The 62151-nt window shown below is 51.4% G+C and overlaps 2 protein-coding genes and 2 non-coding genes across 5 annotated transcripts in view; all 4 read right to left on the bottom strand.

Moving 5' to 3' along the window:
- The window catches only part of ETF1 (eukaryotic translation termination factor 1), a 27167-nt gene extending 26884 nt beyond the window's left edge, over positions 1-283 (bottom strand). Inside the window, exon 1 of one of the 2 annotated variants that reach the window (XR_005953626.1) lies at positions 110-260. Coding sequence is in view for 1 of the 2 variants with exons in the window: in XM_041417730.1 (XP_041273664.1) it covers positions 110-195 (86 nt within the window). In the remaining variant the exon portion in view is untranslated. Of the gene's footprint in view, positions 1-109 lie in introns of both variants that reach the window. The other variant, XM_041417730.1, reaches the window with a different exon arrangement.
- Positions 284-1502: 1219 nt separating this feature from the next.
- On the bottom strand, positions 1503-23606 carry HSPA9 (heat shock protein family A (Hsp70) member 9). The gene is made up of 17 exons (XM_041417619.1): positions 23238-23606; positions 21800-21858; positions 20190-20277; positions 19923-20104; positions 19136-19260; positions 17345-17418; positions 17155-17261; positions 16203-16365; positions 15477-15569; positions 13662-13871; positions 11149-11376; positions 10262-10366; positions 9036-9153; positions 6637-6731; positions 4936-5028; positions 3037-3177; positions 1503-2276 (listed from the first exon to the last, which is right to left on the bottom strand). The coding sequence occupies exons 1-17, from the start codon at positions 23307-23309 to the stop codon at positions 2217-2219; spliced, it is 2013 nt and encodes a 670-aa protein (XP_041273553.1). The 5' UTR covers positions 23310-23606; the 3' UTR covers positions 1503-2216.
- Positions 9703-9771, bottom strand: LOC121343522. Its single transcript, XR_005953718.1, has one exon. It is a non-coding gene; the product is annotated as a small nucleolar RNA SNORD63 (small nucleolar RNA).
- LOC121343516 lies at positions 10828-10899 on the bottom strand. The gene has a single exon (XR_005953717.1). It is a non-coding gene; the product is annotated as a small nucleolar RNA SNORD63 (small nucleolar RNA).
- Positions 23607-62151: the final 38545 nt, after the last annotated feature.

Here is a 62151-nt window from a genome sequence, read left to right as displayed (position 1 = left end):
CTCCCGTTCCCCCGCGCCGGGCGGGCCCGGGCAGCGCCCCGGCCGCGGCCCCGCTCCAGCCGGGACACTCGGCGCTCTGGGGCGGCGGCCCCGAGGGCCCGGCGCTCACCCACGGGCCGCCTCCAGGCTCTTGATGAGCTTCTTGATCTTCCAGATCTCCACGTTGCGGTCGGCAGCGCTGGGATCGTCCGCCATCTTCTCCCTCCTCCTCCTCCTCCTCCTCCTCCTCCTCCCGCGGCGGCAGGCGCTGCGGCGGGCGCGGCGGCTGACGTCGCACGCGGTGCTCGCGCTCCCCCGCGCCGCGCACCATGTGTTGCAATCGCCTCACATGGGGGCCCTTGACGTCACTTCCGGGGGGAGACGGCAGCGGGGCGCCGCGCCATTGGCCGCCGCCCCTCCCCGTGCGCGCGCGCGGGGCATTGTGGGGCACGTAGTCCGCAGGCCTCCTGGCGGGGCGGGAGCGCGCGCGCGCATCTCGCGAGAGCTGCGCAGAAAGACCCGCGCGCGCTTAAAGGGCCCGTGAAGGGCGGCGGGGCCGGGGCGGGGCCGGCACCGAGCGGGGTCTGAGGGGACGGGCGGGACACGGCAGGGGTGCAGGGCGCTGGAATACCCCAGGGATGATCGGGAATATACTCCACAGCCTCTCTGCACCATCTCCTCAGGGCCGGGCACGCCGCCCTCGGGGGAATCGGCCACTCCTGGGGGCTTTGTGCGAGCAGAGCTCGCACCGACCCCCGCCCATCCAAGTCATGAACGGACAAGTTCATCAACGCCCGGTGCCCGACCTCGGGGACACCGCCATGGCCCCAGCCAGCGCCCAGCCCGTCCCACCCACACTGCCTGGGTATGCCCGAGAGGATTCCATCAGAGGAAGGGTCAGAGGCCCGCTGAAGCCCGGAGAGACAACATCCACTGCTGTCCGCCCATCCATGCAGGGGCTGCTCCACTGTGGGAGGCAAGCACGCGGGTCAGACACAAGCTCCCTTTAATGAAGCCACTGACGATTCCTGAGCACATGCTGGGCCACCTGTGCCCTCGGGTGGAAACTGCCTTGAGTGCCAGAACAAAAACCATCCCTTCCTCCCCACGAACACTTGAGCTGGCAGGACAGAGCAGCCACAACCGTGGGTTTTGTTCCAGTTCAAGAGACACAGAGTAACAGACACAGCTACATTTATGCACCTCCCTGCAAGGCCGGGCTGCTGGAAGCACAGTGGGCAAGTGCTGCTCCAGCCTGCAGCCTGTTTCTAAGGCTAAGTCCAAGTACAAGGTCCCTGACAGGGAAGTCCCACTGCTACTGCAGTCACAGGACTTGGGGCACCTCGTGAGAGTAGCACTGACACTCTCAGAAGAGCCCAACCCCAACCTGACACCAGAAACCTCCTTTTTGCCTGTGAATGAAGCACAAGTTCATAAAGTTACAGCTGCATGGCTGTTCCCTCCACAGCTGTCACAGGCAGTAAGTGCTTGTGTTCTCCATCAAAGGCCAGGAGACCAGGAACTCCATGTTGGACACTTTTCTGCTTTTATTTTAAAAAAAAATCCAGAATGGATCCAGTAACAGTTTTATTATCAAGGAAATTGTTTTACCATAAGCAGAGAACAGACACAGGATGGAGCAGAAGGCTTAGACAAGCAAAGCATTGAACTTCCACGCTGACTCCTTGGTAAGAAATAATGTTACAGCTGAGTTCGAAGTAGCCCCTTTCCTTCAGAACAAGGGTACCAGCCTAGCTCAGGGCTAAATGGTCTCCAGCAATGTCCCCAGCCTTGCCCCTGCTGCTCACAGCCCTCCACCTGCTCCCAGCTCCTCAGACCCACAAGGAGGGGCCATGCAGGCCTTATTCTCCTCCCCATGCTCGGACAGCTTCCATCTCCACCCTCCAATTTCACGACATGGTTTCCAAGTTTGGATCTCGGATTTACTACACCATTGTGTCAAGTATTAAATGATCAGCCAGTCCCCAGGTGCTCAGGGAACACACCAGGGCCAAACTCCTAACTTTGTCTGGCATGAATTAACTTTCATCAAGTGACAATTTATCTAGCAGACACATCACTAAATTTATACATTGAAGAATTTTATATATAGAATACTGCAAAAACACAGTAAGTCTGAATTCTGCCCCTTGCTGCTCAGGAAGGTCCCTTCTCTCCCAAGCATCAAGAAAATCGACCTCTTCATCGTTCTCTCATCAAGGAAAGACAGAGACTCCTTATTGCTTCTCCTCCTTCTGATCTCCTGGACTTCCAGAACCCTCTCGCTCCGAGGCCATCTGTGAACAAACAGGTTTATTACTTCTGGTAACAACAAACTGCTTCTCCTGGCCATTTTTCCCTGGCTGGCCGCTCAGGTCAGCCCCAGCCTGGAGAACCCTCCATCCAGTGCAAGGAGCAATGTCCACTGAGAAGGGAAATCTTCATCTCTGCCTGAGCTCTGACAGGGAGAAAACAATCTTCCCATTATGCCTTTTCCCAGGGGATATAACAGGCTGACAATGCAGAACTGAAGGTTTGGTTTGACATCAGGAAAGCAGCTGTTCCCAGTAAGGACAGCTCAGCACCAAGGTCACCTGGGCACTGTGCCACTGTCATGCTGGGACACCTCCCTGGCCAGGTGCCAGGGGATGGGAGGGCCTTCCACTGGGAAGGAGATGGAGAAGAAAATCCCAATGGCCTTTACTGTGGCTTTAGGCAGACTGAACAGGAATCGTGTTTTACAATCACCCTGAAGAAAGTTCAGGAGTTACTTGACTCCTTCAGGCACTCCATGCACTGAAAGCCCTCTCCTTGCTCTTCTGGATGCTCCTTACTAGGAGCTTCCCCCTTTCCGTGGAATGCAGTACAGTAACAGGAAACCCAGCCTGGAAGCACGGTCAGGATTTCAGGCCTTCAACTCTCCCTGACATTCCTCAGCTGCCCCTTCAGCCAGTGTCACTCAGAGAGGGCTGCACAGAGGCTCAGCACCACCCCCCACCCGAGAGTTCAGCGTCCTGACTCCCCCCATCCCTGAATGTGAACTGGCCATGCACCTACCTTCTTGTATGCCATTTCAAAGAGTTTCAGGGAAGCCTGCTGCAGGCTGGTTGCTGCCTGCCTGATGTTCTCTCCTGTTTCACTATCTTTACGAGCCAGAAGTTCTCGCATTTTAGCAATTTCTTCCTTTAATTTGTTGCACTGCAAAGAAGATGCAAGGGTGAAATGCTGCACTTGGTTCACTGTTAATCTCTATCCTGTCATTTCACCACCTGCTAGCCCCCTTTTCGTGCCAGAAGCCATGAAGTGAAGCCTCAAAGTAAGCGTGCAGGGCCTAGGACTGTGCCCAGCTCCCAGGGGGCACCTGTCCACTTCACCAACAGTGTCCCAGTTGGCATTAATGGGGCCCTATTTGCTGTCTGGGCAGAGGTGCCAAGAACAGAGCTCTGCAGGGCCTGACCACTGGCCAAGGCCTGGCACAGCTCACCTGGCACAGCATGCCAGGGCAGTGGACAGTAAGCTGGTTTCCATGGATACTGAAGCCCTGCTAGGGAGCTGGTGAGCAGGGCTGCTCCTGCCCTGGTCAGTCCCTGTGCTGCAAACCAGCAGAGCGGGCTCAGCCTGGCCCAGAGCCATCTGTCAGTCCCTGCACAGGCTGGCACTGCCTCCTTCCCTGGCAGGCTGCTGGAGAGGGCTCCTGGGCACGGCTGTGCCAGCAGGGCTCACAGGCACGGGCACAGCTCTGCAGCACACCACAGGATGGGGACACAGAGTGATGGCCACCATCAGCACCAGCCAGCACAGGCTGCCCCCACCTCCCCAAGTCACAGGGAACAGTCCCTGCAGGGAACAGGGATTTAGGCTCCATGCTCCTGTGAGAGGAAACCCTCTCACATAATTCCAAACAAAGAGCCAGCCATTATCTCGGAATCACAGAATGGTTTGGGTGGCAAGGGATCTTAAAGACCATCTCATTCCACCCCCCTGCCACGGTCACTCACCCAAGTTGTTCCAAGCCCTGTCCAACCAGGACTTGAATATTGCCAGAGATCCAAGGGCAGCCACAGCTGCTCTGGGCACCTTGTGCCAGGGCCTCCCACCCTCACAGGGAAGGATTCCTTCCCAATATCCCATCCAGCCCTGCCCTCTGGCAGTTGAAAACCACTGCCCCTTGTCCTGTCCCCATCTGCTGGCAGACAAACAGCCTTTAACTGACCAGAGGCTGCTACCAACAAACTGTAACTGTGCTCCCTCAGACACCTCAGAGCCCCCAGGAGCCCTTTAATTCTGCTTCCCACAGTTTTTAAATTGGTAATTGGGTACACTCTTCTAAACTTGACTTTTGAAATTCACAATGCAACACCTTAGAGTGGTGTGAAAAGCACTCCTGGATATTAAATACCCATTTCATTTCTAAGAGAGAAAAACTGGAGTTAAGTGGACACTGATTTTATTGCCCCCAGGTTCCTCGGTGCTGTGCATGCACTGCCAGGAGAACACAGCAGCTGTGCCTCTGTCCCTGTGCTAACAAGGGCGGGCACTGTCCACAGTCTCCAGGCTCGGAGCAAACCCCCCTCTGAGGAGCCAGCCACAGCACAGTCCTTATCACCGCATGCAAGGCCATGCCAAGGACACAGCTCTGTCAGAAACCTCCCATCAGCAGCTTCCAGGCGCTCAGAGCCTCAGTGACACCGGCCTGGCACTTTGCAATAGGTTATTTGCCAGCACCCAAACCCTGTTCCCCTAAGGATGCCTGTCCATTCTCCCCTCAGCCACACTCACCCCCTCCCAACGAGTGTTACAGCCAGAGGTGCAGGGCTGTGCCACCTACACTCACCAGACACACAGCCAGAGCTGGAGCCACTGGCCAGAGCCAGCTGGGAGTTGAGTAGGAATGTGAGCAATGACTTTGTGAGGAATTCCATGTGCTGTAAAACTCCCGCATCAGTAACCACCTACCTCATCTGCTGGCAGCTGATCCTTGAACTCTTCCATCTTGGACTCCGTGTCGTGGATGATGCCCTCGGCCATGTTCACGGCCTCCACGCGTTCCTGGCAGAGAGAGAGCTCGTCAGGGCTGCTGCCCACACCGCTGGTGACAAAAGTGGTGACATTTCATGCCCCAAACTGCCAAGCTTCATACAAGCTCCCAGCCAGGGTCCTTCTTAATGGGGCACCAGGGCAAGAAGAAATGCAAGCAAACCATTTCTAGGTGCACTGTGGCCTCACAGGGCCCTGAGAGGAGTCTGTGCTAGCCAGCCCTCAGGCTTTCACTCACAGTCACTCCCCTAAACTACAAGTGACCAACCAAGCACCATCACTGCTGGCATATAGGAAAGGACAAGACACCTCAGGGACAGCACACCACACTCTGCTCCATGGGAAAGCAGCAGAGCTTTTGGAGAACATCCTGAAGCTTCTTCAGCAACAGGGGCACTAGAGACAACTCAAATGCTGGGTGGTTTTACTCATGGTCCCTTATTAAAAAACTCCCATTTATGCATTCCTGATGCTTTTATGGCAGTAAAACCAGGAGCAGAAAAGTGTAACGAGGCAATGTTTGAAAATTACAGTTATACAAGTGATCACCTTGCTCTGCGAGCTCACTGGCCAGGGGTGGGTCCCACTTCAGGATTACAAGAGGGAGGAACTTATCCAGCATATAAGATACAAAGTAAGGCAGCAGAACAATTTTCAGTGCAGCCTCTTTAGACACCAGACATCCCCCTACGCTCCACAGCAATGATGAGGTTATTCAAACAGTGGGACTTTCAGAGCAAGGTCTTTGAAAGCTCCCCAGCTAACATACAAATGCCCATCAGCCACTGCTCTGTGGCTTTAGAGGTTCTGAGGCCAGGCAGCGCTGCTTCCTGGGAATTTATTCCATGCCTTCTCCCCTTCAGTCCTCTTCTGACCCCTTCCCTACTGGGTGCAAGATGTACAACACTGCCTGGATAGCTGAGACAGGCTCCTGCAGGCTGAAGGACACAAAGTGGATCAATTCCATGTGCCAGTTTCAGCAATCACTAAACACATGCTGGTGCCACATCCCAGAATCAGTCTGTGCTGTGTCCGCTTAAAAATCAATGCTCATTTTTAGTTGCATAATTCATTATTACTACCCACATTAAATGAATTAGTTCCAACCATTAATCTTGTATGTATTTCAGGTTCCTCCATGGCAAGTGCCAGTCTTTACTCAACACAGCCAGTGAGGATTTCCATCACCTCCTTCTGGCCTCACCTGCACTGAGGCCAGCACTGCTCACAGGGACAAAGCATTCCAGGTCAAATGCACAGCAAAGCGGGACAGTGGAGAGCAGTGGTGACAGAAACCCTCGCCAGAGCTGCAAAGCTGTTTGCCATGAGCAGCAGGCCGGTGGGTTTGCTCACTGCTGCCTCCCCATCCCAGGAATTCCTCAGGGAGCAGCAGTAAATGCAGTCGCACAGGGCAAGCGAGGTATCCAACCTCAAGACCCAAATGCCTCCGCGAACACCTTTGTGCAACCCTGGAGCGTCAACTGAGCGTAGGGAAAGGAGCAGACACTTGGTAAGAGCTCACAGAGCAGAGCCCTGGGTCCCCAGGGGTGGGCACAGCTCAGAGCAGAGTGCACAAAGCAGCAGGTCCTCTGCTCCCTGAAGGTCCCGCAACCCCGTTACCTTTCTCCGCCTGTCTTCCTCGGCGTATTTCTCTGCGTTCTTCACCATGTTCTCAATTTCATCCTTGCTGAGGCCGCCAGAGGACTGGATAACAACTGCAGCAGAGAAGGACATGAATAAAGGATCTGCTCTCACCTTTGAGGAGAGGATTATTCCCCAGCCTGACAGCAGCAGCCTCCCTTAGAGACTCTGCACCCAGGGAGGCCCCACGAGCAGGGAGAAGACTGTGACTCTTTAAAGAGCCACTGATGCTGCTGGCAAGGTGAAAGCCTCATCTCCTGCAGCTGCAACTCCCCAGCTCTGCCACACACTCCCTGCCTGCTGGTCTGCAAAGTCACTCTGGCCAGTCCTCAGTTAATCCTCCTGGAAAGTGAGGGTGCAAAACCCTCAAACCAAAGGAGCAGATTAGAACCGCAGAACTAAAAAAAAAAAATCAAAACTAAAACCCCTCAAACAAACAAACAAACCAACCCTCCAGCAAAAACCCAAACAACAACAAAAAAATTCCAAAGAGAAGGAATGGTTTCACCCAAGATTCCTTTTCCTGTTGGAAAACAGCCCAGGCTTGGTGGCAGGGTAAGACAACATTTCCCACCCAGCTCCTCACATTGCCCTTAATAAGGAATCGAGCATGATTCCATTGGCAGGCTCTTACATGTCCCCTCCTTGGTATTTTTCCTCTATTAGTGTCAAAAAGCATAATCCAGATTCAGGCTTTACTGCAGGAATTAGTCTAATTTCATTGAAAGAGGACCAATATCCAGGATACCTCAATGCCCATAAAAGTGCATGCTACAATCACCATTTAAAGGAACTTTTCTAAGGAATATTTGTCAATGGTACAGAACCCTGAACAAAGACACACACACAGAGGTGTCCTTTGGATAGAGATGTGGGATGAGCAATTCAGCTTTGTAATCAGGACCACAGCTATCTAAGGGTAGGCAGCTAAAAGTAATTCTGGTTGCCTGTCACTAGGAGTCTTTTACTCAGCAGTAGAAGGCCACCACATGTGCAAGATCTCCTAAGAAATCCAAGTAACAAGCAGGGTGGTTTTGGTGCCAACCTGCTGCCAAAAAGCCAAGCAGTGTGATTAAAAGTAGCACACACCCTCCAGTTGTGCATAGTTAATACTTCTGCTAACTGAAGCATTTCACGGCTCAAGGGTTCTCTCCAAAAAACAGCTGAAAGGCAGTACAGAGGCTTCCAGTTACAAGGGAGAAGAGAGTTTTATTTCCTATCAGGGGAATCTGTAAATGCTTAAAATTAATCTCCTGAACCCACCACAGAGCTTTAGAAACTGTCAGCTGTGCCATTAATTACCCCAGTACATGGGGCCCAACATTTCACTGCACCACAGAGCAGAATACACTGACAACTTGAACTCCCTGAGCCTCCTGCCAGATGGAGACACTTCCAGCCTAAACAGAAGAAAATGGACAAGGTGGTTACAGGAAAAACCTGCTGCTTCAAAATATCCCAGTATCCAGACCTTCATAATGGAATATAACAAACAGGGTCTTGGTACAGGGCTGGTCCACTCAGCTGTACACAACACACCCTGGAGTCAGAGATCCTCCTGATTTGATTCTCCCTTAAAAGCTGGTACCTCACTGCAGCCAGCCTCACAGACAGCAATCCCTGTGTATTCCCAAAGAAACAGCACTCCCACACAGCTCAAGGACAACTCATACACAGTGCTGCATTCCCAAACTCCAACTTCTGTCCCCTCAGGGTAACACAGGGCACACATGACTGCCCCAAACACCTTGGTGTCAGAGCACAGCCCACCAACACCAGCGGGCCCTCGGTGAGCCACCCTGCTTGCCCAACACACCTGGGCACTAAGACACAGCTGATCCATGCAGGAAACCCAGGAAACAGCTGCACTCTGCTCACATGTTGCTGCAATTATTCCAGATGGCAACACCAAGGCAGGACTGTCACACAGGGCAAAACCACTTGGAATATGGTGAAACCTTGCCAGTGAGGGCTGCCTAAACACTGACACAGGCAGGTACTTCATCTCTGCCTAACATGCAAGGAAGGACAGCATCCACTGGCAGCAGCCTCTGGCAGCAGGTTACTGGAGAGGGCAGAGGCTGTGTGCTTACAGAAGCTTCACTGCCCTACCATAAACCCACAGCTCAGCTCTCACTTATCCCTTTGCCCACCCTCCTTTCCAGGGGAGACACAGGCTCAGATGACATGACTTCAGCTGCATCTGTGCTGCACTGGCAACAGACTGAAGAGTGGGGGTGACCCAAGCACGGAGCCACACGCATCCCCACCCTGGACTGTGGGACACCACCCATGCAGCACTGCAGCACACTCTGTTCCCCTGGAGTCACTCAGTGTCTCTCAGCACTCCCTGTCCCTGTTAGGCCCAGGGCACTCACTCTGCTGCTCCCGCCCGGTGCCCTTGTCCTTGGCTGACACGTGCACGATGCCGTTGGCGTCGATGTCGAAGGTGACCTCGATCTGGGGCACTCCCCGCGGCGCCGGAGGGATCCCGACCTGAGCAAGGACAAGGGTTGGCCATCAGCTCCCACAGGGACAGAGCTCAGGAGACAAGGGCTGGGCACATCACACTGGGCACCTGATACTGAATGAACCACTAACCAACCCTCAGAGCTGAACCTGTTAGTACCATGCTGTGCACTGGGATCCGATTTCTGCCCTGGAAAAGCGCACAGAAATCACAAGAGAGAACCCCCAGGTTTGCTTCCAAGGTGGTAAGGCTCTGCTTTATTGCTACACAAGCCCATCTTCCATAGCTGTAGTAGGATGCTCGATTTCCCCAGTTCTGGACAGAGATTTCACTGTCCACCTCTGGGGAACCATTCTAAGACAGTGAAAGGCAGCACAGCTTCCTTCAGAAGTACAGAAGGGCACAGCCCTTCCTTTCTGAAGGTTCTTCCTAGGAGTTCACACAAACTTGGACAGATTAACAGTGCCAAACTTTGCCACCACTGACCAAACCCATTTTGCTGAGAGAGCTGGCTAGGTAGCCCAGCTCTGTTCTCAGCAATGCTAGAACACTTCTGTTCCCCAGGGAGCAGGGCGTGGGCTCAGTTCATGAAGTCTCCACACGATTCTTCAGAATGATGTGTTGACAGTTTAACATCATGGCACACACACTGCAACCCTACAAACACACACCCTGGAGTATCTCAGCTCACACTGACTCTGCTCCCAGGGTCTCACTAGGCTGAAATGGGCTTCTCTGGGGACTGCAGGTGCCCTGGAGCTGCTCCAGGTCCCATCTTTGCTACACCAGAGTAGAGGCCTGCATTCAGATTATCTGCTGGTAGTGGTACTGCACAGGCTTTTTTATACCCAGAGAGCCCTTCCTGGTGACCAGGCCAGTAGCCCCAGTGCTACATGGGAGAGCTCAGAAACTCTGAGTTCCTTCTTCAATGCCAGCTGGTCCTCAGCCACAGAAAGGCTGTCTCAGGGCCAGGCTGCGCTCCTGGAGGCTGCTTTTGTGCTAGAAAGGGGTCAAATGTCTTCTGTAAGATGACTCCCCCTCAACACTGCCTTCAGGGGGCAGCTGAAATGGAGAAGGCTCTAAACATCTCCCAGAAGGTTAAATCTAAGGTCAGGAATAGAGAAGCCAACGTACCAATGTGAACTGGCCAAGCAGTTTGTTGTCACTGGCCATCTCTCTCTCTCCCTGGCACACTTTGATCTCCACTTGTGTTTGCCCATCAGCAGCTGTAGAAAACACCTATGGAAAAGGAACAGGAAGTTACTGTATCGCTAATTAGAATACAAACACCTGCAGTTACAAGCTGACTGAACAAGGAATAAAAGGAAGCTGCTTGGAAGGGAAAATCATGAAATGCTTGCTGCTCCTATTTCCTCTGACAAAACTCCAGGGCATCAAGGCTAGCAAGAGCCAAGCCAATGTTTTCTTGCCCTGTATGCACCTGGGGACACAAAAACTGGCCATCCATGGCAGGAGCAGGTTCCAGGGCAGCCACCACACCCCAGAAAATCTCCCCTGAAGCAGCAGGCTCCAGCCCACACCCCAGGCAGCTCAGGTGTTATCAGAGAGCACACAGCAGCAGGCCCAGACAGAGCCAAGGGAAGGAAGGGATCACACCCAAGGCACCAGGACATTACAATGCAGAGAAAAGATAACCCCTTCCCAGGCACTCAGCCAAGCAAGGGCTCTCCCATGGGCGTGGTGCTCAGTCCCAGAAGGGCTCCACACAATCCTTCTTCAGAATGATGTGTTGACAATTGACATCATGGCACACACACTGTAACAAGCCTCACCAGGCCACAAACATCCTGGCATATCTTGTCATCATTAACTCAACTGCCCTCCCCTCTTGGATACAAAGATAACCAGAGATACTCAGTGGCTGATGTTAAACCTGATTTCTCCACTGCTTCTCTTGTCAGATGAGCAGACAAAACCATCTACTGGGATGCTCTGGGTGGCCTTTTCTGAGTTGTCTGATAGCACCAGCAGAGTCCCACCCATTCAGAGTCAACTCTTACCTGGCTCTTCTTGGTGGGGATGGTGGTATTCCTGTTGATGAGCTTTGTGAAGACACCTCCCAGGGTCTCAATGCCCAGGGAGAGGGGAGTTACATCCAGCAGCAGCACATCTGTCACATCACCAGCCAACACCCCACCTTGGATAGCTGCTCCAATGGCCACAGCCTCATCAGGATTGACTGCTTTGCTTGGAGCACGGCCAAACAACTCCTGCACAGTCTGCTGCACCTGAGTGGAGACAGAGCACAGCTCACCCATGGGGGAACCACCACAGCCACAGCAGCCTTGGCTCAGCTCTATGTCCTTATGCTGCTGATACCATGGAAGCCTGAGACAGAAACACTGAGCCTCAGCTCTCTGCCTGCTCCCTCACTGCCCACCCTCCTGCACAGCACTGCATGCCCTCATTCCAGCCCAGACAGCCCCTTCTCCACAGGCTCTGTGTGTCAGCTGCAAGGCAGTCCCTTCAGTGCCTTCACACAGCCCAGCCACATTCCGAGGGAATCCTTCCAGGCTTATCTGGGAGTCAAGGACTGCTCCCTGGGAACTGTGCAAGCTGACACTGAGCAGGACACAGCTGCCAAGAACAGTACAGCTGTGGAGGAGCACAGGAAAGGTAAAAAAAGCCAGCAGCACAGTTCATGTTGTTTGTGCGCAGTAAAGGGAAAAAAAAAGGGAATTGTATAAAGAACAGTGCTTTCCAGCTCTTTATTTCATGGACTGTTTCAGCAGAGATGTGTTTTGTCAGCACTCTGAGCTCTGCTGTCAGCTCTGCCCTGCTCAGTCCTTCCCCACATCTGTGCTCAAGATCCCAACAGACTTCCTGCTGAAGCATCCAGACAGGAATGCACTAGGGTCTGCCCCAGGGCACAGCTCAGAATTGCCCTCCTCTACCCTACAAGAGAAGGCTGTGGGGCTGGGCCTCCTGCCCCAGTACAGGTGTTGGGCACACCAGCCTGGGTGAGTGGGACGTGCCTGGAAAATTGCTGGAAGCAAACACCCAACTCTGCACTGCAGCCAGGAGACACCTGCCCAGAGTGCTCATTACAGAGGTGACTCTTATGTGTGAACATGTAATTAAATGCAAGCGTTTCCCTCTGGAGGTGCATTTTACAGTACAAAACAATACTTGTACCCACCCATGGTCCATCTCCCAGAGTACTGGCCTTGGGAGAGGTCCAGAGGAGCCACATTCCCCCCTAGCAGGGGGAAGAGAGCAGAACAAAGTACTCAAGAGAAGGCTTGGCTGTGTACAACACACTGGCACCAATTTCAGAGGCAGAGCATTGACTACAGACACTGAGGAAGGCATTCTGTCAGCTCAAAGCTACACATGGCTGGGGGTTAAGAGGGGAAGAAGAAAATAAAGAAACCAACCAATATTTAAGATCTGTCTTCCACCCCTGAAGGACATATAATGTTTCAGGAAAAGGTTTTGTGTTTTCATCACTTCATACATATGTAATCACACCATTTTTCCTTTATCCAGCTGGAACAACAAGGACTTTGGGAACATACAGCAGAGTTACTCCACCTGAGCTTTGGCCAGAACAGGAGCTTCTGTTTATCTTGCTGCTCTGGCTCCCCTGCCTGGGTGACCTTCTGCTCACACCAGTATCACCCTCCACCCACCAGGCTCAGTAATACAGGGAGGAAAAACCCTCCCACCAAACCCCAAATCAACCCCAAGCAGGACCATGAACACACCTACTGTCCTAGAGAGGACCTGCAAATCACAAAGCAACAAATAGTCCAAGCCTGAGTGATCCCTCTGGAGTGAGATTTTGGTGCTCTCTGCAGGAAAGGCCAGGCTGTACCCTTGGAGGGAGCAGGGAACACCTCTGTTTAGCTCTGGGATGGAGGAGCAGCAGCAGAGCATGGCTGGAACAGGAGCAGTAAATCACCCGCAGACAGCAGTTATCTGCACAACTGTGCATGTCAGCACAACAGGCTTTAAAGCTACCTGCTGAGCTTATCTCCACAGAACTAAGGGCCAGGCTTTAGATAAGAAGTGTCTGCAAGAGCCAGGTAAATGGGCCTGCCAACAGCAGCCTCCAACAGGTAGCTCTGATTACTCACAATCAGCAGGTACCAGAGGGGTTCTGCTCAAGCAGGTTCTTCATAGCTGGAAGTGCTGGAAATCCCTTGGAAGGCAGAGATTGCTAACAAGTGGCTGTCACTGAAATGAACCTTTACCACACTTGAGTCCACAACAAGAGGAAATGCCCTGTACTTCTCAGCAATGCCGCTCGTGTCCAGTGCACACCGGGATGTCAGGCTGCAGCTGGACTTTCACCTCCCAGCACGTCCCCCTTGACTCCGTACAGCGCAACTCAGCTCCAGCCCCAGGTCCCAGCTGGGATAAGCAAACAGGAGAGGTCCTGGGCAGTGCTCCCATGGGACCCTCAGCGCTGAGTCTGCCCTGAGCACTCACAGCTCCTCTGTCCTGAACCCCCACAAGCAAGCACAGGGCAGCTGTGCCAGCCCTGCCTGAACAGGCCCTGAGCTCATACCTTTGGCATTCTAGTCATGCCACCAACGAGGATGACTTCCCCAATGTCACTCTTGCTGACTTCAGCATCCTGCATGGCTTTCTGGCAGGGGGCCACTGTCCTCTTGATCAGGTCAGCCACAATGCCCTCGAACTGCGCCCGACTCAGCTTCATGTTCAAGTGCTTTGGTCCGGAGGCGTCCATGGTCAGGTAGGGCAGGTTGATGTCGGTCTGTGGCATGGAAACAGGCTCAGGAAAAACCAGGAATGGGCTTTACATCAGCTAACAGGTTCTGTTTGGCCTGTACTGAGGTATCTGCTTGGCTTTCACCCTCCAGCAGAGTTTAAGTGGCAGCAGGCACACTTTTATGTTTGACATTTCAGAAGTAAGAAAATTATTTCGTTCCACACCTCATGGTTACAATTGTTAAACCCCAATTTTAATACTGTGTTACTTCAAGGTCTTTCATTGTTGAGCAAAACAATTTGTCACAGACAGGAGGTAGAGGGAGAAACACTGGAAGTGACAACCTTAATGCTGTTCCTTCAGCACAACACAGAAGAAAGCCCATCTGCAGACTTCCAAAGATTCGGCCAACTGACTGACACTCCACGCCAGGTAAATTCCTTAAAGGCATTTCCTTCCCTCCTGGCTGTTCTCTAAATACCAACAGCTCATGTTCAACAGCCACTCTGCTGCCATTTAACACAAATTTAATTAGAGCAAGGAATCATAATCCCCACTTTAATGGCTGTTTGTCACAAGCTGGATTTTTTAAAGCAAATCGTATACTGAAATCATCTGATTCAAGTGCTGAGTCATGCTGACATCAAAAGACACTACAATCCAAAGCAATTAAAACATTAGTGGTTTAAGCTCTAGAGATTAAGTTTACACAAGAATTAAAGCAGTGCTGCTGACTAGAGGTGTGCACTCTCTTTATACACAGTGTAGTCAAAAGGATTAGGGGAAAACAGGACTAAAAGCAAGTGGTTTTCACTTCACTGCTAAAGAGTTAAAGAATTCAGTCTTTCCTGGTATGAACAAACTGCATTTGCCAGCTCTTGAGCTCATAAAACAGAGCTTGCTATGTCTCTGGCAGAACTATGCAGCCATTGTGACTGCCCTCAGCTCCTTGCTATAAGCTCCCCACTGGCCAGCAAAAAGACCACCATCAGATAAAATTAAAGATGCTTATTCAGAAGCTAGAACTTGGCAGACTCCCCATTTCAATTACTATATAATTGACCTTAATTTCACTTAGCCAGGACTATTACACTCCCAACTTGCTACTTCTCCAGTTCCTTATTCAGTAATGAATAAAAGACACACTTGACTGCATTAATATACAAAGCTGATGGAAAAAAGGAGGGAGGGTGGCTGCTGCCCATTGTCCAGCCAACTTGTCTATATGCAAGTAAGTCAAGATTCTGTACAGGAATTACTACACAAATTAGCTATTTCAGTGGAATGAGTAGCACCAAGGTTTTGGAACTGCTTGCACAGAGCTGTAAGTGGTTCCAGTAACCCAGCAGCACTGGCTAAATTCCCTGATGCCCATCACACTTCTGAAGTACAGAACAGGTTGGGAAGGTCACATTCCCTGCAAGATCAGAAGCTGTGGTGCCAGAAAAAGGGCAAAACTCAGCACCCAACAACTCAGCTTTCAGCAGCGCTCTGTGGTCTGAAAGCCCACCCTGCTGAGTGACCAACTGTGCTAGAGATGCCACTGGGTTACACAGAAGAAAAAACATGTCATAGAGCTTAGTAAACAAAGCCAGTGCAGAGTGTGTGTCTGCTAATGCCGTAATGGATGCTCTGGATCCAGACACGTACCTGCACAGATGATGAAAGCTCACACTTGGCTTTCTCTGATGCTTCTCTCACCCTCTGAAGGGCCATGTTGTCTTTAGTCAGGTCAACTCCCGTCTGAGTGACAAAAACAAGGTGAACAGACTCTCAGCACCTGCTCAGGAGTAACATCCCTGCAGTTCACCACTCCGAGCTCTTTACTGAAGAGCTATTTCTAGAGCAGACTGCCATGTGCACTGTGCTGCTCTCTCCTTGCTGCACGGGTAGTCAGCATTTCCAGTCTGCCAGCCCCCTCTGCCCCACAGGTGATCATACAGTGAATTACAGACTGAAACTTGGAAAAGCTGCTGCAGCACAGAATAACAAGACAGGATTGAATTAGCAAAGGGGTTGGAATTACATGGCAGTTTCCTCCCAGCAACCCTTGTTTGCATCTGTCCAGTCACATTCAACTGCATCACAGATGTTTACTTTTAAAACTAAGCAGACTGTGTATAGGACAGTCCTGCTATACCAGAGAGAAAAAAAGGCAGAAGTTCTGCTATTCTGCATCTTCCAGGAAAGGAATATTCCACTTCAAGAAAAGAAGAGGAAGAAGTGGAAGCCAGGCTAAGTAGTGTCTAATCCTCTTAAATTCCAGCAGTGCCAGAGGTGACAAGTCCTAAGAATTTCAGAGAATGCTCATTCTTCTAAAGAAGTGAGGTTGAAAAGCAATGTAACACAGAACTGTGCTCTCAAGAGACACCTTACCTCTCTCTTGAACTCTTTCACAATATACTGTAGCAAGGCCTGGTCAAAATCTTCTCCACCCAAGAAAGTGTCACCATTGGTGGACTTCACCTCAAAGACTCCCTTCTGGATTTCCAACACAGAGATATCAAAAGTGCCACCACCCAGATCATAGACTGCGATGCTGCAGGAAGAGAGGCAGGACAATATTACTTTCTCCACAAAGGTGAGTGGCTCAAACTCCCTCTCCTCAAGAGATGATGTGCAGAACGCACACTGGTGCCCACACAAGTTCAAAGCCTCTCTAAAGACAGCAGTGAACAACCTCAAAATGTCCATACCCCCTGAGCACCCAGAGTCCATGTGGGGGTCCCTGGAAGATGTGTTGCACAAAGCCTGACCTTGCCCATTTTTTCAGAGGGCAGCTCCTGCCTCTCCAAAATCACACTTCTCACATGCAATGACAAGAGCAGGGACACCAGAACTATTACAAAATGGCTTTTTTTTCCAGAATGTTTCAAATGTAATGAGGCTTTCCCAGCATACCTCAGAAATACAGAAAGTCTAACAAAAGCCTGCACTTCTGTAATCACCCCCGACAGCAACAGAGGACTGAATGCAGGCAGGGGAGCTGCAAGCCATGGACAGCTGGCACAGCTCAGCAGAGCTCCTGTGCTGCCCATCAACACCTCTAGTGACAGCCTGTCACCCAGCTGTCCTCAGCCACACCCACCACTGCCTCAGGCAGGTAAGGAAATTAAATTGACACTTGGGTTGGATAATTAAGCTGTAGCTGCAAGTTGTGAATTCTCTTTAACAAGGTTGGTTGGCACAGAACAGAGGTGACATTACAGAGCTCTCACTAAAAGCTGAGTCCACCTTGGCAGAACTCCAAGCAGTGCTCAAAAACCCAGCAAGCAAAGGAGACAAATCCCAGCAGGTTTATTTCAGAGGGCTGGTGTTATGCACTTACACTTTGTCTTCAGACTTGTCCAGCCCATAGGCAAGTGCAGCTGCTGTGGGCTCATTAATTACCCTCAGGACATTCAAGCCAGCGATCTGCCCAGCGTCTTTGGTAGCCTGAGGAGGAAAGGGGAGAGTGCTGACTGCTGACAGAAACTGAACGCAATTTATGAGCCCCAACATCTCCCAGCTTGATGTACCTGTCTCTGAGAATCATTGAAGTAAGCAGGGACTGTGATCACGGCATTCTTTGCTGCATGCCCCAGATAATTTTCTGGAAGAAAAAGGAGACAAAACGGAAGTTATTCTTGTAAGAATGCCAAGTTATCACTCACAGAACGGGTGGGAAGGGACCTTAAACCCCATCCTATTCCATACCCTGCCAGGGGCAGGGACACCTTCCACTATCCCAGACTGCTCCAAGCCCTGTCCAGCCTGGCCTTGGGCACTGCCAGGGATCCAGGGGCAGCCACAGCCGCCCTGGGCACCCTGTGCCAGGGCCTGCCCAGCCTCACAGGAAAAACTTCCTCTTACTGTCTAACCTAAACTCACTCTCTTAGTCTCAATCTACTGCCCCTGTCCCATCACTACATGCTTTTGTAAATAGGCTCTCTCCATTAGTACCTAGTTTGAAATTATTTCTCCCAACCTACAGAAGACAGGCTTGCTGTTTGCTGGGAAAATGCACAGGGAGCTGTGCAGAATTCCAGTCCCTCCACAAAACACGGAATAGTTTGTAGACTTCTGGCAGCATAGCAATACACCTCTGCAATTCCATCAGTGAGTGGATGCCACTGTAATCCATTATCTGACAGCCTGTCTTTTTATTGTGTGAGACTGAAGCTGTACTCCATTTTTCCACATGTGATGCCCTTAAAAGTTACTCATTTTCATCCCATTTATAGAATCTCTGCTGTTGCTAACACTCAGCACAAGCAATGTACATATACCAACTTCATAAGTGTTTGAGACAGCAAGTCAGAAAAATATCTATCGCACCCTATTTTAAGGTCTCAAAAAAGAGAAGTCACCAAATGCATATTGAGACCTGCTAAAAACTACAAATGTGCACAATGCAGTGTGGAAGCACAGACAGGACTCATGGCTGTGCAGCAGCCCTGCACAGAGCTTAGACACTGCACTGCTCTCTGCTGCCTGCAAATCCACCGCTGAAGCCAGGTAGCATCCAGGCCAAAAGCCAGCAAGCAGATCCCTGCTGAAGGCAGATCGGAGTCAGTCAGATCTACCACCTCTAGATGCTCACACACCACACACTTGTACTTTACTACTGGTGGAGCTCTGGCAAGTGCCCAGAACCTAATACAGAATATACAATAATTAATGAAGCTTCAGTCTTACCCTCCTCACGCTCACTGGACACAGTGTTTAACAAGTGAGGGTGCAGAAGGCACTACTGACTGTTCCCTCTCTGTACTACACTTAATTTCCCCAGAAACTACCTAAGGAATTGAGCAAGAGAGGACACATTTCTCCAGGCCAATAGGTATTTTCCCCTAGTGAAGATTTAAAGTCACCACTGCTTAATTAGCTATTATGCCCCAACAATGGAGTCCCATGAACACTCCCTCTCTCCCTGCGTGCCACGTACCCAGCAGCTGAGTAGGAAAAAAGGCACCCCAAGCCTGGCTGCCCCAGCCTGTGCTCAGCAGCAGCCAGGGAGGCACAAGGACTGCAGCTTCCAAGGAAACGGAGCTCCCCCTTCTGAGAGAGTGCGAATTCAACCAGAGTCAACTCAATCAGCAACCGATTCTGGTATGAGTATCCCTTAAGTAAAGCACTGTTACACTTTGCCAAAGATTCAAGAATGAGGTGGGCACTGATCTTCCTGGAGGCTTCCTAGGAGCCCACTCTGTTCCCTTCCCCCATCTGCAGCCCTGCTCTACGAGGGTTTAGTATCAAGAAAGCGTTGTTATGGCTGAAGCACTTCCACGTACAAAGCACAGAGACAGCACAGAGCAAGCTGTACAAACCTGCAGTCTCCTTCATCTTCATGAGGACAAAGGCACCGATCTGGCTGGGAGAATAGAGCTTCCCGTGAGCCTCCACCCAGGCGTCCCCATTGGAGGCACGGACAATCTTAAACGGGACGTTCTTACTGAAAAGCACAAAACTCACACTCAGTTTCTGCAGCAGCACAAGCCCTATACCTATATGAGTATCAGCAATGAACACGTGTAGCTCTAAACAAAGAACACTGAACTCGCCAGCAGAGCTCCAGATCCAGAGGTACCAATTACAGATTGCTGCGGCCAACACTTACACAACACAAATAATGTACATATACCAACTTTATAAGTGTTTGAGACGAGTCAGAAACATATTACTACGCCCTATTTAAGGTCTCAAAGAAAGGGAATTAAGTCATCAAACACACAGATGGGACTCATGCCTAGGCACCAGCCCTGCAGAGAGCTTACACACTGCATTGTTCTCTGCTGCTTTAATCAGACACCTCATTTAATCACAGGCCTGAGGTATGATCACGCAGCTTTGATTGCAAGCACCCTCAAGAATTAGAAAAATCTGCACTGCAAGCACCAGCAAGCCTTTTTTTTTCTTCTCTGGAAGCCTTAATGTGATCAGCAACGAATGCAGCTAAACACAGCCCGGCCCTCACACAGAAGCACCGCAACCTCGAGAGCTGAGGGCACAACAGCTTCCCCCAGAGCAGGGCCGTGTCCGGAAGCAGACCAGGCCACGCTACCCCCGCGGTGTCTGCTGCCCTGGTGCTGGCAGCGGCACTGTCCCCTCACTCACATGTCCTTCTTCACTTCGGAGTCGTCGAAGCGGCGGCCGATGAGGCGCTTGGTGGCGTAGAAGGTGTTGTGGGGGTTGGTGACCGCCTGGCGCTTGGCCGGCATCCCCACCAGGCGCTCGCCCTCGGCCGTGAACGCCACCACCGACGGCGTGGTCCGGGCACCCTCCGAGTTCTCCAGCACCTGGCACAAAGGCAAGAGTGACATCCACACTCAGCTCAGGGACACGCTGGACACGCCCCACGCGTAACGCTCCTGTTCTACTCACTTTCGCCTGCTTCCCTTCCATAACGGCCACACAGGAGTTGGTGGTACCCAGGTCAATCCCAATAACAGCGCCTTTGATCGCTTCTGACCTGGACAGCACATCAGGGGAAAGTAAAATTACCATTAAAGGAAAATAATTCACTGCAAAGAAATGTCCAGTCCCAAAGACAGGACAAAGTGATTTTCCACTCCATGTTGAGGCAAATCCAGGCTGTATCCTGATCTAAGGTGTTCTCTGACTCTTACACTCAAATTCAAGCTTGTGCCTCTGTTCTGAGCCAGACTACTTACAGGCAAACCATTGCTTGTTAAAATAAGCATATAAAGTATTATTTTTCCCCAGAATATCTTTACTTCATATAGGTATTTATATCTTCTCAACAACCCTTAAGAGTCTGGTATAAAAAAGCCGTAACTAACTTTGTTCCTACAGACAGGACTGTTTTGGGTTACTTTTGATCACAGAATCCCAGACTGGTTTGGGTTGGAAGGGACCTTAAACTCATCCACTGCCACTCTCTGACATGGGAAGGGACACCTTCCACTATCCCAGGCTGCTCCAAGCCCTGTCCAACCTGGCCTTGGACACTTCCAGGGACCCAGGGGCAGCCACATCTGCTCTGGGCAACCCTGGTGTTCAAACTTATTTGAAAACATTCAAATAATTTTGAATGAGTGAAAAATAAACAAATACAATTTATTATGTTACCATTGCTTAGCATGGGGAGAAGAATCCACAGTGATAAATCACTTGGCCCATGCAGGGTGCTCTGGGCCAGAGCCAAAGCAAACCACCTTCCTGATCCTCAGGAGCAACAAGTGAATTTAGTCCTGAAAAACGGGAGTGGTTCTCACACAAGACAAATCTGAACCCTTTCTTCCTCTCTGGGAAGAGTGCATTACCCCTCCTGAGGCTCAGAGAATCCCTGCACCACAGCTTTGTTCACAGACAAAGGCACATTCTGGGATGGAGAAGGCATTCTGCAGCAGAGCAGGACTGTTTATTCCCAGGAATGTCACCTTCTCTGTGCCCAAGCTGCCAGGGGCTCTAACTCCAGTTGCAATAACAAAGCAGTGAGCTTGGAACATTCAGCTGTACTAGACAGACCCAGCTTTCCCAACACAAACAGATTTCCCAGCCCATGGCCTGAATCAGCATCAGCCACAAATATCTGAGTAAGTCACACAACCAACTGCTCCCTTCATCCTGCAACAAGGAAAATGAGTGATCCAAATGCATGTTTGAAATGAACTTTATCTTCAGGGCCATGGATCCAGACATCACCCAGATCATGTCAGCGTAAAACAATTTGTCCTAATAGTGTTTGCATTACTTTTTGGTTGGTTTTAATCAAACACATCTCAGCAATCCATGCTTTACGGGCACTGCTTGTGGGGGGAGCAACAGGGAACAGCATTTTCAAAGCTCCCCTGGAGAGAAACAAGACATTAAGAAACAGCCTTAAAAAAGTTACTGGAGGAGGCTCCAGTTTTATTCTGCTGCTTTGGCTCTGTTACCCAATCCCTGGCTCCAAGAATCAGTTTTGATATCAGGAAAAGCGTAACCATAAACACCAAGAGCCAAACACGACCATCCCAAGGAGCACTTACGCGTATTTCCTGCTGGATGCTGCTCTGAGAACATTTTGGCTGAGGCCATTCCAAAACGTCTGTAAAACAGAGACATTCAAATGAGAGTTTAGTTTAAAACATCAAGAGATCTTCAAAGCAAGTCTTTCAGAAGCAGACAATGTCTGAAGCAACACTGCCCTACTACAGTGTACCCTCTTTAAACACTTAACTGCAAAGGAACTAACAACTTAAGCAAGACTCAAGCTGACATAAACAGCACCCCCCCAATTACTGCACTAATTAATCTGCCACAACCTATGACCAGAACCGAGGTATTTCCCTCATACAGAACAATCTGTGACCATGTTACCAGGTAAAGACATCTCCTAAGTCAGCAGCAGATAAACATTAACCCCATTTCTCAGAGCTCTGTGACTGGTCAGCAAGAAAAGCCCCACGGCATCCCTTGAGGAACCTGCAGCTGCGATTCCGCTGCAACTCCAGCTACGCCCCAGTTTGGCAGTCCCTCTGCACGTGTAAAGCAGCATCCCGGAGACTTCGGGAAGCATTAATCCTCTTTCTGATTAAGAACAAACTTCTAAAAAGATATTTTAATGCGAACGGGATCGAGCCGAGACTACTCTGCTGATATTTAAAGACGTAAGGCCCAGGCACTGAGCACGGGTGGCTCAGGCTGCGACAGAGCAGAGCCAGCAGGGCCGGCACAGCACGGGGGGATTTGCGGTCCCCGCTTGTCCCTAAATCGCCTCTACGTGCCCGATCCCCGCTGTCACCGTCACGGTGAGGAATCGAGCGAACACACTACAAACCTCCTTAACACAGAACACACTCAAACACGTAAAACAGGCTCCTCTACACGCCCCAGGACCGCATCGCCCCGCAGCCACATGAGCCCGCTCTTAGTAAAATCTTGAGCACGAAAAAGCCGCGGCCTGGGCCCGGACTCGCCCGCAGGCAGCGCCCTTCGCCGCTCCCCCAGCCCAGCCCGCTTCCCCGGCTGTGTGTCCCGGAGCGCTCGGGCCCTCACGGCCCGCACTGTCCCCCCGCTCTGTGTCCCGGAGCGCTCGGGCCCTCACGGCCCGCACTGTCCCCCCGCTCTGTGTCCCGGAGCGCTCGGGCCCTCACGGCCCGCACTGTCCCCCCGCTCTGTGTCCCGGAGCGCTCGGGCCCTCACGGCCCGCACTGTCCCCCCGCTCTGTGTCCCGGAGCGCTCGGGCCCTCACGGCCCGCACTGTCCCCCCGCTCTGTGTCCCGGAGCGCTCGGGCCCTCACGGCCCGCACTGTCCCCCCGCTCTGTGTCCCGGAGCGCTCGGGCCCTCACGGCCCGCACTGTCCCCCCGCTCTGTGTCCCGGAGCGCTCGGGCCCTCACGGCCCGCACTGTCCCCCCGCTCTGTGTCCCGGAGCGCTCGGGCCCTCACGGCCCGCACTGTCCCCCCGGCCCCTCAGGGCGCTGACCTGCGCGGGGCGCGCGGGCGGCGCGGGCGCGGCGCGCGGCAGCAGCAGGGGCAGGCGGCTCGCGCTCAGCATGGCGGCAGCGGAGGACGGGGCGCGCGGGGCCGCGGCTCTTCTGGAAACCTCCACCCACGTGGGCCGCGGGGGGGCCGAGACGCGCCGCAGGACCCCCGCCGGGGGCTGACTCCGATAATGCCTGATCCCACCTCTCGCTTTCGGCGCGCCGCTCGGACTCCGCACGGGGTCCGCAGCTGCACGGGGGCTTCCCGACACGGATGCACAGCTCGGTGTACAGGCTGGCCCGGCTCGAGGCAGGACACGGGCAAAGAAGCGGCGCGGTGCACACCGGCGCGGCTGCGACAGCCCGGGTCCTGTGGCGGCCGTGCACTCAAGGTCGGACAGGATAAAGCGCACGGCGATTGCAGCGGCCTTGCGTCAGGCCCCGTGCCGCGCATGCGCAGCTCGCGCGGATCGCCGCATGCGCCGAGGGCCCGGGGCCGTACGGCCCCTTCCCGCGCATGCGCGGTTCACCCCGGGGCCCCTGACCGCAGCGCGGCCGGAATTCCGCAGCGTCCCGAGAGCAGGAACGGAGAGCTGCAGAACACAGCTCCTAAACCCTGTGAACCGCGGTCCTACCGTCCCGGGAGCACCAGAAACGGCTGTGCGACCGGCTGCACTTGGAAAAAATACTTGTGAGGGATGAAACTGATACTTCCTCAGCCCCAGAGGAGAAACAGGACTTTAAATCAAATCAAGTAGTTCACAATTCCACAGCGTTCCTAGCCTGAACCCAAACCCAGCACCGAGCCAGTTCCTGGGAAGAAAGGAGCCCTCTCCCAGTCAAATCCAGAACAGCAGGAACAGTCCGACAGCTTTTTGGGGCAATGCTAATTTATTTAACACCTATCCCAGATGGGCTATCCCATTATTGTAGTCACCAGCACAGAGGTCATCTCAGGCAAGCGTCCTGGAGATCACGGAACCTCCACGGTCTCCTGGAGACCACCTGTGCCACCAAGCTTGGGCTGTCCCTGGCTGGCTGAGGCACAGTGTCCTGGGAGCCCTGGGCTGGACAGTGGTGGCTCTGCCACCTGCTCTTGGCTCTCATTTCTGCTTCCCAGCTTTCCTTGGCCATGTCAATGTTCTGGGACATGCTGGTGCTGGCCTTTTCTGTGGCATGTTGCTGATCTGCAAGGGAGCAGGAAGAGCTGTTCTGGGCTTCCTCAGTGTCCACAAGCCGGAAGGGATTCCTGAGAGGCTGGGAGGGATCCAGGCCTCCAGGAGTGACTCTCTGGGAGGGAGGCTAGAACTTGGAGCGAGGGACGGCTCTTGGGAAGCGGAGGATCTTGACGGGCTGGGGGCTCGCAGCAGAAATGGACACTCCATGAAGCTGCTCGGAGGGTGGCGGCGTCTCAGCGATGGGGAGGCTCTCAGAGGGAGGGAGGTGGTTGGCAGCAGTGAGGGTCCTGCAGGGTTGGAGGCCATCAGAGGCAGTGGAGGCTCCTGGGATGCTGGATCTTTGATGGTCTGAGCTTCTCAGAGGGATGGTCAGTGTCTGATGGAATCTCCTCGAAGGCTGTCCCAGGGATGGCTATTCTGGCTAGGAGCAGCCTCTTGGAGGGACAGAGGTTCCTGGAGCAGGGGCATGAGGCACAGCAGAGCAGGTGGTCTCACTTCCCCAGCGGCTCCAGCTGTGCCCACAGCGCCGTCCCCATCTGGGAAGAAAGCGGAGCTGGTGTCCCACGCAGAGCCCAGTGCAGCCACATCAGCCTCTGCAGCTCCTTGGCCACGCTGACACAGGGGCTGCAGCTGCAGGGGACGTTTGGGGAACTTGTGGGAGCATCTGGATGCTTCCAAGGGATCGCACGAGGCCCGGAGGCCCTGGGAGTCACAGGGCCTCCCAGGCTCCTCCACAGGCCCCTGGCCTGAACCCTGGGGTGCTTGTGTGGCTTCCAAGTCCCGGCCTGCTGCCCCAGGGTGCCTGGTGGCCAGCAGCAGGGCAAGTGCAGCCATCCCTCTCAGGAATTAAAACTTTTTGGGAACACGCACAAGTGATGCCTCTCTTTCCTTTACTCCATATTTCTCTACTTGGGATACTAACAGCAGCCGCACAGAGCAGCCTTGCTGCTTCTGGGAATTAAGCAGCCTTGCTTGTACCACCACCCAGACCAGCCCGAGGGGCACATAGGGGGTGGCCACTCTTGGCATGGGCCAGGAGATCGGGCTAGCCACAGACATCTCTGAGCAGCTACCGTGTCAACTAACCATCCGTCAGCTGTCAGGATCTGCCCCCCGACTGCACCGCTACCCGTGCTGGTCAGTGACCTGGCCACTTGGCAGCGTGGTTCCGGGGGAGAAAGCGAGCTAGCCTGATGGGGCTTTTTCCCAGAAACCAGACGTGCATCAGCTTGGCACCCAACATTGGGCCTCTAGGCGAGACCCCATGAAAGATCTGTGCCCCAAACCCGAGAGGTCGGTGTTGTGAAACTTGGTGGAGCATCAGCACCCTTGTGGAGCTCTCCCACTTTTTGGTCACTCTGGCTTCCAGGAGAGGAAAGGACAACCTCCAGTGTGTCAGGGAGGATGTCAGGGAGGACCCCTTCCAGCAGCTGGGGCTGACCTGGCTGGGGGCTCACAGGTTGGGTGCTGGTGCGCTCCTAAGTGCCTTGGCCTGAGAGGAGGCTCAGTGCACAGTGTCAGAATCCCACCCTCAGCGATTCCCCAGACCCTTTTTCTTTAGTTCATTCCTTTTAACCTCCAGAAGAGGGCAGAAAAAGCCGTGTTGACATCATGGATGCCAGGTTGTCGGTACAGCAGTGGGAGGTTTATTCCCAAGTTGTGGGTTGCCTGGTGGGTGGGGAAATGGAATTTTCTTAGGGTAAGTTGAAAAGGTTTATTAGATGGTTGTTTTTTCACTTTCCAAATGTTACTCCCCAAGAGGTTAAGACCATCGCTTTTTGGAACAAGGTGGAGCGAGGCTCACTGCGGGGACTAAAGAGGGCAATCGGTCAGGAAATTATTTTTCCCATATTTTTGTAAAAATGTAGGCAATTGTAAAAGACCTAGAAGGGAAAGTGGAAAAGTAACCAGACCAGTCGTCCCCAATTTTCCCGAAAGCATCTTGTTCCTTATCCCCTGTTCCTACTCCCTCTTCTCCTACACCAGGTGGATCAAGGGATGGAACCCACCCAGGGAAGGTGCGGGTTTGCAGACCATCTCCCTGGCTACCGACAACCTCCCCGGCACCCTTGCCCAGAGAGTGCTGGCCACAATGTCAAGGACCTCTCCCCAGTCCCTCCAACCTTGCCCGCCTTCCCAGCCATAAAACCCAAAGTTTGTCCCCAAGATGGCAGTTCTCTGAACCCCAAAGAAGGAACACAAGATGGCGGTCACCACGTGGAATGGCCTCCCACTTGTGTCTCTTCTCCCCACAATCCCTTTCTCCCCATCTCCTCCCCTCAAACCTACTCCTTCCTCTAATGGATAAGTTGGCTTTCATAAGTGGAGTTATGAATTGTTAATAATATAATAATATAATGTTAAAAAGTTATGAAGTGTTGTCATGGTTTGACACTGGCACAATGCCAGTGCCCCCATGAAAATATACTTCCCCTAGTGGCTGCTGTGAGATGTGATCAGAAATAGAGCAAAGCAGGCTCCAACTTAGGAATAAAGGGGAAAAAAAAAACTTTATTAACTACAATATGTAAAAAGGAACAGACACAGAACTCAGAATGAAAACTCTCCAAATACATTCCTCCTCCTCCACAGCATGAAATAGTATCTTAGATTTCCGCCCCGTCACCATCTCTCAGATAATAAACTTTCAGTCCATCACCACCCCTCAAATAATCAACTCTCAGTCCATCAGGGAGAGAGGAGTCCCCCCTTGCACCACAGGCTTCCCCCGGAAACACAGTTGAAACCTCTTGTGTTTCCATGTCACTCGTGGCACCGCTTGGAGTACATTTGCCCTTGTGACTTCTCCCCTCCATGTTCAGTGCTCTCACCACTGCACACAGACCAGAACTGCTTCTAGGGTTCCCCTTTTAAGGATACTTTGCCCAGTTCCCAAAAAGCAACAGTCTCTCAACTTCGGGACACCAGTCCCCCCGCAAATTTACCCCCTGGGGCCGAGGGGTCTCGTGAACAGAGATCTTCCTCTCCACTGAAGACAGAGGGCATCCCACACCCTCCTCAGCCATCTCTGTTCATGCTACTGCTTCACCACATTCTCTTGGCTCCAAGGCATTGCCTCCCCCTAAACGCAGTCTCTGTGCCACAGGAAAAACATGCGTCTGTCCATGGCCATACAAGAAAAGAGTCCAGCCCAAGGCCACTCCATCATCTCCTCCCACCTAGGATTCTTCTCAACTCTTCGGACATCTCTCACTTGCACCAACTTTCATCACACCTGCTCATTTCCTCCTGCTTCATCTCTCTCTCCTCATTCAGATTCAGGAGGATCAGTATTTGTAAGGTTTTCATTATTCAACAAAAGGGTTAAAATCTTTGCCTCTGTCTGCCCAGAACTCCCACGGCAGCCAGTTCTCGGTGCCGCATCCCCCACTCCTTCTTCTGGCCGGCCGTGCTGCCAGCACATGATATCAAATTTCAAGGCAGCACAGGCACTGGTTCTCTCTCTCTCTATCTCTCTCCCGGGGGAGAGGGGGCCTGATGCCTCTCAATGTTCTTCCACCCTTCCACCTTGCAAAGCCTTCACCCCTGTCATCTGCCCAAAGCTCCAGCCTACCTCACCTGGCCGCATGGCTTCCTCTCCGCCTCCCAGCCCACAGCTGGACAGGGGAGCTCTGACCTCCTTCACTGACTGGGACCAAGTGAGCTCTCCTGGGAGTTCTCTGCTCTTTTTAACCCCCTGTGTTCTCAGAGGCAGTCCATACCTTCAGTGGCCAAACCAGGTGCCAATATTCAAATCCAAGCACTGATTGGTTTGACCACAACCTCCCAAAAAACTCACTTCCTTCTCAACCTAGGACAAGTGTTAATGATATAATTAATGTAATGATTTAAGTTAAATGCGCTGATGTATGGGTATGTACCAATAGAAGAAGGTATAACAAGGACCCAATGAATTTAACAGAAGGAACTTTCTAGAATATTACCTCATAAGGTACAAGAGATGACAACACCACCCTAAACTGTGACTGGAGAACGAGTCAACCAATAGAATGGATTTATTTTTAAATGATTGGTCAGGATTACACGGCAGTGTAGACCAACCAGCGAACAGAAGAGACCAATCAGTGCGAGGATTGAAAAATGCACCATTGTGGTGGTGCAAAAGACTTTAAAACCTCCAAGTGCTTGGCACATGGTCCTCCTGCGGAATTCGAAGTCCAAGGGAACACCCCACGTGTCACGCATTTTTTTGTTACTCTGGCTTTTTGCACAGGCCCTGCGCTTATCCTGGGGCCTTGTTTCCAATTGTTCCTGGTTTACAATAAACAGGCTCACCTTTTAAAAGCTGCTGGCTTCATTTATTTTTAACAGTTTTTGGGGACTCATCCGGGATAACCACACCCAGAGGCGGTCCTGGGGAAGGACAGGACTGGAGAAGACATGTCCAGCTGATTTTCGGCCACCCAGGTTTCATGGTTCTTTGGGACCGAAGAAGGGCCGCTTGGCTACGCCCAAGGAACAATTGGCAATACAACAACCCAGACTGTGAGGGCCCTCCAAGCGGGAGCGGGGCTTGCAGCGCACAGGTTAGTGTCACGAGTCGGGTGTGGCATAAGGGGGCGTACACGTGTGTGAAAAATGGATGAGTGAGACAGGAGCTATGTAGACTGGACTCCCGAAGCGAGTGCGGGCCTCTGAGTACCGTAGTTCCGGTTTTCTGCAAGGAGCCCAGCCAGGAAAAGAAGGAAGTGAGTGGAGTTACAAATGAGTGTGGTACCCCGCAGGACCCCGAGAGTGGGAGAAGGGGGAGTGCTTCCTTTTCATCTGTCCTTACCCGTATAGGCTCCCGCTTCCCTAGGGTGGGGGCTCCGAGGGGCATCTTCGGTCAAGTAGCAAAGGAACTGGAGGGGAGGGTTTGGTGGGGACAACTTTCTGACTTGTCAGAAAGACCACCGGAACCGGGGTCTCTCAGCTGCAGCGACAGGCATTGGGGTGGCTGTCTGGGAGGGGGTGGACATCACTGGACCCTTGATTTGGAAGCTGGCGCATGCGGTGGGACCCAGACAAGGCAGGGGCATAGGGGGGTTCCACTGACCGACACAACCTGGAGAGTGTTCCCTAAGACGAGTGTGGGGAGAGTCCTGGGTGTCTAGGGAAGTAGGACCCTTGGGGGCAAGGCAAGAGACTCCTAACCGGAGACCCACTGAGTGTGTGGCCACTGGCTGGGGGATTGTTCCTCTTCGGGCAGGGGGAGGAAGCAGATGCCTGACCAAGGGGGGCTTAGGACTCAAACCAATGACTCTGTGTGCGGCGAGTCAAGGAGCTGGCTGAGGGAAGAGTTCCTCGCAGTGCAGCGACAGGCTGGGGAGGGTGAAGCCCGCTAGTTGGAAGAAGTCCCCTTACTCATTAGGGGTGAGAGGGAGGTTTAGGACCTGCCAGTTAGGGTTACAGTTTGCCTTTTTTTAAAGGAGTTATCTGTCTTTTACTTTTGGGTCCAAAATTACTTGGGTGCATTCTGTTTGTGGAATTTGTTTTATGAAGATATTTCTTCATTTTTTTTATTATTAGTTATTGCTCATTTAGATTCACTGCGGAGGCGGGAGACCAGTGAAGTGAGGTTTTGGAGTGAGGCAGAGGCCAAAAAGTCCTCAGACCACTTCCCAGAGTTGCTTGAATGAATGTGGAGTTTTTAGTTTGTATTGGGGCTTTTGTTTGCTTTGGTGTGTACTGTGATTTTGTGGGATTAGGTATTGGAATAAACATTTTGATACTTGTTTGGTGTGAGGATTTAGTTTATTATTTTGAATACAGGGAATTTTCGAAATTATTTGTTCATTAAGTTTAGGGTTCTTACTCCTTAAGAGGATAAGATCTAAGTGATACTTGAAGGACAACAACTAGTAGAGAATAAAAAAGGTTGTGGTGTGTGGCTCCTCTTGGCAACTGGGAGAAGCCATTTTGTTATCAAGGAGAGACATCTCGGAAAGGGAGGGTTCTTCCCAGGAAGAGGCGGTGGCTTGGTGGTGGTTGACTGGCAGTGTGGGTTGCGTCAGAGGGCAGACCAGAAAGATCTGGGGACATATCTGGTCAGGTAGCCATCTTGTCTTACGTCAAGTTCCCACGGTGCACTGTTTTCCCACAGGCTACCATTTTTCTTTTTAGCTCCCTGGTCTGTTTGTTTCCCATCATAGAGTTTACTTGGATTCCTATACCCTTCCATAACTAGTCTAGTTTCTCACACCTCTGTACTTCACTCGCATATAGATATTTCTTTTCTCTTAATTTAATTTAATTAGTTTTAACTATTATCTGGTCACCACCTCAAAAATTAAATTATTTTTAAAACTGTTCTCACAAGGAACATGGGTCAATGTGCAGGCAAGAATTAAAATTAAATTATTTGTTTAATTGTTCTCATAAGGAACATGGGTCAATGTGCAGGCAAGAATTAAAATTAAATTATTTGTTTAATTGTTCTCATAAGGAACATGGGTCAATGTGCAGGCAAGAATTCCCGTAAGGGAAGAACCAAAAAAACAAAACTTAAGAGATATTCTACCTAACAGTCCATTGGGAGAAATGTTAGAATACTGGGATAATGATAAAACTTTTCCAAAGGAATTGGATAAAATTAAAGTGATAAAATACTGTGTTGAAATTTGGCCACAGGAAAGTATTCAAGAGAGACCTGTCTATTTGCCTTGGTATAGGTCAAAAGAGAAGTGGTTATGCCTAGCCTTCAAAAGGCATATCAATTTAAGAGAGGTCCCAGACAAAGAAGAGATACAATACACAACCTGTTGGGTAGAAAATGAAATTTGGGATAAGAAGATTAGGGTATATAAAGTATCCAAACAGACTAAAGAGGAAAAAGAGGAATCTGAAAAGAAGTGGAACCCATTGGACTGTCTCCCATCCCCTCCTTCTGTTTTCCCAGCAGTCCATCCTCCTACCCCTCTGTTACCTCTTCCTATCCAACCCATACCCCTCCCCACCCCTCCATTACCTCTTCCTATTCAAACCGTACCCCTCCCTGCCCCTCCAGTACCCCCAATAGCCCCCTCCCCTATTATTCTCCCTGTGCCCCTCACTACTCCCACTGCCCCCAGCGTCTCCCCCTTAATCCTCCTCAAATACCCCAAGTTTTCCCTGTACCTCCTTCTGCTCCTTCTATACTTCAGCCCCTCCTCCCTAGTATCTCCCTAACACCCCAGGTTTCCTCAGGAGTGTCACTGACTAGTAAAGAGAATGAGCAGGAGATTATAAATCAAGAGAATCCCCCAAGTGAAGGTGTAGTTCATTCTTGTGATTGTACGATTGCGGTGAGACCAAAGGAAGAAGCTGCTGTTTCAGGGGGTCACCCTTACAATACTTGATCGCAGGCAGGGAAGTGTTTACCGAAGGGAGAGACAGTGGAAAAGTTACTATCCCCCCTTAAAGGAAGTCCCCATGGGTGGCGCCTGGGTGGGGACTAGATTTGTGGATGTGCCCTTGACTGCCTCTGAAGTGAGGTATTTTAAGAAAAAGATGAAAACCTTATTAGAAGATCCCATAGGTATAGCCAGCCAGGTTGATCAGTTTTTGGGCCCAAATATATATATTTGGGAGGAACTTAATTCAATACTAGGCATTTCTTTTTTCCTCTGAAGAAATCTAGCTAATACGAGCAGCTGGTATGAGGATATGGGAAAGGGAAAACAGGGCTGGCCTTCCAGGGGACAAAAAGATGCCTATCAATCAGCCTGACTGGGGCCCGAATGATGAGGTCAGATGCAGAAACATGAGAGATTATAGATCGTTAATCATCAAAGGTATTTGGGAGGCAGTCCCTAGGAGTAGTAATGTGAGGCTGGCTTTTGACAGCAAAACAAGAAAAAGATGAAACCTCCAGTGCTTGGTTAGCAAGACTGAAGCGAAATTTTCAATTGTATTCAAGCGTAGATCCTGAGATTCCAGAGGGGCAAGTGCTAGTGAGAGTGCAATTTGTGACAAGAGCATGGAATGACATCAGAAGAAAGCCAGAAAAGATGGGAGGATTGGCAGGAGAAAGGCTTGAATGAGTGGCTGCAAGAGGCGCAAAAGGTGTATTTGAGAAGGGAAGAGGAGAAGATGAAGTCAAGGTGAGGATCATGGTTGCAGTGGCTAGAGAGAGCCAGGACAGAGAAAGAGAGGAACAAAAGGAAACAGATAAACAGAAAAGGGAAGAGACTCGGGAACTGTACAAGGGCTCTTGGGAGGGGAAGTGTTTCTACTGAGGAGAAAAGGGTCATTTCAAAAGAGATTGTAAGAAATGGAAAAGGGACAGGAGGCTGTATAGAGAAACAGATATTGGGGCAAATGATGATTAAGGGTGTCAGGGGCTCTATCCTCCAGTGAAAATGAATCATCATAAGATAGAGCCCTTGAAAAATTTGAAAATAGGTCCCCAGGGGGAAGAATTTGAATTTTTAGTTGATACTGGGGCTGAGATCATGTATTTCAAGATTCCCAAAAGGATGCCAATTAAGTAAGGGGATGTGCAAAGTAAGGGATGCCAATAGTGACCTATTTGAAGTACTGGTTATAGAGCAAGTTGCTGTTAAGAGAAATTCGGAAGAGGGATATGCGAATTTGTTATATATGCCCAAATTAGAATGTAATTTATTAGGCTGCGACCTACAGGTGCAGCTGGGGGTAGGAGTAATCCCTAAAGAAGAACAGATGGTAGCGAAGATGATGACGCTCAAGTTGGAAGATGAAAGTGAGATTGATTACAAAGTCTGGGCAGAAGAGGGAGGTTGTGGCCTACTAAACATACCCCCACAGAGGTGAAAATGAAACTGGGAATTTCACCTATCCAGATAAAACAGTATCTGTTGCAGCGCGCTTTTATACTTTGTAATACTTTGTAATAGTTGGATTTTGTACCCCCTTATTCTCCCCAGATGATGTACCCCTTTTTGTACCCCCTTCCTCTACCTATGTAACCATTCTCCTGTGTTGAGATCATCCCCAAAATCCCCGCCCTGGCTCTCTGTCAGTCACTCAGCATCCCATCCCTTCTATCCAGATCTTTCGGTCAAAGCCGTCGAGTGATTAGCCTGAAGCCAGGGGTCAGCCCCCCAAGGATGATGTTATACGCTATCCCAAATGTCCATCCCTAAGGCTGTATCCCTGGAGGGCCTTTATTGGTCAGCAAATGTATCTACCCTCGGTTTCCTCCCCCCCTTTAAATGTAACCTCGAGACTCCTTTGTCTTGCTCTGAGCACAGCGCACCCCTGAGGTGTGGGGCTCCCTGGGGAGCTCCGAATAAACCTTGGACTGGCCCCCTGTTCAGAGTCGGCCTTTTACCCTCCACTGATGTCTCCAGTGTCTCTTCTGCTGCAAAGGCGACTAGCCTAGCTGCCCTCAGTACCCTCGGGGCACCAGAGAGTGTTCCCCCCTCTGTCGGTCACTTCGGGGCTGCCCCCCCGCTGTTTGCCGACCCCGGGCTGGCCGGGGTTCACTGGGAGGCACGCAGAGAGACGGAGTCAAGTATCCCATTTCGGCAGAAGGGAAGCAGGGATTGGCTCCAGTGATAAAAGAGTTGATCAAAGATGGAATACTGGAACTGTGCATGTCTTCCCATAACATCCCAATATTACCAGTAAAGAAATCAGATGGTACTTACCAACTGGTTCAGGACCTGAGAGAAATTAATAAACAGACCATCTCACGATACCAAGTAGTATCTAATCCATACACACTTTTGAGTGAGATACCATCAAAACATGCATGGTTCAGTGTAGTAGACCTAAAAGATGCTTTCTGAGCTTGCCCCCTAGCTAAGGAGGGTAGGAGTTGGCTTGCCTTTGAGTGGCAGGATGAAGAAACAGGGAGAAAACAACAGCTCCAATGGACCCTGTTACCCCAAGGGTTCACAGAATCCCCAAATTTATTTGGGCAAGCTCTAGCAGAACTATTAAGACAGTTCCAACTGGTAGGAGATACCCAAATCCTATAGTCTATTGATGATTTATTAGTGTCAGGAGAACAGAGGGGACAAGTTCAGAAGACAATAGTAAAATTATTAAACTTCTTGGGGGAGAAGGGTTTAAAGGTGTCAAAGAAGAAACTCCAATTTGCAGAACCAGAAGTAAACTATTTAGACCATCTGATTGGGAAAGTGTACAAGAAACTAGAAGCAGAACGAATCCGAGGGATCCTCTCACTACTGGCACCAAAAACAAAAAGAGATGTATGGAGATTGCTAGGGCTGGTTGGGCAAGTTATGGATAGATGGATATACCAAATTAGTTAAATTCCTCTATGATAAATTAGTAGAAGAATCTTTAAACTGGAATGAAGAAGATGGACAGAAATTGAAAGAGTTAAAGGAAAAATTAGTAACAGCCCCAGTTTTAAGTTTACCTGACTTAGATAAACCTTTCGAGTTGTTTATAAAAGTGGAGGAAGGTATTGCATATGGAGTACTGTTCTAAAAGTGGTGTGGGGGTAGAAAACCACTTTCATATGTATCAAAGTTTGTGTCAAAGTTATTAGACTCAGTAGTCAGGGGTTGGCCAACTTACAATCACTAGCTGCAACCATGGCCTTAGTGGAAGAGAGTTACAAATTAGCATTTGGAAGAAAAATTAAGGTGTATACTCCTCATAATTTGAAAACCATACTGAGCAAAAGGGCCAGTCAGTGGATTATAGATAGCAGGTTATTGAAATATGAATTGATATTAAGTAATATTGAAAATTTAGAGCTAGCCACAACAAAAATTCAGAATGCGGCACAATTCTTTTAGGGAGAACCCGATGAGAATCTGAAACATTGTTGCATAGAGATGATCAATTTGCAGACCAAAGAGCGAGAGGATTCACAAGAACAGCCATTACCAGAAGGGGAAATGTTGTTTGTTGATGGTTCTTCAAGGGTGACTGGGGGAAAGAGAATGCTGGAGTATGTAGTAATAGTTGGCAAGAACATGGAGATTATAGATAAAGGGAAATTCCCAACAAAATGGTCTGCACAATGCTGTGAAATTTATGCTTTATTAAAAGGACTGCAGTGGCTAAAATATAAGAAAGGAACTATTTACACCAACTTGAAATATGCCTATGGGGTAGTGCATACGTTTGGTAAAATCTGCGAAGAAAGAGAATTCATAAATTCAAAAGGCAAAACCTTGGTCCATGAGAAATTAATAAAAGAAATATTAGAGGCTTTGAAAGACTCATTAGAGATTGTGATAGTGCACATAAAAGGACATCAGAGAGGGACCTCTATGGAAGCACAGAAAAACAACTTAGCAGATCAGGTAGCTAAAGAAGCTGCCTCAGAAAAGGATGAGCGGGTCCTACAGTTAGTGGACTTGGGGGACAAAGACAACGAGGAGATCCCAACCTTTAGTGAACAGGAACAGAAAGAGTTACAAAAACATGGAGGAACCAAAGATGGAAAAGGGAAGTGGACGTTGCCAGATGGGAGACAAGTGTTAAATAAAGCTTTAACCAGGAAAATTTTAGAAGACTTACATGCTTTGACACATTGGGGAATGCAGGTCCTTTGCTGTGGGGGCCGAAGAACCAGCCAACCAAGGACTTGCTGCATTCCCCTGGAGGGCTAACCCCTGAGCCACAAACTTTATAGTTAGGGTGAGCAAATTTCACCACCAGAGGCCTTTACAGTTCTATGTTGATTCTTTGTTACCTGTTGGTCCCTTTCCCCACGCTCTACCCTTGAGCCTGTATCTGATTTGTTACCAGTTTAACCCCACCCCTTGCCTTCCCTATATAAACCCCTGTTTTTCTCTGTTCAGGGAGCTTCTGTTCCTTGCTCCTTTGCAAAGGGCCCTGCTCTTAATAAAGGCTGTTACTTTGTGGAACGCCATACAGAGCTCCAGTCTCTTCTCTCCGTGTTGCCTGAGAGCTGAAGCCAAGCTGAACATCACTTGCTGGGCTGGGAGAAGGACGTGCCTGTGCCCCTGAGCCATCCTCCTTAGGACCTTTCTTCAGGAAGGTCGCAGCACCCTTACCACCACTCTCCCGCCGCAGCACTTTGCAACCATTTCATGCAAACGTATGTATTGGAATTTTCAGAATTGCTAAAATGGTAATGAGAGACAGTATGATTTGTCAAAGGATAAATAGAAAAGTGATGAGAAAAACATCACTGGGTGGAAGGGAGGCCCTTCCAAATGTTCAGGTAGATTTTACTGAACTTCCCCCAGTCCAAAGGTTTAAGTATTTACTAGTGGTAATAGATCATTTAACCCATTGGGTCAAAGTGTTTCCAACTACAAGGGCTACGGCAGAAGTAGTTAGTAAGATTCTACTTGAGCCAATAATACCAAGGTATGGAATTGTGAATACTATTGATTCAGATAGGGGGCCACACTTCACAGCTGAAGTTCTACACCAGGTGGCTAAACCATTGGAAATCATGTGGAAAATCTACACCCCATGAAGAGCCCAAAGCTCTGGGAGAGTAGAAAGAATGAACCAAACTCTAAAATAAACACTCACAAAACTACTAGAAGAAACTAAGATGGACTGGTTAAAGTGTCTCCCATTAGCATTAATGAGGATAAGAACAAAACCAAGAGCTGACATAGGCGTTTCCCCCTATGAAACAATGTTTGGATTACCACCTCAGGTTTTGTAGGGATTTATGAGGAAGGAGAACAGAGTACAAAGAAGTATATACAGATTATTACAAACACCCTAGAAGAACTAAGGAAGAACAGAGACCTTCCCCAAAGCATATTAATTGACTTTAAAATTCATTCATTCCAGCCAAGGGGTTGGGTTTTAATAAAGGTGTGGAAAGAACAATCATTAACTCCAAAGTGGCAGGGCTCCCTCCAGGTCCTCCTAATGACGGAAACTGCAGTAAGGATACCAGAGAGAGGATGGACTAATGTCACCAGAGTTAAAGGTCCAGTACTAGCCCCTACCAAATGGACAGTGATCAATGCAACAGACACAAAACTAACCCTGAAAAGAAGCTCCAGGAGAAGTAGAGTAAAAAGAGGCAGAATTTTTAACCCTTTATGAAATGTCAAAGTTAAAAGTTATTTGTGAGTTGAGGTGTTATTTATGAATTGTTATTTAAATATTTATTAGAAACCATTTAAAATTTCTGGTGTTTCTCATTACAGAGCTAAAAACCAAAGATCCTGAAGAATAGAGCACCCCCCACTCACTTAGCAATCAGGTTCTAAAAAAAGAAACATACAAGTCAATACAAGAACAGAAGTGAGTCACTGCAAAACAAAGTAACCAGTAGTCCCCCCTCTTTCTGCCGAAAGGCCAGGTCATCACTCAGGCCATTCCACTGCCACAGCAGCTGTTCAATGACCTGGATCTTTCAGTCTATTGCACTGAGGTGGAGAGACAAGCCCCTCATTTGGTGAGGAGAGGACAAGCCTCTCATTTGGTGCGGCCTTAAGAATGGGGGGCACTCAATCCAGCTCCAAGGGATGATGGACACAGTGGGGGATGTGACGGTCATTCCCCTGCACAAAAGGCTGTCACATTGGGAGCTGCAAGACCTGGCGAGTAAGGTACGAGGTGTAGGGGGGATCCAAATGGCAAAACAATTGAAGAGCATTGTACAAACTGAGAGACCTGATGGGCAATTGGCTGCTGTATGCCCATTCATTTTGAATTTGAAGTTCACCCTTCCCCTTCACCTCTCCATGGGGAAGAGATGCCACGTCCCAGTGGGGAGTCAGGCTCAAAATCCCAAAGACTCCCCAGGTTTTTTAGGTGTGGTCACTGAAGAAGAGCACCCTACCCATAAATTAAATTGGCTCACAGAAACACCTGTCTGGGTAGATCAGTAAACAAAGTAAACAAAAATTAAGTGCGCTCACTCAGCTAGTGGAGGAACAATTGGCCAAAGGTAACATCGTTGAGACAAACAACCCTTGGAATTCCCCAGTGTTTGTCATCAAGAAGTCGGGAAGGACAAGTGGCGTCTCCTCCATGATCTGAGAAAAAGGACATGGGGTCTCTCCAATGAGGGATGCCATCTCCTTCAATGCTTCCCCAAAATTGGCAATTGACTGTAATTGATATTAAGGATTTTTTTTTTTTCAAATTTCCCTACACCTGGCTGATGCCCCGCGTTTTGCATTCTCAGTTCACTCCATCAACCGAGAAGTTCCTATGAAGCGGTACCACTGGCCTGTTCTTCCACAAGGAATGAAGAACTCCCCTACCATCTTCCAGTGGTACATCACCAAAATCCTGTCCCCAGTGCATGCCAGAGTGGGGAGTGCATCATCTGTCACTATATGGATGATGTACTGGTGTGTGCCCCTGACCACGATGTACTTACCAGGGTTCTTGATGATGCTATTATTGCTTTGTCAGCAGCAGGACTTGAGGTGCAGTAAGAAAAGGTGCAGAGCTGCCACCTTGGAGGTATCTGAGCCTTGAGATCACCAACCGGACATAACACCTCAGAGGCTGGTGATCAATGGTAAGTCCAAAACCTTACCACCAATCTCCACCAATTGTGTGGATCTTTGAACTGGGTCAGGCCTGGCTGGGGCTCACCATGGGGGATTTATCTCCTCTTTTCAACTTATTAAACGCCGGGGAGGAGATGGATGGCCCAAGGGCTTTGACCCAGGAGGCAGGGGCTGCATTGGACAAGGTCCAGCTGGTACTGTCAAACTGGCAGGCCCACTGCTACCGGCCAGAGCTTCCATTTAACTTCATCATCATGGGGAAACTGCCACACCTGTATGGGCTGGTATTTCAGTGGGACAAAGGTCAGAAGGACCCCCTGTTAATCATAGAGTGGGTGTTCCGTGGCCACCAACTGTCCAAGAGTATCACACAGCCACAGGAGCTGATGGCCCAGCTAATCAGCAAGGCCAGAGCATGCATGAGATTGTTGGCAGGGTGCAATTTTGCATGCATTCATGTACCCATCAAGCTGTCCACTGGGAAGTTAACCAAAGAGACACTGGAACAACTATTAAGAGAAAATGAAAAGCTACAATTCACTCTAAATAGTTACCCCAGAAAATTGTCAATCCACCATCTGGGCCACAAATTATTTAACATCTAATTTAATCTGGTCCCAAAAGACAAACAAAGTCGTAAGCCTCTCAAGGCCTCGACAGTTTTCACTGACAAATCCCAAGGTTCTCACAAGTCAGTAATGACTTGGAAGGACCCCCAAACTCAATGGTGGGAAACTAATGTTAAGATCGTTGAGGGCTCCCTTCAAGTAGCTGAGTTGGACGCAGTCATCAGGGTCTTTGAAAGATTTTCAGAACCAATCAACATTGTCACTGATTCATGTTACGTGGCAGGGTTAGTATCTAGGGCAGAACATGCAGTACTGAGAAAGGTGTCTAACCCAGTGATTTACAGGTTGCTCTCAAAACTTGTACAGCTGGTTTTCCACTGAGAGCAACCATTCTAATGCATGTAAGATTGCACACAGATCTGCCTGGATTCATCGCAGAAGGGAATCAGAGAGCTGGTGCCCTGGCCACTCTGCTGCAGCTGGCTGGCCAAGGAAACATCTTCTATCAGGCCAAACTTAGCCATCAGCAATTCCAGAACATGCCTGGTCTGGTCTGTCAGTTCCATCTTAGGCATGACCAGGCCAGAGCAGTCGTGGCCACATGCCCGAACTGCCAGGAGTCCTCACTACCATCCATGGGGGTCGGGGTGAACCCCAGAGAACGCCAAAGCTGTGAGCTGTGGCAGACAGATATCACCCACATTCCCCAGTTTGGAAGGCTCAAATATGTGGATGTGTCGGTGGATACCTTCTCCAGTGCAGTCCATGCCTCTGCCCACAAGAGGGAGAAGGCCAGTGATGCGCAAAAACACCTGGTGCAAGCCTTCTCCACCCTGGGGATCCCTCAGGTGATAACGACCGACAATGGGCCAGCCTATACCTCCAAGGCATTCAGTAATTTCCTGCAGGAATGGGGGGTTGAACATCGGATGGGGATTCCATACTCCCACACCGGCCAAGCAATAATAGGAACAACGCATCAGACCCTGAAGAAGACATTGGAACACTAAACGGATGAAGACCATTTCCCCACATGTCAGGCTCTCAAAAGCACTGTTCACTAACTTTCATCAACTTTCTGAACTGCTCTTTTGAGAACCTGAACCCGCCAATATTGAGGCACTTCAATCAGAACAAGATGTTAGAGTTTAAAGAGCATCCATCAGTCCTGGTAAGGGACCCAGAGACCCTGGGGCCTTTTGAGCTGGTGACCTGGGGGTGTGGATACACTTGCAGACGTATCTGTGGCATCCAACAGGAAAAGACACAAGGGAGAGGAGGAACCATGAACTTTGTGTTTTCCTTATGTCAGAATTATTGTTTGAAGATTTATGTTAAGTTTTCTTATATGTTGTAAGAAATGGGCCAGGACACCAGCTCCTCTGAAAAGGCCTTTATAAGACAGCTCTGGATGGGGAGCCCAAGGGGTTGCGCACACTGCCGCTGCTCCCACTGGACAACGCTGAGGAGGAGGTGCACAGCTTTGTCTCCTGGCAGAGCTGGGGCTTCTGTCCTCACGAGAGTCCCTAGGAAGGCGTTTGTTGGCTTATGGTCTAGGGGTCTCATTTAGACTGAGTGCTGTCAAAGTTACGGTGACAGAACAGAACCCGGCTCTAGTTGATGGTATATGATTTTCTGCGGTTCTGCTGGGCTAGAGTTACAGTTTTTACTCTTTTATGCTGGTTTGTTGTTTTGGGGGTCTGAATTGCACCAAAGGCCCCTCATTTGCATGTGGTTTGTGTGCAAGTTCTTTTGGGAGCAGCCAAAGGGCTATGGACACAGGGTAAGTGATGGGAAGGAATACAAATATAGGATCAGCAGAACATGTCTTAACTTTTCAAGGGATATTAACACTTAACAATGACAACAAAAGGTAAGTTTAGAATTTCAACATTTAACATTCAATAGCAAACTAACATTTTAATTAAGAGCTTATCAGCACTTGATATTCAATAGTAATTTTAATCATAAATTTTAATCAAGAGTTGGTGTCTTTGGGGTTTTATTCTTTACATACATTGTTTCTCTTTCTTTAAGAGACATCCATCCCAGTCACCAAGATGTGGAGATACCTGTGGCTCCTGGTGCTGACAAGCCAGTCCCCCGAGGTGTGGATTATCCCACAGCCAAAGCAAAAAGTATGGATCACCCTCACCCGTGCACTCTAACAAGACCATCTATGCTTGGCTGCTGCAGATGATCTGATGTCAACCTGCCTGGTGGGGATTCCCCCTCTTCTTTTGATCAATACCCAGCCTGTCTCAAATCCATTACTTCAGAAGTTAATAAAAACCCTCCCCTCATTTTCAAATGTTATGTTCCCATTACAAACCCCTTACTTTTATGGTGTAAATAGACCTCTGAGTTGCCTGAGTTAGAAAAAGACCCCACTGAGTCTGAACTCCTCGGTTCGTTCATTGCGCCCTTTTGCATTCAGTTTATTTTTAAACCTCTCTACTACCCCGAATTTTACATTTCTGTTAAAGTCCCCAAAAAGGAATTTCAGGAAGCCAGATGGTGTAAAACCATTACCCACTTAAACATCCCATTGAGCAAGAATCAACAACTGCTCAAGCTGCCAAAGGGTACCTTTTTGATTTGTGGGGAAAGGGCTTGGGCTTGTCTTTTAGGAGGCCCGTGTACCATCGGACAGCTGTCCCTGTTTTCGCCAAACCTAACCCAAATTTTGAATTAGCAGTCCAAATTGGCCATCCAAAAACATAGTATCAAAGAATGTGATGAACACTGTGACTGAAATTGTACATTGGTCTCTTCCAAAAAGAGCTGCCATCTCTGCTTTTTTTACTGTAGGTGGCGGCAGCAAAAGCCCTAGGTGAACTGGGCCACCTAGAGTGCTGGGTGGCGAAACAGGTGAATTTAACATCAGCTTCTCTTAGTGACCTCCTTGAAGACGATGAAGCAATCAGGCAGACCACTCTGCAAAATTGGGCAGCCATAGACTTCCTCCTTTTGGTGCACGGGCACGGCTGCAAGGAATTTGAAGGACGCTGCAAGGAATTTGAAGGACTCTGCTGTTTCAATCTATCGGACAGGAGCCGAAATATCCACGCCTCCATCAGCAAGATGAAGGATATGGTCCATTCAATCAAAGAAGAGACTGGGCAGGATTAGTGCCCCCGCAGGATCACCAGAGTGTTCCCCACGGCTCACAACAGCCTGACCTCATCCCTTGGCCATCTCTGCTGGTGTAAAGCCGAGTCCTGCATGGGCCACCTGCAGTCTGGCAGAAGGGTGCCCGTGCCAGCCTCTCTGCTCGCCAGGCAGGGGCAGCAGCCGGCCGTGCTAGCTCTGCTTGCAGCCTGCTCCGAGTCACAGCGGCAGTGACAGCTTCATTGCCGGCACTGGCAACTCCCAGCTTTTGGCAAGCTAGTGATAGAAGCACAGACACCCTGGGAAGTGGCTCTGGGAGCTCTGCTGTCCTTCCCCTCCGAGGGAGCAGGGCCGCTGTCCCCTCAGAGCCCCTGGCTGTGATGGGAGCAGCTCGTGCAGCAGCCCACGGAACAACAGGCAAATGTTTCAGCAGTATAGAGAGGGGCTAAAAAGAGGAGTAAAAGGAAATTCTGCTCTGAAGGTCACCAAATCCCCCTGTGACTGCTTCCAAGTGAGATGTGACCTGCAGCGGCCCTGGGCACAGCATGTTGGGGTCTGGTGACTTAGGGTGTCAGTGCATGAAGCGTGCCCATGTTCCAGGTTCCTCTGAGCCCTCAGCAAAAGCCAGCACACACCTTCAGCCTGCACTCCTCAAGTGCAACAAGTTCTCCTGCTCTCTTTGGGCTTCAGGCTGCCCTCAAGTGTTGCTTTCAGCTGCCCCAATTGCAGTGTCCTGTGCCCATGCACTCTGCCCCCTCTTCCCACACACACTGATCCCTCAGGAGGGGCCTGCCTTGTGTCCCCTCCGCTCCCCAAACTGAGCTCCACAGCCCACAGTGCTGGCAAAGCACTCAGCCATAGCCCTTGGTGGCTGTGAGCTCACTGCCCCAGCAGCCCTGCAAGAGCCCCAGAGCTGCCACTCACTGCCTTCAGGTGTGCCAGAGCACATTCTGCAGTGGGCAGGATCAGCTCCTGAGCCTGCACTTCCCTGCCTTTGGGCCTTCCTGGGGAAAGGGGAAATCTGGCAGGGAGGGGACTGCAGGTCAAGGCCATGTGATCCCTCTTGGACAATCCACAGCGAGGACCGCGCAGCCCCTGCCTGCAGCATGGCATAGGCACGGCGACATGGGCACGGCCCTGTGGCAACCCAAGGAATTTCCTCCCCATGAACTGCTGCCAGACACGAGGCTGCTGTGAAACACCGGAGAGGCTGCTCTTGCAGCAGGGCAGCCCTGAGCAGGTGCAAAGGCAGAGCTCCACAGGGATGTCCCATCCCTACTTCCACAGGGATCAGTAGCAGAGCATTTGTAGGAGCACAGTGGGACCATAACTCCATCCCTACAAAGTCTCCAACCACTGGGGTGCATTTGTCAGCCCCGCAGGCATCTCTCTCAGAAGGATTTTTACTGGAAATTACTAAAATGGAAGGAGTTTTCACCCATTTTTCAAGTAAGCAGCACATCTGAGGCATCTGGCAGTGCCATGGCAGGCTAGGGCTGCTGCCAGTGTTTCAAGGCCTGGTGGCGGTGGGAGGGGAGGGGGGTCCACATTAACTCCTCCACCTTCCTTCTTCCCCACAGGCAGGGATTTGAGAGCAGCTCCTGCTTTTCTGGCCCCAATGCACTGAAGTTATCCTGAGTGATGCTGGCCTGGCTTCAGGTGACCGGGTGTGAAAAGGCTCGTTGAGGCAGCTGCCAAAACAGCCACACTTCAGCTGCTTTCCTGCTCGCTGGGTGGAAGGAAATGTGAAAAGCAGTGATGGATCAAACACAGCATGACATGAGGCAGCACCCTGAGTCAGGCTGAATCACACTGCCCCACACGCTGTGTGTGCAGGAGGGGAGAGCAGCCTTGGGATCCAGGGTTATTCTCCAGGCTCACTGAGGGCTGGCTGGGGGAGAGGGGCTGCAAAGGACAGGAGCAGTGGGAAGGGGCAGAAATAAACCCACTGCAGGGGTGGGAGGGATGGAGGTGTTTGACTCGGGTATTTAACTGCTTCAGTGGTGCAGTAAAGGATCAGTCAGATGCTTGGCTAAGTAATCATCTCAGGGGAACCACAGCAGGACTTGGGGTGGGGATTCAGCACAGAGCTGGTCACCCCCCAGCATCATTCCAAGCTTCCCTGGTTTCACCCCCATGATCCCAGTTGGGCTGGCAACAAGCATCACAACATAAACTGGAAAGTAACCTTGAGGCAGCAAGGCAGCAAGGAGGCAGCTGGGAGGCTCCCTGTGTCTGCCAGCAGCTCACCAGACCTTCCGACAGGGCAAGTGGCAGAGCCCTGTCACTCAGCAAGGATGCAGGAGACCAGAGGGAGCACAAACCACATCCCACCCCTCCACGACTGCAGCTGCCTTAACAAGGATACAAGGTGTCTCCAGGAACCATAATAATGAGGGCAATTGGTGCAGTACAAATGAAAATTTCCAAGGGTTGTACTCTGCACATTTTTTTACCCTGATCTGAAGCAGCTGAGGTACAAAGCCAGGGGTTTTGGGAAGGCTCTGAAGGCTGGTCCCAGCCCTGCTGAGGGAATAGGCTGGCTTGAAGGTCACCAAGCTGTGCCACGGTGGGGAGGTTGACAGGGTTCAGTCTTGCAGGCAGGAGAAGGCCCTGGGGACCCCTCTGTCAAGAGGTTGTGCATTGGCGCAAGTCTCCCTCTGCTTCTTGCTGGCCTGGGCTGGACCCACTTTCCCTGGCCCATGGAGGGGTTTTCCAGCACAGCCCGGCACTCTGCTCCGGCCTGGAGCCTCAGAGTAGGCGCATCCACTCTCCCACATACCCTGCAGCATCCCAGCACGAGCCCCAGACATCTCTGTTCCTGCCTCCCAAATGTTTCCCTTGTCAAGTGGCTTTGGAAGGATCCCGTGCCTCTGCTGCACAAATCTCTCCCTCCCTGCCGGCCCTCCTGTCCTCCCCATTCTGGTATTTGCAGAATCACCAAATTCACAGCTGTGAAACTCTGAGTGCTCCAGCCCATCACAGAGGTGTATCACGGTGTCCCCACACCCTCCCCTCTGAGCCGGCTCCTCACAGTGCCCATTCCCACTGTCCTCTCACCTGTGCTGGCCTCAGCTGCTCTCTGAGGTTCTGCCACCACCAAGAACCAGCACTTTCCATTCCCAACACAGCTCAGAGGATGCAAAACTCCCCAGCCAGTGTCTTTGTCTTTGGAGGAAGAGCATATCTTTCTGTTCTGGAAACAATAAGAACCACTTCACTGATCCATACCTGCTCTTCCTTTTGTTATTCTTCAGTAACCTGTCCTTCCTTTTGGAAACCTCGGAGCCGGGAGCCTCATCAGCTGCTCAGTGCACTTGCTTTGTGTTGGCTGTCTGAACACAGAGCCAGGAGAGAGAGAGGCGAGCAGCTCCTGGTGGATCAGCTGTTGCCAACACACGTGGCCCAAGCAGAGCCTGTGATTTATTTAATGTGTACAGTTACAATAATTTCATTTTGGAATCAGCCTCATGAGACAGGTGTGAACAAAAGGGTAACATTTGGAGGAGGAGAATTCCTGATTTGCGCTCAGACAGTAGATTCTGTCTTCTCCTTCTCTGCTACCTTGGCAATAACACAATGAGGGAGGAAAACAAAATCATTCACATTCCCAACTCCCTCCTCTTCAATAGCACTGACATATATTTTGAAGAGCCTCAGTGCAGGTTTTTACTGCAGAAAATAAAGAATGAATTGTGTTCCCCCCGACCAGCAGCAAGAGAACATCCTGACTGCCTCCAGCCTCAGCTGCTTACTTCCTGCTGAGCCTTCTGGCTTGGCCAAGCCACAGCACAAACACATCAGGCACCAGCCAACCCCTTCCTCGCTGAAGGAGGACACATCCCAGACCTCCACATCTTGAATTCCAGGAGCTCCTGCAGTGTCTGCTCAGCTGGACCAGGACTGCTGGAATGTCCCTCCCCCAGTGCAGCTCCCTGCAATGCCAAAGGCAGGCCAGGGTGGGCACAAGCAGCCAGAGCAGGCAGAGAGACAGCTTTTAACGCATTCAAATAGTGCTGCAGCCAATTATGAACTGTGAGAAACAACTGCTCATTTTAGAAGTTTCAAAGGTTTATTAAACCTTAACAAATACAACAAAGGACTGAATAAGGAAAACCAGCAGCGCCGGCAGCGTGACCAACCACCACAAACCCACCCACAACATGGCTGCTTTGCCTTTTAAACCCCTGGTGAGGCAGCCAACCCTGGCCCCTCCCAAAGCCTGTCAGTCAACTCTTCTTCACCGCCCATTGGTGGAGATCACTTTCGTGCAGCTTGATTGGAGGTCAGGTGCTTTGTGCCACGCCTCCCGGCAAGAAGCCCCTTCCCCCTGGCACACCGGGCACACGGAACCGCCCGCTGCTCCTCCCTCACACCTGCGGCTGTCGGCCGGCAGCTGCAGAGCGGGACAGGGGCCTGTGGGGAGAACAGAGCGTGTCCAGACATCAAACTACAATAACACAGCCGTGCATCAACACAACTTCTCGTAACATACACGCAATATGCATCCCTTAATTGCGAGAGCCAGTCATCACATTATCCATCTGTAACACAGACCCAGAGGCCTCACACGTGTTTTTCTCCTGCAGGAGAAGCCAGAGCCTCTGGGTGTCGTTAGCAAACGGCTGCAGGGCTGAGGGACAGCTCAGGGGCTGCGTCTGAGCTGCTGCTCCCAGGCTCTCCCTTCCCTCAGCAGGATCTGGCTCTGGGGAGGCTGTGGGGACAGAGCTGCCTGCCATGGTCACAGCCCCTCATGAGGCTGCTCTGCTCGGTGACATCCCGATTGCCCTGCCGGGTGACAGCCCAATGGCCCTGCCGGGTGACAGCCCAATGGCCCTGCTGCACCCCTTGTTCTGCCTGTGACACCCAGCCAGGTCCAGGAGCAGCCCAAGGTTGGCCCCAAGCAGTGATGTCTCTGTGGGAACCCAGCCCCTCCATGAGCCTGGGGACAGCACAGACACCCCTGTGCAGCCTGTGGGAGCCCTACTCAAGCCAGCCAAAGAGGAGGCGTCTGTGTCCTCTGGTGCCCTGGGCTGGGCTTTTCCTGCTCTCAGCATGCTACAGAGAGCTCCAGGGCCCCCTGAGAGCTCCCCACAGCACTGCCCATCCAACTGCACCAGCATCTGCTGTCTGGGTGTATTGTTAGAGCAAATGAAGAAACAAGGACACACAAACCACGATTCACTCAAACTCATGCAGTAGATTGGGGTGAATTCTGCCCTGAGGTGTGTTCTCCTTGGATCATGTCACTCATTTTTCAGTCCATCAGCCCTGTGTGTTTTGCAGCCTTTCAGATGCTCCCCTGACCCGCAGTGAGGGAATCCAGCTGTATCCAGGGCTCACATGGATGCTTCACTCCTTGCTGGGGGCCATGAGCTCCATCCCTAACCTGAGCCACAGTTTGGCCTCTTCCAGACCAAAACTCTCCGCTCCTTGAAGCCAGGAACCTGTGTCCTTGTGTGAGGAGGATCAGGAAAAGACAAGGTGGGGAAAAATACGAGCGGTGAGCTCAGCACCAAGTGCGTGATTTCCACAGAGGCCCCTCAGATGCTTCCAATCCTGGTGTTTTTGGAGGGAGGGCATAGTTTCGAGTATTGATTCAAATGACCTCCACTATTAATCTTTGCAAGGAATTTTTTTTTTTTTTATTCCTCCAAGAGAACAGGCAATTTTAGCCACGGCATCATCCTGGGGAGAGAAAAGGGACGTGGACAGCTTTGAAGGCACCCACCTCAAAGCCCAAGTTATTCTCCCTGCTTTTCCCTCACCACCTCAGCAGCAAGAACACATAAATTGTGTGTCATAGCTGCCTTTTCATCTGTCCCAGGAGTTATAGACTGCACACATAAGACAATTCGTGTTCCTCTGCATAATGAGGTGAGTTTTATAAATCATAAATCTTCACTTAATATGCAGGTGGTGTTTGCTGCCAGGTTTAGGAAAACTGATGTAGTTGCCAAGTTCATGAATGTCATAAATCATTCATGCTAAGGTAGTCTGCAATTGCTCAGTCCTTTGAGACAGACCAATTTCAAGGTGGTTGTTTAACACACAAACACGATCTTCATTGATTGTTTATACAAACATATATTTTCATTAAGTTTTTCCTTCTTCATTTTTTTTTCTTTCTTTAGGTGCCGAGAGCAGTGCCCCAAAGAGTCCCCACTAGTGGCTTCTCTCCAGTTTCACAATTCCATCAGAAATCCATTTCCAAATGCATAAAAATCCATGGATTTGTAATAAAATGAGTCCCCTAAAGCTCAGAAAACAGCTTGGACATCTCCATAAATCTCGATGCATGTGATTAAAGAAAACACAGTGCAAGAGCGCGCCTCAATTCGTCACAGGGTCATTTTGGACATCCACTATTTTCTGCAAAATTGACATTAATTAAAGGTTTGCTGATCCCAGCAGGGTTTTCATCGCTGCTGTAGCTGCTGTGTGCACAGGAGCAGGTAATGCACTTCCCATGGGGAATACCCTGTGTGCTTCTGGATTTATCTGAGCCTACACACCCCGGAGCTGGCTGGGTGCTCTGCAGCCCCCTGGGATGTGCAGGATTCCGTGGGAAGTCTCTTGGGAAAGCAGCTTTCCTGGAGATGTGCAATTTTTAGCGGGGTGGAAAATCAGAGCTGTGTAAATCCTGCAGGTATCTGGGAAGAACCTTCCCCCAGTGCCAGTCCTAAGGGGCTGACCATGGACAGACCTGCCCAGGGCTGGTGACTGAGTCATCAAGCTCAGTCCTGGTGGGAGATGCTCCTCTTGGCCTCACATCTCCCAGCCCCAAATGTCCCCAGGAACTCTCAGCTTGTGACCTTTGTGCCTCATCTTCCCCTCCCACCACCTACTGGGCTTTGCACTTTGCTTTCTGGCTTTCTATGACATTATTTCTAGGCTGGTCTAACAACGTGAAAGCTCTGTCCTATCTTGCAGCGTTCATGGTCATACAGGGAGGGCTGTAACCTCCTCTGCAGAAGCAGGGATTGGATTATCAGAGCATTTCACTTCCCACCTGATTTACATCTTGGAGACATCCAAAAAACCAAGACACAATACTACTGGACAGAGTAGTAAATCAAAAAATGCTCAGGCTCAAACTCACCCAGCACTTGAGAGGGTATGATATTGAACTTCACATTAATTTTGAGTGGATCTGAGAAAATTGCGTAGGTGGGGAAAGGCAGAGAATTTTGACTGCTGTTCTGTCTTCCATCATCCTCTTCCAGCATAATTAACTCATCACAAATAATTTAGGCACTGAGTTCTTTCTCTTCATTTTCCCTGTGATCAGCCAACAAGCGCTGAAGTTTCTCAAGTTTATTCCTTGTTTCAATCTACTCACTGAATCATTGTTGCTGTTAACTCCCTGAAGGGAGGAGGAGGCTGTTCCTCAGCATCTCACTGTGTGTGCCAGCCAGAGCTGGAGATCTGGGCCAGACTGGTTAGTTCTGGTCAGATCTGGAGTTTGCTCCTTTGATTTGATGAGCATGAGACCTAGAAAAGACTCTTAGAGGAAAAGATTACTTAAAATTTGACTTGCCACTAATGTGGCATTGGATTGGCTCCCAGCCTGCCTTGAGATTTCTGTGATGTCAGTGTTACTCTTCCCAATTCTCCTCTGATCTTATGGTTCTCAGACTGGTGTAGCATCCTGGTTCCCTTACACTCCTGCATGCAGACCAGTTCTCCAGGATATGATTGAGAACTCAGCCCTGGGCATCAGCGCAGCCAAAGGGAACACCCCCTCCATTCCAGCAGCTCCAAGGTTTCCACCTCCTTGTTGTGAGGTGCCCTTCAGAGAAGCATCATTCTCACCGGAGTGGCAGCTGATGCTTCTCACTAATTCAGAGCTGAGATAAAACCTCGGGGAAGCTGCAGAGCTGCAGGACCTTCACGGCCATAACTCTTCCCTCTGCAAGTATTTATGTTCTCAAGACTGATTAAGCTGGGCTTGAGCCATACCTCACACTCCTTGAGGGGCTCTCCTCCTGCAGAGGGTGACATCTCCTGGGAGCAGCAGTCAGGGATGCGGGATGTCATGGAGTGAAAGCTGAGAGCCCACCAGGAATGATCTGAGGTGAAACCTGGCAAAATCCCATCTGAAAAGGGAAGGAGCTTTTGGGGTGGTTTCTCTAAGGATATGGAGCGGGGACTCAAATCTTCCTTTGATTTTTCCTCCCGGTCACAAACTAAAGACAGGGAAGATATTTCTGTGGAAAACACCACTGCTGGATATGTCACCTCTCACTCAGGATATCCCTCAGGGACAGGACAGGGCAACAACAAAATGCAGCTAGAATTGTGGAAAAGGAGAGGAAAGAGAAAAAGAAAGTCAAATGAAAATAGGGAAGAGAAGAGCTGCAGGGTCCTGCTCCCTCAGGTCCCTGCTGCCAAGGCAGCGTCTAGGCAGGCACAACAAACTGGCTGGGGCTGCCTCATGGGATGTGATTAAAAGGAAACTGCATTTTTCCCTCACACTTTGAGTTAAAGGGGAAACCTTCCTATAGCCTGGAGAGGCTGCTCACACTCAAGAGGGGCATGTGGGGCTTCCCTGGGTGCTGGCTTGGGTGGGTGGCTCCGAGGAACACTGCTGTGCCCAAAGGAATGGAGGTGCCAGGGATGGGCACCATGGGAGCCAGGCTGTGTCAGCCACAGGCAGCAGCGCTTCTCCTTTCCCTCTCATCCCTCTGTACATGTCCTACTTCTTCAAAGCTCCTGACCACCCCAGCTCCCGATTTCCCTCTCCTTTCTACAAAGTGTGACATTCCCACCATCTGTAAGGCTGCCAAACAAGTGACTTTGCATTTCCCTGCAGGGCTGCGCTTCGATTAAAAGCTTTTCTTGATGTTTTAACTTTCACCTTGCTTAATTGAAGTTTCCTTTCCCAGCCTCCTCCTCCTTTTTAATGAGAGGCTAAAATTCTGGTTAATGGTGTTTGCAATGGGCAGCACCAACCATGCTTCGGAGGGCAAAGGCTGCTCCTGGCCTGGGCGAGAGCCATGGAGCCTGGAGGAAAAGCCACTGGAAAAATATAGGATCCAGGCCACAGAACCAGTGATCCTGCCCTTTTACAAGCTCCTGGACTTCCTCACTCAGTACTTCAGCAGCAGCACTGCTCCTTTCCTTGCTGGAAAAGCAAGGACCCAAGTGATGGAGCCCGGGTGGGCACAACCAAGTGCTGCTCAGCCCAAATTTCCCTTTCTGGAGCACCACTGCAGCACTACCACCCCCAAATATTTTAGAAGCGTGGGCTGGGTTAAATGTAGTAAAAAAAAAAAAAAAAAAAGTTTAGAAACACTTCATAAAAATATTGAGCATTTCAGAAATTCTACAAGTCCTTTTGCAGGGGTGGGGATGATTTTTGGTGAATTACTCATGTTTTAAAGAGGATAATGTGTGTGAAACAAAGCACACCTTTATTTTACAGCCAGCCTGGGTTCAGGAGGTTCCCATTAGGTTCACCCAGAGCTGCTCACTGGTGAAACCCAGTTTTCTGAGGAAAGAAGGGATTGGAAGTTTCCAGGGAATTTCCCTTGTGCTGCTGGGAGCTGGGGAGGATGACAGAGCCATCACTGAGCTCTGCAGGCTGGTCCCTCCCCATCCCTGTCCTGGCCCAGCCCTGCTGGTTCCTGCCGGTGGCCCTGGGTTGCTGGGAATGGAGCAGCTCTGGACTGGGATGCACGGGAGCTTTTGGCGCTCGTTGCACAGGGTTTACTTGCTCCAAGGCTGATCCCTGCTGCAGGCACAGCCCTGTCTTCCTTCAGAAGGTCCCGCAGCTCCTCCCCAGAGCGGCTGATCTCGCTGAGCTGCTCCCGTCCAGGTGGTGCCAGATGTCCTTGAAACACGGCCAAGGGAAGGGACAAACGTCTACAAAATCACTCATCTTTCACTGTCCCATTTTATTTCTTCCCTCATGCTTGTAAAAGCTGGGACCCTCCTCGCCAGCTCTGCAGTAGTTTGAAACCTGAGCTGCTGCGCTGGAACGTTTCCACAACTTCAGGTGCAGCTTTTATTTCTGGCCTTGGAACAATGTAAGAATTTCTTTTGGTCGTCTCTAAAAATCATTCATTTGCAGCATTGCATTGCCTCACAGCGCCGTGGTGTGGGATTTGGGAGGGAAGAGCAGGAGCTGGAGCAGAAGGGCGGCTCGGAGCCCGTGCCGGAGCCTCGCAGATGGACGAGCAGACGCTGCCGGGGGGAGCCACAGGCTGGCGGGGAGGGAATCGGGGCCAGCAGGGCCGGGGGAGCGCAGGAGCTGCAGCCAGGAGCAGGATTTCCCAGCCCCGAGGGCTGGACAGTGCCCCAGGGAGCCAGCACAGGCAGCTCTTCCGTGCTAGCACAAAGCCAGGGGCGAGCTGGCTGGAGGAGCCCGGTCCCAGCTCATCAGAGGTGTGGGGATGTCAACATACTGCTCCAGTTTTGGGTAAATTCTGGAGGAGGTGCACGCATATTTTTGTAGACAATTATTTTGGTTAACAGAGAGAAAGTCAGTTTTATTGGGGCTTTTAGGAGGATGTCTGCCAGCATGAATAAATGAGTGCTTTCACCCAGCTCTGGGGACAGGCTGGGCATGGGGCTGGGGACACAAGTTCAGTGGGCTCAATGGACCACGTGCCCACCACCCCCTGCTCCATGGAGGCTCAAAGCCTGGCCATCACCAGAGCCACGGAGAAAAATGCTGGTTTTACCTTTTACAGATCATTTAACGCTCTAATGAGATGCCTTAAAAATACAAACGAGCCGCCTGATACGGCGGGATGCAAACCTGTCTCCATGGCAGTGATTTTCCTGAAGATGCTTTTCATCTCTGGCTGCTGGAAGCTTCGACGTAAAAATTTATCGTGCAGCCTCCCCTAATAAAATGGGATGGTTTTACTGTATTTTTTAATATAAATGTACATTTACTTGTGAATTATACCAAGAGGCGGGCGCTGGCTGTGGTCGAGCCTGCGACACTCAGCATAAATCACAGCTCCCTTGCAACTTCCCAGGACTGCGGACTTGTGCCTAAGGGTGTGAGTAACTTCTGTTGACTTCAGTGAAAGTTTCTGGTGTGCTGCCATGAGAGAATAGGTCCCCAGAGGCTCATTTAGTATTGATTAAAAGCAGGAGACTGATAGCACCGGGCACACGGTGCAGCCAAGCGCTGTGCTTCCCCTGTGCCGCTGCCTTGCCTCGGAGCCCGGCCCTGCTGCTCCTGGGAGCCCCAGAGCTCTCTGAAATGCATCTTGTTTCTGACCCAGAAAGTGCTTGTTTCAGCTGTAACAGCCCCAAACATGCCCACTGCCACCTCAGTGTCACCTCAGTGTCACCCCAGCTGCCCTGCGCTCGTCCCCATGTGCCCACCACAGGCTGCCCGTTCTCGCTGCCTTCCCGGGAATATCCCACCCTCTGCCTGACTTCCAGCAGCTCCTGGGGCTGCCTCAGCAGCTGTGCAAGGCACGGAAAGAGAGGACAGGGGTTTAGGGGGTCACAGCTCCCACTGCTCACGGCAGCCCCAGCCTGGCTGTTCGTTTCTTGGCCAGCATGTCCTGGGGGAGGCGGGGGCTCAGCAGAGCCCCTGAGCCCGTGGCTAGGGCATCAGGTGATGGAGCAGCTGCCTTTGATGTGATGGAGCTTAACGAGCAGCAAGCAGTGCGGGAGCTCGGGAGCTGCACCATCAGCACGATCAGCCGAGCTCTCCGGGGAAAGGGCTGTGCCCGGGAGATGGGGAGATGACTGGTGATGGAGGAGTAGCAGATGGTGTCTCTCAAGGAGAACGCTGGGACAGTAATTACAAGAGACAAGAGGAGAGCTGCTGGCTCACGCACAAGAATTTGTCCAAGCGATCATGGGAAGCACAAGTCTCTCCAGAGAGCGCCATGGGGGAGGAAGAGTTTTGCCAGCAGCTCCCAGTGCTGCTGCCAGGTCCTCCCCACCTCTCCAAGGGGGCACGGATGTGTCTGTGACTCCCTATTCCCAGAACAGCCATGGGTTTCTGTGCTTCAAACTCATTTTTGCTTCCTCCCACTCTGCCTTGTCCACAGGGCATCCCAAACACCATCCTGCCTGTCCCAACTTCCCAACAGGTCTGAGGCAAAGGCATGCCTATGGTTCTTGTGTGGGAGAGCTGTGCCAGGAGGGATGGGCTGAGAGCATCACTTCCCAGCCCTGCTCAGGAAAGGTTTAAAAGCAGAACAGAGCTCACAGGCTGCAAGCACTTTCTCTCCTTTTGCTCAGCTGTGATTTTACGCCCTATTGCCCCTCTACCCCATGCCCTCATTTTTTCTACTCTACCATGACTCCCGATTCCCCTCGGGAAAGTTCCCTGCCAGCCAGAGCAGTTCGGGAGGAGTTGAATTAGCGCTGTTGTCCCTCGCTGTCCCTCCCCGCGCTCGCCCGTGTCCCTGTCCCGGGAAGCGGAGGGTGAGGAGGGCTGTGCCTGCCCGGGGTGCTGTCACTGGAGGGATCCCCCGCCCGTACGTCCTCGTGGATGCTTTAGCTCTGCAATGCAGCCTGAGCAGAGGCCGGGACCTGCAGGTGACAAGGAAATCGAGGCTAATTAGGACTACTAATTAGATCTCAGCTGAAACCCCGCCTTTGCCGTGTGCCCGTGGGCTGTGTTGCGGGATGGGTCTCTCCTGCTCCGGAGGGTTCCCCTGCCGGTGCCGCCCCATCGGCAGCGTCGCAGGCGCCAAAAAGAATAATAATTTGTAAAAAAGGCACTTGGCAAGACGGAAGGGTTTCACGTCCTGCTGTCGCTGAGTTGGGAGAGCCGCAGCCCCAGCACCGAGGGCACGGAGCCAGGAATATCCAAGGGAGATCTATTTCACCTCCCATTGATCCAGCTCAGGGAGCAGCTCCCGGGGGTTGGGATGGCTTCGGGCACGGTGGGGATAGCCCAGCGATCTCCTCCTCCATCTCCTGCCAAAGTGGGGCCAGCAGTGGTCTGGAGGGAGCCCCTGCCAGGGCACCCTCACCTTGGGACTTTGCAGGGAGCAGAGGTGGGATTTCATTTCTGCACACTTTTCCAAAGGGCTCTGCAGGACGTCTGCCCAACTGAGACACCAAAACCTTTCCCCATCCCCCCCGTGGCAGAGGAGCAGCAGTGCCCAGGTCCCAGGGACAGCTCCTGGTCCAGGGCAGCCGGCAGTACAGCTCCAGCTTTGTGCTCAACGTCCCTGTCCTGTTCCCGCAGCAGCGAGCCCTCAGATCATCCCCTGCTCTGGAAGGGTGCTCAGCACCCACATCCATTCCCTTCTGGCACTGGGGAACTGCCTACCTCCCCTCACAGTGGGGTTTAAATGAAACCCCCCAGGATTCCAGAGCACAGCCCCGTGTCCAGCAGCACTCTGGGGTGTGCCTGGCATTGTGTGGACGTGGGGCTGTGCCACGGATCTGCTGAGGGCACGGGGGGAGTCACGCACACATTTGATTTGTTGCTGTCCCCACCAGGGCTGGTCTTAGTGCCCAGAACAGACACTCCCCAGGGCAATTTCTGTGGTGGTAGGGAGCTCGGTGTGGAGTTAGAGCTGTCAGGTGCAGTCACAGGATGGAGGGAAGGGATGCCAGAGGTGGGACAATGCAAACTTCAAAGCAACAAAGCAAAGGCAAGGTCCTACAGCTGGGTCAGAGCAACCCCAAACATGTACAGGGAGCATCTGTAACGCCGGGTGTCTGATCAGGTTTTCCCATTTGGTTCCCTCCATGCATCACTATCACCTTTGTTTTTCTGACTGAGGGTGGACTCTGAGACCCCACCTGCAGAGCTGCCCCAGCCTTGGGGCCCAGCACAGGAAGGATCTGGAGCTGCTGGAGCCAGACCACAGGAGGTACCAGGATAAGCAGGGGATTAGAACACCTCCCCTTTCAAAGACAGGCTGAGAAAGCTGGGGCTGTTCACCCTGGGGAAGAGAAGGTTGTGTGGAGCCCTCACAGCATCTTCCAGAGTCTGAAGGGGCTGCAGGGAAGACAGAGAGGAACTGAAGTGACAGAACAAGGGGGAATGGGTTAAAACTTAAAGAAGGGAAATTTAGATTAGATGTTTGGAAGAAATTCCTCCCTGTGAGGGTGGGGAGGCCCTGGTACAGGTTGCCCAGAGCAGCTGTGGCTGCCCCATTCCTGAAAGTGCCCAAGGCCAGGTTGGACAGGGCTTGGAGCAACCTGGGACAGTGGCAGGTATACCTGCCTGTGTCAGGGGGTGGAATGAGATGATTTTCAAGGTGCTTTTCAACACAAACCATTCCATAAGTCTAACACCATTCGCCATTTCCATCAGCACCCCCCACCAGCAGCACCAGGGCAGGCAGCACAGCCCTGATTTACTGCCACACTTAAACCTGTGCCTAAGTTTAAGTGTACAAGTAGATCCATCGACTTCAGTGGTTTAAGGTTCGACATGTTGCAGAACAAGGACCTACATTATTCATTGGAAACCCCAGGTAATGCATTCTTAGAAAATAACTACCAAACTCCACAAATCCCTGCTGAAAGGACATCCTAAAGCCCTGCCTGGATAGAGAGATTAGCTGGGATTGCTTTGTAAGCACCGCACATACATACATACAGATATATGTATTTCTCTGCTAGGTGCTGCAATTCAGACTTGCCACGATCCCAGCTCTGCCTGCCTGGCAGGAGACGGGAGAGGGGCCACAGCAGCCAGCAAAGCAGCACAGCCCAGACCAGCCCTCCCCACAAAGCAGCCAGGGAGGGGACGATGCAATTAAGCAAACTAATTGAAGTGCAAATGTAGGTGCTTATAGCACAGACTGCCAGGCAGCATCGGCCATAACCGCAGCCACAGCTCAGCTCTCTCATTGCAATATCAAAATGATATAATGCCATGTCGAGTTAAGGCACGAGCATAAAATGCTGCAAGCAGAGCATTTTATGTCCTTTATTCTGTTCTAGAGACCCCCTGGGAGGAGCAGAGCCAGCCCTGGGGTGCAGAGCCAGGTACTTGGGCAGGTGAGCAGAGCCAGCCCTGCTGCAGCCCAGCAGAGTAGAAGCCAAGCCTGGCACCCTGGCCACAAAGCAGGGCTGGTGAGGCACAAATCCAGGAGCCCAGCTTAAATCCCTGAAATCCCTTATCCTCCCAGGATGAGAGGGAGGTCCCCAATGAGGCTGCTCCCACTTCCTCAGCACCCCCTGCCCCAGCAGTAGCAGCCCTGGGCACGGCTGTGCCACCTCAGGACATGCATTAAACCCCCCTCTTGCCCCAGGATGGGAAATATATTCCCTCCAGGATGGACTTTGGGTGTCTGGGAGGGAAAGCAGCTATGTCATGGCAGGATACACCCCATTTGTGAGGAACGGAGCAGGACACCCATGTTTGCAAGGACAGGCAAGAAGCACCCAAGGTTCTCCAGGTTGGCAGGAGCCACCCAAGGTTTTCCAGCTGTGGGGAGCAGCCTAGCAGGGGCAGGGCCAGCACCGCGCACACCTCACTGCTGGTGGCCGGGAGCTGCCTGGCAAGATGAGCTGAAACAACAAGGTTTGAGCCATTTCATAAAATGTAATGGAGAACTGTATCCCTGTTGTGCAATTCCAGCTGATAGTTGGAAAAATAAAAACCCCAGAACTCTGTCAGAAGGATCTCATTCTGCATTCAGCCTGATGAGCAGCAGGAGAAATCCCTGCTGCAGCCACGCGTGTTCCGTGGGGTCCCGTGGGATGTGCCATGCACTGTGCACCCTTCCCAAGCACCGTGCCATGTTTGTGCATGGGGGTGGCCCAGAGGTGCATGGATGGTGTCTGTGCCTGTCCCTGTGCCTGTCCCTGCCAAAAAACTGGGAGCAGGTGGAAGAGGGCCACAAGTGGGATGGATCCATCTTCCTCACCATGCTGCTGCTGGTGAGATTCCAGCAGTGGGAAGCAGGGAAAGCCAAATGTTATGGATCCCTCAACCACTGTTATTTGTCCCCTTGTGCATCGCTGGTATTTTGCATTAAAATATATGTTGTTAAATTTATGCCTTAATATATATATAGATGTGTAATATGGCTGAGTTACAGTTGCTGTGGGAACTATAACTTTCTGTTTTCCAAGGGGCTGTTATATGTCTTATTATGCTGTATCATCTGGAGGGTGGCTGGGAACAAGATTGCTGCTGTTAATCCTTCAGCACGGAGGGTGATTAGAGGCGGCCAAGCCGAGCTGTGAGCAGGGCTGTGCCTTCAGGTGGGCAGTGCCACTCGCCTGCTGACTCCACTGCTCTGGGCCAGGGGATCTGGGCAACAGCACGGTGTGAACCAGGTGTAACTCCGCTCCGTGAGCTGCTTTCCCACTGCACTGGAGCTCTGCTGGGCTCTGCGCTGGGGAGAAGCACAGTTGGGCTTGAACTGGGACCAGCCACGCTGCTGCCACCCCTCCCAGGTGACAAACAGCGTCAAGGTCCTGCTTTCTGCACAGCGGGAGCTGGGGCTGGGTTTGGGTGGGGCCCATCCCTGCCAGGCTGAGCCATCACTCTCCACCTGGGAGCTGGGAGCCAGGAGAAAGGCAGACCCCACACCCCTCCTGCTGCTGCCCGACCTCCATCCTGAACAGTTGGCATCGGTGGGATGTATCCAAGCCCTGCTCCCAGCAGGGACAGGGAGGGAAATGTCCACAGACAGCAGGGAAAACACCCGAAGGCCCTGCTGCCTGCCCTCCCAGTGCCTCAGTTTCCCCACCTGCAGAGGGGGAGGCTGAGCTCCCTTGTGTGGCTGCAGGGAAGTGGGGGCTGAGTTTGGCACCCCCTTATAAAGCATATCCCAAGCACTGTCCTGGGACTCCCAGTGCCCAGGGCATGCAGGGAGCTAGGTCCCTGTCCCCAGCACTCGTCCCATCCTTGGCACACATCCATCCATCTCAGGGAGCTGCATTTGCAGGAGCCCTGGCTGTGCCCAGCAGGACACAGCTCTGCACCTCACCTGCTGCACCTCAGGTGAGTTTCTCCTGCCCCTAAGTCCTATTTGGTGTGAGGTCCATACCCACAGCTCCATCTCTGCCTAGTCCTGCCCCACATCACCCACCATCTCCCCTGGCAGATTTTTCCATGGACACTGTCTGGGTTTGGGATTTGCACTGCCTAGTTTGATGCCACTTGCCTCTGCCCCTTGCCTGCATTTCTTCTGCCTGTTCCATCAGTTCTTCTCTCCCCCCACCCTCCCCCCATGTTATTTGTTGTAATTTGGTTTTCTGGCATCCTGCTTGGTTTTATTATTCTTGGCATTGCATCTTTGGGGATTTCACTCACATCATTTCAGCCCAAATTTGCGTTGACATCATTATGATTCTCCTCTTCACGCTGCCCACTCTTCCTGCGGAGCCGGCGCTGTCCCGATGCTCCCTGACAGGGTTTGGGGACAGCGCTCCCTGCCCTCATTCCAGGGTTTGCCTCCCGTGGCGTGCGGCTCCTCACGAGCACAGCTTGGCCTCGGGCGGGCTCAGCAGAGCCTGGTTCAGTGTTCCAGGGCTGAGATGGGGAAACATTTCCGAGCCTGTGACAGGAGCAGCTGCAGAGGCTGGGGCTGGCTGGAACAGGGAGCTGCCCCTGGCCTTGCCCCGACTGACTCAGCACCTCCTTTCTGCCCCATTTTCCTGGCCACAGGAATTCTGCTTCAGCATCCGAGGAGGAGAAGGAGCCACCTGCAGAGCTGCCCCAGCCCTGGCCCAGCACAGGGAGGAGCTGCAGCTGCTGGAGCCAGGCCAGAGGAGGCTCCAGGATGGGGAAAGGCATGGAGAGCTCTTCTGGGAGGAAAGGCTGGGATAGCTGGGAATGATCACCTGGAGAGGAGAAGCTTTGGGGTAATTTAATTGCAGCCTTCCAGTGCCTGAAAGGGCCGATGAGAAGGATGGAGGGACACTGTTTACAAAAGCCTTATTTACTACTGGTATCTCCCTCCTATGCTGGTTTGGCACATCCCTGTGTGTCCCTGCCCAGACAATTTGTGCTGTGTTTAACTGGGGTGTTTTCTCAGGGCTGGATGTTAGTGTTGGCAAGGAAGGTGCCAGGGAGCTCCTCAGGCTGCCCAAGCATGTGCAGCAGGTGAGGAGCAGAAGGAAAAACACCCTGCCTGTGGGGGACACTCCAACCAGCTTCTCTTTAAAGAGGAATCACATGGGAATTTGGATCTGTCCTTGTAATGACAGAAGCTGTTCCTGTCCATGGCAGTGAACTTCAGAGTTACCAGTCATAGAATCATAGAATCACAGCATGGCCTGGGGTGGAAGAGACCTTAAAGCCCATGCACTGCCACCCCCTGCCATGGGCAGGGACACCTTTCACTAGCCCAGGCTGTTTCAAATCTGTCCAACCTGGCCTTGGATACTTCCCAGGGATGGGGCAGCCACAGTTTCTCTGGATGCCAGTTCCTGGACTCTCTCCAGCAGCTGCAGCTCCTCCCTGTGCTGGGCCAGGGCTGGGGCAGCTCTGCAGGTGGGCTCTCACCTGAGCACAGGGCATAGGGGCAGGATCCCCCCTGCCCTGCTGCCCACGCTGGGGCTCAGCCCAGGGCTGGGGGTTCTGGGTTGGGTCAGGTCCAGCTCCCACCCCCAGTACCCTCAGGTTCTTCTCCCAGGGCTGCTCCAGCTGCTCATCCCAGCCTGGACTGGCCCCAGGTTGTCCCTAACCCCTCCTGCCAAGCACACCCTGCCAGCCTGAGCCCCCTGCGAGCACGAGCCAGGGATGGAGCTTCGTCCCCAGATCCAGCACTTGTGAACTTGGCTGGAGACACCAGATTTTACCCTCAGTCAGAAAAAAAAAAGGAGACGGAGGATGAATGGAGGGAGCCAAGAGGGAAAACATGCTGAGACACGCAGTGCCACAGGAGGAGCTCCAGTATGGCATGTCTGAGCAGAACAGCACGTCCCTGTCACACCCCATGTGCTGCAGCCAGCGCTGGGGAGCACAGGGATCTGGGCACGGCACCTAACGGGGAACTGAGAGCCCCCACTTCCTTCAGCACAGCCCAGATCCACATTTAGACTCTCTGGGAAATGCTGGCTGAAAGGAGGCTGGCACAAAATTTCCATTTGCAGTCACAGGGGTTTGGGGAAATCAATCTCTTTAGAGTCCTTTGGAAACCTCAGTCTGGTGGCTTTAAATATTTACTGTACTCCTGCACACCAGATGCCAAAATTGCAGGGTTCATTCTCCCAGGCAGCCCGTTGGTGCAGGCACTGTGAGGCTCCAAACCAGCCTGTGCAGGTGCTGATGAAAAACAGTCCTTAATATGATTGTGATTTACAGTTGAAAATCTCTGAAGTGCTTTTGAATTTGGGGAAAAAATCAGAAATCATTTTGGTGCCTGCAGAGCGTTAGAGTCCTTCATGGTGGCACAAGGGCAGCCCACGCCTCACCAGCTGTGCCCCCACCCCCTGCTGCACAGAGCAGCACCAGGAGTGCCCACCCAGGGTCACCCCCTGGTGCTTCTCTGGCTCGGGATGACTCAGCTGGGGGCTGGGAGGCAGAGGTGATGTTTGTCCTGCTGTGTGGGTAATGGCAGTGCCACTCAGAGGCTTTAACATGGCCAGAGGGAGCATTAGGAGTCTCTGGGATCCATAATTTTTTTCTCGTAACATAACAGCAGGTGACATCTATTTTTCCCCTTTTGAAGATGCCTCTGATGTCCCTGCCTGCTCCATGGAGAGCCCTTATTCAAACCCTGGAAATTCAACATGAGA

Source organism: Onychostruthus taczanowskii, unplaced genomic scaffold (genome assembly GCF_017590055.1).
Source record: "Onychostruthus taczanowskii isolate IOZ18803 unplaced genomic scaffold, ASM1759005v1 scaffold107, whole genome shotgun sequence".
In the NCBI taxonomy this organism is placed as follows: Eukaryota; Metazoa; Chordata; class Aves; order Passeriformes; family Passeridae; genus Onychostruthus; species Onychostruthus taczanowskii.
Note: the sequence above shows the minus strand (reverse complement) of the source record. Positions and strands in the feature narration are given on the sequence as shown.

Coding starts and splice junctions, on each gene's coding strand:
- HSPA9 (XM_041417619.1), bottom strand. CDS start 23,309: ATGCTGAGCGCGAGCCGCCTGCCCCTGCTGCTGCCGCGCGCCGCGCCC. Junction 17,419..19,135: donor GAAGATGAAGGAGACTGCAG/GTTTGTACAGCT, acceptor TTTTTCTTCCAG/AAAATTATCTGGGGCATGCA. Junction 16,366..17,154: donor GACAAGTCTGAAGACAAAGT/GTAAGTGCATAA, acceptor CTCTTCCTGCAG/CATCGCAGTCTATGATCTGG.